The sequence below is a fragment of the Megalobrama amblycephala genome, linkage group LG15, assembly GCF_018812025.1.
Source record: "Megalobrama amblycephala isolate DHTTF-2021 linkage group LG15, ASM1881202v1, whole genome shotgun sequence".
In the NCBI taxonomy this organism is placed as follows: domain Eukaryota; kingdom Metazoa; phylum Chordata; class Actinopteri; order Cypriniformes; family Xenocyprididae; genus Megalobrama; species Megalobrama amblycephala.
In genome coordinates this window covers 34,995,283-35,067,371 of record NC_063058.1, presented here as the reverse complement: position 1 = coordinate 35,067,371, position 72,089 = coordinate 34,995,283, and the positions used below count along the sequence as shown (strand labels likewise).

Here is a 72,089-nt window from a genome sequence, read left to right as displayed (position 1 = left end):
ATTTTCAGCATCATTACTCCAGTCTTCAGTGTCACATGATCCTTCAGAAATCATTCTAATATGCTGATCTGCTGCTCAAGAAACATTTATGATTATTTTCAATGTTGAAAACAGTTGTGTACTTTTTTTTTCAGGATTCCTTGATGAATGGAAAGTTCAAAAGAACAGCATTTATCTGAAATACAAAGCTTCTGTAGCATTATACACTACCGTTCAAAAGTTTGGGGTCAGTAAGAATTTTTATTTTTATTTTTTTGAAAAGAAATTAAAGAAATGAATACTTTTATTCAGCAAGGATGCATTAAATCAATCAAAAGTGGCAGTAAAGACATAGATAATGTTACAAAAGATTAGATTTCAGATAAACACTGTTCTTTTGAACTTTCTATTCATCAAATAATCCTGAAAAAAAATATTGTACACAAATATTTTGTACAATTGTACACATTAAATGTTTCTTGAGCAGCAGATCAGCATATTAGAATGATTTCTGAAGGATCATGTGACACTGATGTTTTTTTTTTTGGCGCCTCATCATAGATTCACATCTATAAATCATAATGTATTGCATTTATGAAGAAAAGGTTCAGCACCCAAGGCTCTATCGCTATTCGGTTGTTAAGTCTGACGTCACGCGGCAGCGCTTCCGGGTCCTAAAGCTCTATCTCATACCACAAGAAAACAACAAATGGTGCTAATATACATACACGATGTGGTGTAATACTACAAAAAATATATAATTATAACCTTTATCTCCATACCAAAATTCCAGATGGCCAGACAATGATTCATCTTTTATAAATCGTTAAAATATTAATATCTGTGACACTATGAGCACGGAGACTGTTGTGTAGACTGTGATTATTTAAAATGTTTAACTTTTTTAAATGATTGATGTTTAATATGAATAAATAGCGCTCATAAACGGCCGTCGATGGCATTCTCAAGTGAAACGAGTCGAGGCTTGGAACCGGAAACGGCGTTCCTTACGTCACGATTTAACAAGTGTTCAGTGTCTTTGGGTGGATTAGGACTGTTTGTGATTTGGTCTTAGTGATTTAGGAGTCCTCTTGACTACTCCTAACGTTTCACAGACATAGGAGCTAGTTTTAGCGCTAAAATGCTTTGTGAAATACTCTTAGAGCAAAAATTTAGGACTCCTAAAATTAGGACTGACACGCCCATTATTTTTAAGAGTTTCTCCTAAATCGGCAAGTTAGGAGCTACTTTTAGCCTTAAGATGTTTTGTGAATACGGCCCTGATTAATCTGATTAATCGACATTCAAACATTTATAAACTTTTCTTTCATATTTAAATCAGTTATTATGTTGTTTCTGAATCACAGAACGGTGACGTGATCGACTTACGTCCAACATCAGGACAGAATCTTCTTCTGAACTCTTCAACATTCATGTTCTTCAGCTCCTCCTCTGAATCCACATACACTCTTCTTTCATCTCCATTCATATTTTTTATAATAACACTGCAGCTCATTTTGAACGATTTCAGAATTAATGTAGACTTCAAAATGAATATTGAATTAATATAGCGCAGTCAGTGATGCTCCGCCCACTTTCCCAAAGGTGTTTCTTCCTCTTCTTCTTCGTTGGTGTTTAACGGAAGTTAGCATCTGATTTGCTGCATTACTGCCACCTTCTGTTCTGGATCCCGTTTATTTCACAGTCTGGTTTCCTTTAGGAAATGAAATAGACATTCACTCCCTTGTCTGCTGTCTGTACTCTCTAAAATACTCTTTAATATACAGGCTCTTACTGCTCCTACAAACTCTGAAGCTCTGATATCATAGTTTTGATGCTGATCGACAGGCAATACACCCATAATCTACTCTTAACCTTATTAAAGCTATATAAATATTAATATAAAGCTGTAACATAGCTCCTATATTAGTCCTGAAAGACATCTTATGACATTTATCACTTTTCTCATTTATGTATATTTTATAAGTTGTTTTCATGTCAATTTTCCATCAAAATATAAACTTTTTCAGGTCAATTCCCACACGATTAATATTTCCAGGATCAGCTTCATTCAGGTCTGGAGGGACGAGTGTTTTCTTCATGATTGTGTTCATCACAGATTATCTGTCTTCATATCTATGATAACTCATGTTGAACGAGCTCAAACTGTGTGATTGAACAGGAGCTGAATTCAGTGACCTTTGACCTGAGAGTGTTTGATTCAGACTCTTACTTTCGTTCCGTCGAGTCTGTGATCAAACTCTGATTCTAGTTATGGATTATTTCACCTGAACCGTGTTTGATTCCTTTGCTTTCTTCAGTTCATGATCATAAAGAGTCAAACATTTAATGATCTGTGAGTATTTCACACATTTATACACTAATTCTGTAAAACTATTCTGTCAGCACAACATAATTATACAAAAGATCAATGCATTTATTTCAGGAAACTGATTTATTAATAATTAATCGAGCTTAGTTATAGACATGAGAATAAAACACTCATCAATCACTGCAGTGAGCTTAAAATATCACTCATTTTATTCACTTTAATGACAAAAAAAAACGCTCATTTCTGTCCATTTTAGTGTCAACACAAAGTTTCTGAGAACTTCTACACTATATATGATGTAAGTATCAATAGTGATTAATGTGTTCACTTTAAAGACCCGGATGATGCACTGAATCAACAGAAAAACTGAAGCTTCATTCACTCGACTGATTTAATTATGCAGATGAGGGGCGGAGCTTCAGACGCCGATGATGAATGATAAATTAGATGGGTGAAAATTAGCTTTTAGCTAAATCCGTACAATGCATGGAATGTAAACATTTATGTTAAAAATTGTACATGGTCCCTTTATAAATAAATAAAGTAAAGTAAGTAAGGAATAAAACAACATTATAAAACTCATACACTACACGGATGAGTACATAGTACATGTATAAGTGCATGCATAGTGTCTAATCACATACAGTAGTGTATAGAGTGTCATTTGAGACACAACTTCTGACATTTTCATCGCAAAGAAAACAGTCCAGTATTAATGTTCAGGACAGAGAACTGTCAATCATACAGCGTGTGTCATGTGATCATCAGTCAGAGAAAGATCAACAATAACACAATTGTGAAGAACAAAAAAATGTAAACAAACCAACTTTCTGTACATCACTGAACAGTAAAAGATATGATGATAACGGCCTGAATCTGAGATGTTGTGCTGATGTTTTGAGAACATTATTGAAGAACAGGTAACATTGAACGAATGTAATATTAAAGGTGCAGTATGTAATATTTTCTGTCCACTAGAGGTCGCTAGAAGCCTATTAAAATAAAAGGCGTAGCTTGATGACGGCAAGTTTGAGCGCTGAATCTTGGGACATGTGGTCTCCACCTCAACGGACGGTGCAAAACAATTGGGATAAGACTCGGGCAGAAATCATGTTCATGGATGTGATTATTAACGTTACTGTAGTATGAAGCAGAGCAGGAGCGAGTGTTGTGGAGCTGAACGAGGAGCTGGAGCGATTGATCAACACACGCCTCACGAGCAGCGGGACTTTTATTATGACACAGTCGCCGGCGCCGCTTCTGCTTTTCCGGTCATGAGTATGAGGTAACGCAGCTCTGTTTATCATATTAGATACATTTGAGAGTGTTGAAAATGATGTTATAACGTTACTCTGTGCGTTCGCTCAGCGGCTGCTGTGAGACACTGTTACACACTGCAGTAAGACTTTAACGTTACTGTTTGTTCATAATGTTGAGAGAATCTTGACAGAACGTTCTCCGTTATCTGGTTAGTTAAAATACTAGTTAAAACAGTCAATAAATACTGATAAGAGTTTCATCCGTCGTTGGTGTTGAGGATTTCCTCAGACAGTGAATCTGAAGTTCATGGACTCTGGGGTTTCTCAGGCATCCTCACGGTTACATACTTGATCTCAAACTTCCTCATTGGTACAAGTTTTTCCATAGACATAGACCTTGGCAATGGAGAATCATTTATTTCCTTCTTGGGACCTTGGGGATATATGACACCTGATGTGGAAGAGAACAACAAAAGATCCGTCAGAAACAATATTTCAGAAAGTTTTACACTCATAATAAAGCTGACGCTTGTCTGATGTGATTTATAGCGTACAAAATAATGCAACAGAGAATTTAGTTTGGAGCAGAATTCACTCAAGTCTCCCTGATATAAAGACAACTTTCATTTAATGACATGATGGTCAGACTGAGTATAGAAACTGTAATTTAATTTACATTGTTCTCGCTTCTGATGAATAATAACGCCGTTTCTGACGCCACAAGAACCGAGAGTTTGATGATCCTCCAGTCGCTTGTTTTCGTAGACAAGCTCGTAATGTCCATCTGTGAGAAACAGCGACATCAGAGCATGTTTTAATATCATTTTCACACGACAGTAACCATAGAAACAGAGCTCGACTCACATCCATCATCTTCAGGACAGAATCTTCTTCTGAACTCTTTCACAGTCATGATCTTCATCTCCTCTGAATCCACACACACTCTCCTCTCCTCTCCATCTTCAGCTTTTATCATCACACTGCAGCTCATGTTGATTCCTCCTCTTCTTCTAATCCTGTATAGAGTCGTGTTACTGCCCTCCTCAGTCCAGCAGAAGAACTCCAGCCAGTATCTCCAGCTGCAGACCCGGTGTGTGTCCATTCATTGACATTAAGCATGACATAAAATTTTGCTCTTTGTACATCATGATATCTTACACATATATGAACAGAAAAGTGACTGTATTTAAAAGGATTGCTGTTAAATATTGTAGACATCGATCCGATCAAAATCCATGTAAAAACAACTCATGTTTAACAAAAGAAAATGACTTGGTGCAAATATGACTGTTTATTGAAGATATTACATTGCTGTCTATGGACGAGTCATAAACCTCTCAGATTTCATCAAAAATATCTCAATCTGTGTCCTGAAGATGAATGAAGGTCTTACGGGTGTGGAACGACATGAGTGAGTGATTAATGACAGAATAATGCATCAAGAAGACCAAACTGTGACTCCTGATTAACCCTCCAGCTGCACATCAGCTCTTCATTACACCTTCATGGACAGATCTGGGCACAAATGTCCAATTTATTTATTAAAATAAATCTTATATCACTATTTTCAATTTTTCAACCATTTTCAACTATCAGTTTATGCATTTTTTTGTTATTTTTGAATTTATTTACCTCCAAAAGTACCATATTTATTATGTTGTTATGTTAAAGGGATAGTTCACCCAAAAATGAAAATGTGATGTTTATCTGCTTACCCCCAGCGCATCCAAGATGTAGGTGACTTTGTTTCTTCAGTAGAACACAAATGATGATTTTTAACTCCAACCGTTGCGGTCTGTCAATCGTATAATGCGTGTCAATGGGAACTTCATCTATAAGAGTAAAAAAACATGCATAGACAAATCCAAATTAAACCCTGCGGCTCGTGACGACACATTGATGTCCTAAGACACGAAACGATCGGTTTGTGCGAGAAACCGAACAGTATTTATATCATTTTTACCTCTAATACACCACTATGTCCAACTCCGTTCAGCTTCCGGTGTGTGAGGTCTGATCGCGCTCTGACAACGGAAGTGCACTCATAAGCACGAGACATCCCCTGCAACCCAATGTGCATCCTATCCATCCTAAATAGTATTGAATATTACTAGTGTCACATACTATTTAGGATGGACAGTATGCACATTTCCCTGTTCTCAAGGAACCATGGTTACATGCGTAACCTGAGACGTTTTCTTTGAATTGAAAACACAAGGTTGTGGTTAGGCCACTTCCCTATTTCTGTTTTCTAAATGGAAGGCGGGATTGGAAATAGATTAAAAAATAATCGAATCCTTGATCCCCACCTTCCATTTAGAAAACAGAAATAGAGAAGTGGCCTAACCACAACCTCGTGTTTTCAATGAATCTATACAAAAGAAGAAGAAGAACCTCGTGTTTAGCCTACTGGGTCACATCTAAAATTCATTTTAATTTATAGATTGCGTCTGGAAAAGCACATTCAAATGAGTAACCCTCTCTGTCACCAGGATTTATATCGGGGGAGAATAGGAGTGTGCGTGTTGAAGAATATTACCATCAGAAAGATAAAAAGGCATCCATTTTGTGATGAATGTAAGTGTTGTTTTTCTATTCTAATGGTGCTTCTGCAATGCAAAATATACACATAAAGAAAGTCGGTAGCACTTTATTTTACAGTCCTGTTCCGCATGTGCATGTGTTATGAACTTTTAAAGGTCTAGGGTTAGAACGTAACATTTAGATATTATATTGCTGTAATGTAGTACAAAATCAAGTGTTGAATTCACGCCAAATAACAAAAGAGATACAAGGTATGACAGGCTCCAACTTAAACACGAATAAAGTGAACAAAAATGAGTGATATTTTAATCTCACTGCAGTGATTGATGAGTGTTTTATTCTCATGTCTATAACTAGACTCGTTATATTATTAATAAATCAGTTTCCATCCAAACTCTTTATTAATTGTACCAAAATGTCTCAGTGTGGATTCATTGCCAAAACAAGTGACTGAAATCTTCCTCAGCAGAGCGACAGAAAGAACAATTCACTTCAATATCTGACTTATATTACTTAAGAAACACTGTAACATCTGTGAATTAATTTAAATGTTATTTCTTTTTACTTACTTAAGTAAGCAGATACTTATGAGACAAAGATCACACTTTTTTATTATTTATTCAAATCCGATGGCTCATTATCTTATAAGTACTACACCTTGTAGAATAACGTGCAACAAGAAAATCTGTATATTTGAATGTTGATTTAGCTCTTATCAGTTGAAAGACCGCAAAGAAAACCAACAATTCTGAAGCATCTGTGTCTGATGATGATGATGATGATGTTTCTTTCATAGATGAAGACAGCAGACTCGTCTGCGGTGTAAAACAGCTATCATGTGTATTTCGTACACGTTACAGTGCCATTCAACACAACAGGAGACCACCACACACTGGAGGAAGAGGTGTGTAAAAACTGTTGAAAAAGCTGTCACTAGAACACTGTCTCAGAAACTAGTTTCAAAAGTCCACAAATGCATGTTTTCTCTTGGGGTTTTAATAGGAATATAGTGACTTTACAATAAGGTTAATGATTTAACAATAAAGTTGCCATGAAATCAAATTTAAAGGTACTTATAGACAAATTGATGTCAACAGAAATCGCTCATCTTGTGTTCTTCTGCTCCATTCATCTCTCACAGGTTCAGGTCCATCTAAATTGGACCGTGAAGGAATGTCCAGGACCAGATCTATGGACATATTAACCCTTAGCTTGTAAATCCATCAAACTCACACTCAGGAAGAGGACGTTTCAAGCATGTTGCAGTATTAATTATAATTTTTTTTTACCAATGTTTCTTTATTTATATGTGAATACTGAACACAACCCTTCAATTTTCTTATGTTTATTAAATCACTTGAATATTTTTTAGTTTGTGAGAATTTATTCCCCTTCCTTGTCTTTTCAATGGCTAAATCATTTTAAATGTTCTGCAAGTGATTTCAATATAATAACCTCAATAACCTCAAAACTAGAGTGAAATCACAGGAATAGAGAGGGCTCACTATCAATATATTTATGAGCAAACTATCAATATATTGATCAGGATTATGAGAGGCTGAACTACATTAAACATCATTATTCACTGAGGCTGCTGCATATCCAACAGCAGATTATAGAGCGAGTGGGAACTTTATCATCATCTTCTGACAATAATGGGTCTGTGAGAGATGATGTGGAGCAGAACAACAGAAGATCTGTCAGAAACTCAATGATACTGAATCTTGAATCTTGTGTGAAGGATCAATAATTCAAGATGTTTTACACTCATCATAATACAGTTTATATTATTATTTATTATTATTATATAGTCACGTGATTTCAGCAGTTTGACACACGATCCGAATCATGATTCAACACAGAAGATTCATAACGCTCCGAAGCTTCCTGAAGCAGTGTTTTGAAATCGGCCATCACTATATAAGTCGTTATTTAGTTTTTTTGGCGCACCAAAAATATTCTCGTGGCTTTATTATATTAATATTGAACCACTGTACTCACATGAACTGATTTAAATATGTTTTTAGTACATTAATGGATCTTGAGATAAGAAATGACATTGCTCCCTATGAAGGCCTCACTGAGCCATCGGATTTCATCAAAAATATCTTAATTTGTGTTCTGAAGATCAACGAAGGTCTTACGGGTCTATGAGGGTGAGTAATTAATGACAGAATTTTCATTTTTGGGTGAACTAACCCTTTAAGAGCAAAAATCACTAAAGTAGATCACTGCTATAGAGACGTTTGTCTTGAGTGACGACATAAAGAGAGTCAGACTGAAGATTATAAATGAACACTGATGTTACCTAAACCACTAAAGTGTTGTTCAATCTCAAGAATAGTAGATCCTTCTCTTATGCCATAAGAACCCAGTGTTTGATCATCCTCCAGTCTCTTGTCTGAGGAGAGCAGGCTGTGTATGTCACCTATGGAAAACAAGAAGTACGTAAGAATCAGCAAACATCATTTCATCATTAAGAAGAGTTTCCTGTAGGATAATTAGTGATGCGAAAACTTGAGAAAAAAAATGAGATTCAGGCTGTGATAACGTTGATGAAAAATTATTTATTCATTACAATTAAATTTAGCCTCACACGCAAACTTTAATCGATAATGAAAACATTTAATAAAACCAAAAGGTAAAATAACCATCATAAAGGAGTAGTCAATAGTTAATAATAAATTTAGAGTATTGTATCTAATAGATGAAGATCAAAAAGAATTAAAACATTTGCAGATAAGAGACAAGAAACAGAAGCCAAGGAGAGCAAAGGAGGGAAAAAGCAAAATTATCAACAACTCAGTCCATATTATACCATAAGCATACAGGGAGATTCCCAACCCACTCAAACTGATGTTTTTGTTAAAATAAAAGGTTAAATAATTTCACCCATTACGTCATCCACTGGTCCAGTGTCAAAAATAGTTGTTTTAACCCTTAGGGAATTTTGCAAATCTTGCACTGTTAAATGCAATGATAACAGACATATTTTGATCAGATTCAAATCTGAAACACATCACTTCTGCAGTACTTGGCAATATCTAACCACACTGAAAACACTTAAAGAACAACTGAACATAACAAGCATACATACTCTATAGTAGAATAACCAAAAAGGAGTATGATAACAAATAAATACTTGAAAATATGATGAGAATTAATATATAAAGTAGAAGTACATAAATATATAAAATCAAAAGTAAAATTGATAAATCATAAGCCACAAATGATTAACATAAATATTAATAAATGCATTCGGATCCACCAATTAGCAACATTTTTACTGTTGTCACATATCTCCAGAACATCTTCCATGTTCAAGCTCACTTTTCCTAATGTTTAAATCATTTTCACACATCATGATGTTATGTTAAATCACAGAATCACAGCTGTACAGAAACACAGAAGAGTTCGACTTACTTTGATGTTCAGGACAGAATCTTCTTCTGAACTCTTTCACAGTCATGTTCTTCAGCTCCTCCTCTGAATCCACACACACTCTCCTCTCACGTTTTCGCCGCACATCTTTTATAATAACACTGTAACTCATTTTGAACTAATTCAGAATTAATATAGTGTTTAAAACGAGTATAAACTCACTATTGCACAGTGTTTGGTTCTGCTTTCGGTCTTGTGAACTCAGTCAGTGAGAAAGAAGGAGAGACGGTTCTCTCTTCTCATGCCTTCACGTGCTTCTTCTTCTCTAAAAACTTCTGAAGTCGTGGTTGAACGAGCTCAAACTGTGTGATTGAACAGGAGCTGAATTCAGTGACCTTTGACCTGAGAGTGTTTGATTCAGAGACTCTTACTTTCGTTCCGTCGAGTCTGTGATCAAACTCTGATTCTAGTTATGGATTATTTCACCTGAACCGTGTTTGATTCCTTTGCTTTCTTCAGTTCATGATCATAAAGAGTCAAACATTTAATGATCTGTGAGTATTTCACACATTTATACACTAATTCTGTAAAACTATTCTGTCAGCACAACATAAATATACATAAGATCAATGCATTTATTTCAGGAAACTGATTTATTAATAATTAATCGAGTCTAGTTAAACTCCAGAGAATAAAACACTCATCAATCACTGCAGTGAGCTTAAAATATCACTCATTTTATTTACTTTAATGACAAAAAACACTAATTTCTGTCCATTTTAGTGTCAACACAAAGTTTCTGAGAACTTCTACACTATATATGATGTAAGTATCAATAGTGATTAATGTGTTCACTTTAAAGACCCGGATGATGCTCTGAATCAACAGAAAAACTGAAGCTTCATTCACTCGCCTGATTTAATTATGCAGATGAGGGGCGGAGCTTCAGACTCTGATGATGAATGATAAAATAACATTATAAAACTCACACACTACATGGATGAGTACATAGTACATGTATAAGTGCATGCATAGTGTCTAATCACGTACAGTAGTGTATAGTGCGTCATTTGGGACACAACTTCTGACATTTTCATCGCAAGCTAAACTTGTGCATGTTCCACTGTTAGAGCTCAGGACAGAAGAAGAGAAATGTCCATCATACAGCGTGTGTCTCATGTGATTCATCAGTCAGAGAAAGATCAACAATAACACAATTATGAAGCAACAAAAAATAAACAAAACAATGTTTGACCAACTTTCTGTAAATCACAGTACAGTAAAGATATGATGATAACGGCCTGAATCTGAGGTGTTGTGCTGATGTTTTGAGAACATTATTGAACAACAAAACCTCATTTATAACCGTGTGAACACACAAAACATGCCCTGAAAGAGGTGAAGGTCACTTCCTAAGCTAAAGATGGGATTTATAAAAACAGACTGAACACAAACTCTGACACACGCCAATGAACTCTTTTACTAGAGTGAGAAATGAAGTAAACAGAACGACTGTAATCTCTGTTTTCATTTTGATACACATTTACATTAATATTCCACTTTCATTAATGCCAATAAGCACTGAAATTACATAAAGTCATCACGCAGAAGTTAAACAAAAATGATATGAATTTAGACAGTGTGACGCACAGTTTTAATGACAGCTATAGTGATAGGAGCACAATAATTCCTTTCTGAACTAACATAAACATGTTAAGACAAGCTAGAAGAACGCTGATCAGTGATGCACACTGCTGGATTCGGTGATTAAACAGTTCATCGTCCAGTTTGAAGGTTCAATGATAATATCTGACTGTGTTGATGTCATGTGATATTCAAACAATTATGAAAAAAATATGATAAAACTTGAAGAAAAGGGTGAGATTTGCACGTTTCCTTTTTAATATACTTTGTCAGAGACACAATTGTATTTACACTATAATAAATAATCAGCCAATCTGTTTCCACTAAAAACATCAAAGATGTGTTCACCTTATCAGCGAAACTGCATACCATTGATTTGCTTAAAACAATTAAAATACTATTTGGCCAGTGAAAATGAATCAACTCTATTCTAAAAACTATCTGAGAAGTATTTTGATATATTTATTCTAAAACATAAGGATATTGGATGATTTTATCATTGTATGTCACAAAAGGCATTTATAGTCTTATCTAATGTTTCCCAACCCTTTGACGGTGTTAATGGTGTCACATGGATAGGAATATGCATAGAAATGATATGCAGATGAGGTTATGCATAGTAAATCTAGGTGTTGTAGCTCCATATATGGTGATTTCAGGGAGGAGACGCACAAACACACAATCTTCCTCTGACTGGGATTTATAAAGGGATTTTTAGGCAGGTTCTGGCATATAGTTTTATAAATCTCATGTACACTTTTAGTATGAAATCTACGGAAAGTTTTAAAAATGAGGCCCCAGATCACTTTGAAAATGTTCTATTAACGTTTCTGGAAGAACGTTTGTTCATAACGTTGAGAGAATCTTGCCACAGCATTCTCTGTTATCTGGATAGTTAGTAAAAACTTTGATTATATAACTGACTTGTGTTGTGTTCCTCTGTGGTTTTATCATTTAACAGCTATAAAAAAGGACATAAAATAATACAATTTAGCACTTCCAGAGAGAAAACAAGCATTTAAAACTATAAATGGATCCTTCATACACACTTCATCAACTACAGTCTCACATAATCATCATAAATATATTGATATTGTGATCTGATCAGTGTGATATAGTTCAGATTCACTATATTATTCTCTTCTGATTTCAGCTTCTCACAGTAAAGTGTTTCATGACACACTGAATTTATCACAAATGTTATTGATGTGGATCATCAGTTCATGTTATTATAAAGAAACACAATGTTTGTCTTCATAATCTTTCATCATAACTTGCTTCAGAAACACTTTTCTTCTCAGTCTGTGAACTGTGTTGTGTTAAAATGATCAGTAACACTTTATTCTGATGATCCACTTCAGACATTTTACTGACTGTGAGTAAATTCATAACCACATGTCAACTAACTCTATAGTCTACTGATACTGTAATGAGAGTTAGTTTATGTTCCTGTAGTAAAGTTACTCATATATTCTCTGTGAACTTTATGGAGCTTCATTAAAGGTTTAATATTGAGTTTCTCCTGCAGTTCAGATCAAGTGTTTCTGGTTCAGTGTGATCATTATCAAACACTTCACTGTGAGACATCTGAACACAATATATGTGAACATTTCAGTGAGATCAGAGCACAGTATCTTTATATTTATAATATATTTTTATATTTACTGAATTATGCAACTCCTTGAAATGGATTCTGTCTGCTGCATATCAGCCACTTTTTCCATAGATCCAGTCCTGGGAACTCCATCCTCATAACCAAAACGAATGCAGTAAAATACTGTCAAACAGAACAACGAAAGGTCCGTCAGAAACTCAATGATTTCATGTCTTGAAACTGTCAATCTGTACCTTTAACTGTGATTGCATGAAGGATCAATAATTCAAGATGTGTTACACTCATCATAATACAGTTTATATTAATATTATGTAGGAGATCTGTGGGATAATTGATCATTTCTGTCAGTTTTTGTATGAACATGTTTTACACTATATGTGTTCATCAGAAAGATCAACAATAACACGATTATGAAGATTAAAACTCAGTGAAAATGAACAACATTCTATAAATTGTATGAAATCATGTACAGTAAAGAATATGATAATAACAGATTGATTTTGAGAAACAGGTTCAATCTTCCCAGATAACACAGAAATGTTATAAGAACGCTTTATTAACGTTCCCATTAGGTTATGAAAACATTATTTCTGAACTGTTTCTTGTTTATGTGAAGATTAGCAAAACATTAAGAGAATATTTCATATTATCATTTTACAAACATCATGTTACTTTTGAATGTTCTGAAATAAATAACAAGTAACATTTAAAAAGCGTTACATGAACGTCCTAAAACGTTTCAGAAAACCCTTTCCATGATGTATAAATAATGTTTTTGTGCTGATGCTTTGAGAACATTATTAAAGCCCAGATCACTTTGAACAAACGTTCTGTTAATGTTACTGGAAGAACGTTGAGAGAACGTTCCCCATCATCTGGTTAGTTAAAACTTTGATCATATAGCTGACACGTCTGCTGTTCCTCTGTGGTTTTATTGTGTAACAGATATAAAAAATAAGACATAAATAATACAACATACACTCTAAAAAACGCTGGGTTAAAACAACCCAAGTTGGGTTGAAAATGGAACAAACCCAGCGATTGGGTTAAATGTTTGCCCAACCTGCTGGGTAGTTTTATTTAAACCAACTATTGTTTAAAAATTGCTATATGGCTAGCTTAAAATGAACCCAAAATAGTTGGGAAATTAAAAACCAGATGCAATTAGAGGCAACAATAATAGACAAAAGGTGAATGTTTATTAATAAGCTTTAATATTTTATTAATATAAATTTAATAGTTTATTAATATAAATTATTAATAAGCAATTTAATAAATGTTTATTGTTTAATAATTATTCATTGAACCTTAATAAATGTTCATTTCCAACATACTTTGGGTTCATTTTAATTAAGCAATACAGTAATTTTTAAACAATAGTTGGTTTAAATAAAACTACCCAGCAGGTTGGGCAAACATTTAACCCAACCGCTGGGTTAAAACAACCCAATTGCTGGGTTTGTTCATTTTCAACCCAACTTGGGTTGTTTTTAACCCAACATTTTTTAGAGTGTACACAGAATTTCAGTGTAAGAGCAGAATTCAAGTAATACTAATATAAATCACTGCTATAGAGAAGTTTGTCTTGAGTGACGACATGAAGCGTCAGACTGAAGATTATAAATGAACTGATGTTACCTGGACCTTCTTCAATCTCAAGGATAGTAGATCCTTCTCTTATGCCATAAGAACCCAGTGTTTGATCATCCTCCAGTTCCTTGTCTGAGAAGAGCAGTCTGTTTCTGTCACCTATGAAAAAACAAGAAGTACGTAAGAATCAGCAAACATCATTTCATCATTAGGAGGACTTTCCATGATTCATGAAACGCATGAACAGAGTCATGTTTTAGTTCATAATCACCTCGTGTTTGCTCATCCTCCGGTTGCTTGTGTGTGTAGAATAGACAGCATCTACTCCCTGTGGAAAACAACAGCAAACATCAATGGAGAAGACACGTTTAAGAGGAGTTTCCTGTAGGATAATTAGCAACATTTGTACTGTTGTCACATATCTCCACATTCAAGCTCATGAAATTCATGAATGTAAAGTTTATAACTGCGCCCTATGAAAACAACAACAAACTAATTAACAACATTTTTACTACAAATATAACGGTTAAAATATGGTTACTGTAGTAAATGATGGTTAACTTTTGTGAGGGTCAATCAGACAGATTAGTCAGATATTCTAGAAGTTCAGGGTCTTTCACTTCATCAGATCTTCAAACGTTCATGCACTTTTCCTAATGTTTAAATCATTTTCACATATCATGATGTTATGTTTAAATCACAGAATCACACATGTACAGAAACACAGAAGAGTTCGACTTACTTTTATCTTCAGGAGGACAGACTCTTCTTCTGAACTCTTTCACAGTCATGTTCTTCAGCTCCTCCTCTGAATCCACATACACTCTTCTCTCCTTTCCATCTTCAGTTTTTATAATAACACTGCAGCTCATTTTGATCTAATTCAGGATTAATTTAGTGTTTAAAACGAGTATAAACTCAATATTGCGCAGTGTTTCGTTTTGCTTTCTGATCCTGAAACACTTCAGACACTGTGTTCAGGTGAGAGTCCGTCCAGAGGCTGCACGAGTCATCGAGTCGGTCTCATTTCAGAAAAGTAGGTAATAAAATTAGCTGTTATTCCTCGCGAGGTGTAAAATACTGTCATTTCTTTATTAGTTTGCAATCTAATTTCCTTAAATGAGACCGATTCGTATGCAGCTTTAAAGCGCGACCTCAGGACGGACTCTGCCCCCGAATGGACTTCTTTTTATAGGTAACAGCCACTAGATGGCGCTCCAGTAGCGCGGCCGCCATTATGGGGTGAAAATACTAACTGGACCATAGAATCCTTCACATCTTACTTAATTTCACTGCCAAATCAGAAGCGCAATAGAACATTTTCAAATTAAGTCATCAGTAAATTGTATGATCCTACAGTAAATGTTCTATTGTCTTATATATGTTTTATTTTACCAGTTGTGGAATCCATTCATCCATCTGAGGTAACGTAGTTAGCCTACTTTATTGAGTATTTCCATTTTATGCAACTTTACACATTTATTAATAGTAAATTAATAATTAATACATTTAAGATCATCATGTTTGCAGCGAACAATATATTTTACACCTAGTGAGTAATAGCAAAGTCCCTTTAAGACAAGTCATTTCACTCGGCGGCCATCTTTGAAACGCCTCTCGGGCATCCTCGGCATCATGCAATCTCTTTGAATGGGGAAACATCAGATTCTCCAAAACCGTTCGCCAACCTTACGATTAAATTTCATATTTGAAATCACCAATGAAATCTAACAACAACCGACTCATACATTTAGTTTCTAAACGCTCGAATCATGACAAAAAAACTGTATTTTTTCAGGCTGGATCAAGCTAATGGGCATGCGCAGACCTAAATGCGCGTCTCTTCGGAGGCGCGCGTCTGACTGTTTCTATAGAAACCGGTGATTCTAACGGCCGCTGAAGTGACGCGATGACTTTACCAGTCGGCGATTGGCTCTTGGCTTTAGAAGGCGGGACTTATTCCGCCATATTGCGCGTCACACTTTCTCCCATTCAAAACAATACGAGTGACACGTCTTGTGTTATTCTATAGTCTTTGGTAATAGTAATAATATCTAGGTCTGAATTGAAATATATAGCTATATTGTACGTTTTAATGGATCACGCTACACACATAATGATCTTATAACACATGATGCATTGCTGTGTCTGTTATCCCATAATTCACACTTTTGGACACTTTTGCTTTAACGGACTTTAGACAACACTGCAAAATCAAGCTGTTATATTCATATATTTATTGTCCAACATTCCCAATTTTTCTGATGCATGTCCTTAATTTAATTCCATATGTTGGTATTAATTCATATAATGCTATACTAGATCTTTTAAAGAATTTTAAATCAAACTGACTGGGTTTCTGGAGAGCAAAGGTTTTGTGAAAAAAGTGGAAGACTTAAACACAAAGTGTGTCCTTAAACAAAAATGTTCAGATGTTTCAAATACATAAACACAATATATTTAACGTTAAAGACCGTCAGTATCTTATAATGTTACTACAGTAAATGAATGCGTATTAATACAAAGAGTAAACCAGGGGGGAGAGATGAAGGCGCCTCTTTGATTGTCTCGTTAAGATGACGCAGAAGTGCGTTCCAAAAGAAGACTGTTTTTGAGCCCTACACCCTTCATCCCTGCGAAGATGTCACTCTGGAGGGTAAACCCTTTGAAGGGATTAGGCCATAGGGATGAGATCTTCCGAATGAAATGCAGGGTTTATTTTTTAATCTATTTCCCGTCACTGCAAAAGGAAAGTCATGTTGAAGTGTGTTAATGTTGAACCACTGCTGTCACATGACTGTTTTAACCATATTTTTACTACTTTTCTGGACACTGAAATTGGTAATTTCGTTGCTTTCAATGGAGGATAAAAAAAAAACTTTCACTTGGATTTCATCAAAAATATCTTAATTTGTGTTCCAAAGATGAAGGAAGGTCTTACGGGTGTGAAACGGCATGAGGGTGAGTAATTAATAACAGAAATTTACATTTTATTTGACTACCCCTATAAAGCAAATGGAAGTTATCAAACAGTTTAAATCAATTATTTTTTTGTGAAAAATTCACAAAAAAAAAAAACAAAAACAACGATGTACAAGTGATTTAATAAATTTAAGTAAAAAAAAATGTATTTATTTATTATGTACAATATTTACATCTGAATGCACAGAGATAGGGTACAACAGGGCTAAAAGCACAGCTTACGATAAAATGTGCTTTTGTGATTGTAGAAGAATAAATATATTCAGTACTGAACATTTATGAAGCAACAGATTTTGTGTGAAAATAAATCATAAAAGTGGTTCATTTTGTTTAAAACACTTTGGCCTTTTGCCCCACAGACACAGTATTGATTCATACTTCAGCTAAAATAATGTTTTCAAGTTAATACTTGTTCAAAACAATCACTTTAGCACGATAACACTTTATTTTAGGCTCCAATTCTCTTAATATTTGTTTATTAGCGTGCATATTACTAGTATATCGGTTGTTTATTAACACCTATAAAGCACATATTAATGCCTTATTCTGCATGACCTTATTCTACATCCCATAATCATATTCAATACCTAAATTATTAATAAGCAGTAAATTAGTAGTTTATTAAGGCAAAAGCGTGTTCCCCATACTAAAGTGTTACCGTTTATTTTGATAAATAAAGAATTAGTTTTTCAATACTGTCATTAAAATATGCTAATATTTTGACACTGAACTATTTAAAACAGGAAAATGCTTTAAACTTTCTCTTTCTCTTTCTCTTTGGTTTGCTTCTCATGTTCAAGCGTAGTTCTTCCATCGATTCAGTCTTGTGAATTCTGTCTTTACACCCGTCTACAGAAGAAGAAGATGATGATGAAGATCAGTTTTAAGACACACAGAGATATAAATCACGTCAAACACTGCTGTTATACACACCTCCACGTCGGGATCCCTCGACAATAGTATCTCCGTTTTTAACACCATAAAATCCAAGCGTACGATCATTCTGCATTTGACCGCCATTGAAGAGAAGAACACACTGAGCGACTGTGACAGAAAACAGCAACATCAAACATCATATAATACTTTACACAATTAACCCAAGATTTCCTCATGAAGATGGCTTTGGGAAATGATTTATTTGCAACTTTCTTAGTCTCAAGCCTCTCACCTGAGAAGAGATGCATCTGAGTGATTCTATAATTGGAGATGCATTTTGCATTTCAAAAAGTTAAGGAAAAAAATGTTCACTAAAAGAAATTCCTTCCAGTGTTTTATTGAAATATACGGAAGAGGATTAGGGCCAAGCAATAATAAAAAAATAAAACCATCTCGAGATTAAAGTTATTAAATTTCAAGAAAAAACTCATTAAATTTCGAGAAAAAAGTCGAAATAAAATGTTGAGAATAAACTAGTTAAATTACGAGAAAAAACTTGTTAAATTTCGAGAAAAAACTTGTTAAATTTCGAGAAAAAAGTCTAAATAAAATGTTGAGAATAAATTCGTTAAATTACGAGAAAAAACTTGTTAAATTTCGAGAAAAAAGTCTAAATAAAATGTTGAGAATAAATTCGTTAAATTACAAGAAAAAACTTGTTAAATTTCGAGAAAAAAGTCTAAATAAAATGTTGAGAATAAATTCGTTAAATTACGAGAAAAAACGTGTTAAATTACGAGAAAAAACTCGTTAAATTACGAGAAAAAAAGTCGAGATAAAATGTTGAGAATAAATTCGTTAAATTACGAATTTGTTCTCATAATTTAACAACTTTTTTCTCGTAATTTAATGACTTTATTCTCAACATTTTATTTCGACTTTTTTCTGGAAATTTAACGACATTTTTCTCGTAATTTAATGACTTTATTCTCAACATTTTATTTCGACTTTTTTCTGGAAATTTAACGACATTTTTCTCGTAATTTAATGAGTTTATTCTCAACATTTTATTTCAACTTTTTTTTTAAATTTAATGACTTTTTTTCTCATAATTTAACTAATTTGTTCTCAACATTTTATCTCGACTTTTTTCTTGTAAATTTAAGAAGTTTTTTCTCAAAATTTAACTACTTTAATCTCGAGATGGTTTTATTTTTTTTATTATTGCTTGGCCCTAATCCTCTTCCGTAGGGAAATCATATTCAGTTTTAATAATTTTTTAATAGTGTTGTTTTTTCAACTCTGTTACAGTCAAAGATTTATAGACACATTTTTCAGATACAAGTCACTTTTTACAGATATTTTCTTGCATATGCATGGGTTTTGATTGCATAGTTGATGTAACGGTAGAGGTTGCATCTTGTGCATCATCGTATACACTTCCACCAAGTGGCATGTTGATTTGTATGTCGTATGTCGATTTTCCCCCTCAAAACCAAGATGGTTGATGTCCAGTCAGAAATGCCAAGCTGCTCTAGAACATCCACCCATATTCTGGAGCATTGGCATTTCTAACTGGACATCAACCATCTTTTGTAGCTTGATGGTACAAAAAAAAAAAATTGTAGCATCAAGCAAAATCAAACGAGTCGTATGACAGTATTGATTTAAGATTGGGAGGATATTCTGATTTCAGTGGACATCATGCATCAATTTCAGCTAAATCCAGTGAGTGTTGTTTTTGAAAAAGACTTCATCTGCAGTGACGTTTTTGACTGTAAATGAATGTATCTGTGTTATCTCTCTGGAGCGAGAGAGCATCTTCATCATAATCTGAGCTGAACTTTGACAGGCTGTAAAGATCTCTGATGGATTCACGCCCTCGTGATATCAAAGACACGCAAAGTTCAACTTTGGATATATTTTCACATAATTTTAGATCATTTTTTTGATTGGTTTGTTAAATGCACACAATGTTATTAAACAGTATCTCTTCAGTTAAAACCATAAACGCATACAGTCCTCTCAAGTGGACATCCGAAAATCTCTAGACTATGTTCTCATTTTGAAAGATGTTATGGTAACACTTTACTTAAAGCCCTTGTGTATAATGCATTATATAAGTATATTTATAATGCAGTAATTATGATTTGTAATGCATTGTATGATCTCATTAATAATTGTGAACACAATTATAATACATTATAATACTCATCTATTCATTGAACACACCTTTAGAAATTATAATACATTAAAACACATCATAAAAAACAATTTCAGAATCTGTGAATCTATATTAACTTTGCTTACAGTTATTTATGAAAAGATATAATGCATTATAATGTACATTATGAAGGGCTTTAAGTAAAGTGTTAGATTCTTTATATATTATATTTGAGTTAACATTTTAAGACAGCACAAACACTCACTTTAAGTAATTTTTTTTTTTTTTTTACAAAAAAAAATCATATTGAGTTATCATAACTGATGTGATGTTAAAGCAAACTGGAATGGATTAATTTACTTGTACAAAAACTGTTTATCTATTGAAATGACAAAGGGAAAATTTGACAAAATAAAAATATTCACTTGCAGGTATGATTTAATAACTGTAAAATAAAGGGCTAAGCACAATATTTGCATGTGAATGTACAGAAACATACAGGAAATGCACAGAATGTCAAAACCAAACCCTTTTAACTTTATAAAAATTCATGATAAATTATTTTTGGGAACCATTTTACATTAAGATGACTTCAGAAGAGAATATATGATAGTGAATGTTGATGGTAGTCAAATGTAAAGATATAACACTTTAACTGATGACATATATTCCTGTGGATCATATGAAGATGTGGTGTTCAATCTGCTGCATCAGAGCCAAATGTTCAATAGACTGAGTCCTGGACATTTCTGTATCTTCATCATCGTCATCTTCAAAGGTAAGTGTTTCTGTGAGAGATGATGCGAAACACAAAACAGAAGTTTCCTCAGATCTCGGTACCTTTAAAGCTGCTGTCCGTAACTTTTTTGTGTTCAAAATTTACAAAAATTATACAAAAAATTTACATTTTAACAGACTTCAGACTCGGACTCGGACTCGACCTGAAATGACTTCAGATTTGACTCGACTCGGCACAAAAGACTCGGAATATTTTTAAAACGACTCAAGTCTTTTACCCTTAACTACTGATATAATTTAATTTGTGTTTCATGTTTTGATTAGATGAGTGACGGTTTCAAGAAACATTTTAGCAATTCAGGAAAAAAATTTAATATTTTGATATTATATATTTTTGGCTTCCATATTAAAGTGGCATAAGTTTAACATGACAAATGTCACTTCTCCACACTGCATTTAGCTTGTTGAAGATTCGAATCAATTGAATCATTTGTTTCGTGAAATGATTCACTGTTTCGAAACGCCACACTCTGGCGACCCCTGCTGGTCAGAACGGTGTAAATACAAGCCAAAACATGCATGAAATCACCTTTTACAAACCTACTGCTAATTATCTATTGAAGGTGTGATCAATTTAATGCAATTAACAAATCAAACAACACCATTGAATATGAGGGCTCTTTATAATATGTGTTATTTTATTAAATTAAGTGTTTTCGCCCAAGTGTAAATCGCCCATCACTAGATATTGTTAAAAAAAGATGAACAAAGTTCTTATGGGTGTGGAACGACATGAGGGGGACTAATTAATAACAGTAATTAATAATTTTCATTTTTTAAATCATTTCAAATACCGCACATATACTCTTCATGGGAGCGATGTTTTATCACATCCTTGTGTTTAATGCATTAAAACCTCTGGACATTCGCTCCTTTTTGTAGAGAAGAGGAGATAGACGATGTACAGAACCGTCTAAAAGTGCATCTATGAACAGCAACAAATGAGTTAATTGGCTCATGTGGGACCGATGTACATATTAGCATGACTGAGGTAATTTAAATGGAGAGATGAACGATAGAACATAATAATGTCTGAACTGTATCTGTACTTGATATGAACATCAGTGATGTGGATCATTTACTGTAGGCTAGATGGTGAAGGACTCTTAACATGAAGAAACTGATCAAAATAAACAAAGATTGTGTTTCTTTGATGAATTCAGTGACTTGATTCACAATCTCAGGTATAAAAAAGGTACAAAAGCTGTCACTGGGGCAGTAACCTCTCAAAAGGAACCTTATTTACCCCTCTACAGTGCATACTTATTAGCAAAGGTACATTAGGTACCTAATACTGGTACATATTTATACCATATTGAGAGCTTTTGTACCTTTTTTCCTGAGAGTTACAGTATACAGTAACTCTATTTATATGTGTTCTTCAATCCAGATGTGGATGAGACAGTGTTTCTTATCAGCAATATAAGCCCCTGGCATGATTAAGGGGTATGAGGAATAGCATTAGCTTAACTGGGCCTAACTTCGCTCCGATACCAATGCAAGCAAATGATACCAAAGCTCTGAAGGCAAAAAAGTGTTTATTTACAGTAATAAAGTGGGAAATCACATACAACAAATCAACTCACAGTAATATTTACATAAAAAGAACCAAAAAACAAAAGAAAACAGGAAGTAAACTCAGACAGGGAAAAGTAGGGAACTGGGCGGCGATCAAATATGAAATGACAAGGTATCTCTCTCCATTATGTTGGCATCTTCCTTTTATAGATCCCGGGATCCTCCGATTGGAACTACACTGAGATGACGTCATCGCCTCCAATGATGATTGGCAGGGAGCAGAACCAATAACGCAGAGCTAAGAAACTGAAGGTAAAAGCGAACAAGAAAGGGCAGGGAAAAGAAAAAACAACCAGCAACGTAAAATGGCACCAGCCGTTAAATATATTCAACTATTGACTGAATGTCTAGTGAGTGTAACACATCTACATGTGGAAAGATAATCTTTCCATGGAATCAGATCTGGGAAATCCTTCATTAGGGTCTATGAGAGAGAGAGAGAGAAAGATCAAGACATCAAGTCATGAATGTTGATGTAAAATAAATGTCATTATTCTTCATACACATGGATCTGTGTCAGTGTGAACAGTAAGTAAAATGTAATTTCTTTGACATGCACAGGAAGTAAAAGATGTGATTCTTAATCTTTAGCTAATGATAAAAACACCAGATCTGCTTTGAAAACAGTGAGCAGTGATTTAATGTCTCAATGAAGTTTCAGCATGTGAAAGCATAAATCATACCTGTTCCTCCTCCTCCACCGGACATTATCATCACAAAAGTGAGAAAAGATAAATGTTCAATATTATAAAAGCCAAGTGTTTTGTCATCCTCTAATTGTTTACTCCCCAGCATCACCCGTAATCTATCTGGTCCTATAAAAAAAAATAATAATAAAATTAAAATAAAAAATAAATAAATAAAGTAGTAGTAGTAATAATAATAATAATAATAATAAATAAATAAATAAATAAAGGTGTCAAATCACAAATGTCACAAACAGAAAATGTTGCCATCTGAATATCAGACAAATAATAAGATTAGCAGGTTTTACAAATTAGTCAAAATATGTCACATATCCCAATGACATAAAGTCATATATTTTTGACAATGAGAATAAATAACATAACCACATGTTGGATGAGTACGAATGGCTGGACACACAATATTTTTAGGGCATGCAAAAGTAATAGTTTCACAATCCCTCAACAGATCCAGCTAATTGCTGCAGCAGAAGTAATTGTCACATCTATTAGATCGAGGACGTGGACCTTTCCACTCTCTCCCACACTGCCAGCAGAACTCAAAGGTTTTGCCCTCATTTTTAGAGCAGATGGCAACATAAATAAATATCCGCTCTGGGAGTTGAAGAAATGAATTTGCGCTTTATCTCAAGAATGGTGGTATTATTAAATTGTTCACTTGACTCCGCAACAACGATCGCTTTTTCCTCTTTTGAACCAAACTGAATCAAAACCTGAAAGACCATTCTGATGCGCCTCTTCTTACAATTCTCATGTGTCAATAAACAGATGTTTCCTCTTTATGCTCTGGTGAACTGAAATATAAACGCAACATGATGTTAGTGCTTTCACTTTTACTGTCACAAAAAACCTTTCTTTTAAAGCACAATAAATGTGACTTTGTATGCGTGAATGTTCTGGGATTTGTTCTTGTTACATTATGAGTTTACCTTCAGTAAAAAGTATGAGATGAAGTTTGTCCTGTTTAGCCAGTTTATATCTATCATAACATTTACTTACTAGAGTAGTTTCTTTACGTAACACTGCTTTTGTTCTAGACATCTACAGCCTTTTGTGCTGCCAGTAATTCCTCTAAACTGTTAAATGTGCAATAGGTGATTCTCTACAGAAACATTTTTTGTTGTGCTGGTTGAACATCTCCTGATAGCAATCACTATGTTAAGCAGTCTAAATGTATTTTTATTAAATATATATATATATATATCTCGTCTGTGGAAGGAGAAGGACCAGGGGCAGTTCTAGGGTCATTGGATAGTTATGGCTTTAGTCCAAACTAAAATTGCATAATTAGTATTTTTATTTTAATGAATGAATTAATTTAATATTAAAAGCGATTTAAGGGAATAAAGAAAAAGAAAGGTCTTATAAACTATTTGCAAATTATACTTTATTTTAAAGTATATGTCAAAAACACAAAATGTTTTTGTGTCTTCAAATTCAGTAAACACAATATTTTCAATTCAAAATGGCAAGATTTAATTAAAAAAGGCTCTTTAACCAGTGCACATAGATAAGGGCGTATTTACATAATTCACCCTCATGATCCTTGATATTTAGCCTGAAAATGAATAAATTACTTGCTTCATTTATACATTATTCATATTTCTTTATTTTAGAACATTGTGCAGCTCAGCAGTGGATTATGAAAGACACATTTCTGTCAAGTATCATGTTTTAAATCTTGTTTAATAATATGTCAAACACTTGTTCTTGTGGCGTGTCAATTAAATGCAATAAAGCAAACACTTCATGACAACAACTCATGTTTGGCAAACAAGCTTTAAAGAATTATTGGAAGCACAATTATGAACAAAGATCAAAGTTTCTATTATCAAGAACAAAATAAATAAGGATCTAAGGAGTTTAAGAAAAGTGCAAAAGGAAAGATATTAATGAATTAACAGAAAATTGGGGCCATGAATGTTTGTGTGACACAATTACAAACACATCCTGTAAAGCTGATGTACTGTACATGTGTTTTCAAATGAACTTACAGCTAATTTGAGCACTGGATAAAAAAAATATTAATGTCAAAGGAAAATATACAGAGAGCTAGAAATTAAAGGTTTAAAAAGATCATTTAAATCTGTACAATAAAATGTATTCATTTATGATAGTATTGAACTACTGATTGTTTTTTCTCCTAACTGGAATTGAAGTCTGTCGTGGAGCCACACCAGCTGAACAGGCTGATCGAAAGTGCTTGTCTTCCCACAGTCACGTGTGAGCTTGAGACAGACAAAACAAAAGAGTTTATAACATCCAGAGCAGCAAGTGACTTTAGTATACTCTGTGTCCTTAATAACCAGAAAACCACATGTTGGATGAGTACGAATGGCTGGACACACAATATTTTTAGGGCATGCAAAAGTAATAGTTTCACAATCCCTCAACAGATCCAGCTAATTGCTGCAGCAGAAGTAATTGTCACATCTATTAGATCGAGGACGTGGACCTTTCCATTCTCTCCCACACTGCCAGCAGAACTCAAAGGTTTTGCCCTCATTTTTAGAGCAGATGGCACATTCAACGCTGAGATTATATGGATCTCATCTCTCAATGAAAGAGTTGCAGCCAGGACACTGGAAAAGATAAAAAACATTGGTTAAGCTAATGCACACAAAAGGTCTCTTGATAATTATGTTGCCAACAACCCGAAGCTTACCTTTCTGATGTCTAGTAACTTCTGTGAAGCAGCTTTCGCCAGAGCTTTCTCAAAGTATTGTCGCTCGTCAAGTGTCAGTTTGGCTAATTTACGCACTTCAGTGTAAGACCATTGTTTATAACATATGGGACATCTCAGCTCGGCTTTACCCTAAAAATTTGAAATAAAACAGGAATTTAGATGATAGAGCAGATTAGTACAGTCACATTCATAAGTGTTTTTAGGTAAGTTTATTCATGCATGAGCAAACAACACACAATCTGACAGGGTGAGGAGTCAAAATGTGTTACATGGTCTTAATAAAATTAAATATTCATATCAAATAATACTCTTACCTCACTCAGCTGTATTTTGCAGACATTTGTGAGTGTCTGTGGATTAGTGACGTGACCGCAGGATAATTCAGCTCTGAAAACATCTGGATCATTATCCCGTAGATCTGAAGGGGAGATGACAGTCCTAAGAAAAATCAGTTCTAGACACCTGATGAATTTACATATCAAGATGAGGTCGCATAAAGTCATTGTAAAAGTACATAAACATATCACATTAGCAGGAATTTAAATAGGAATCTATTTAAGTGTAACAGACATTTTGTGAAATATTAAGCAGAATTCTGGCATTTATGAGTTGGGTCAAATTCTGGTCATAAGATAATGAACAGGTATAATAACACATTCGAATGTAATGTTATTGCTAATATGTTTCATAATTTAACATCAAATTGCTCAACAATATTGTTTGTTCTATGGTGAAATTTGGTAGTAATAGGATAAAATATATGCCTTATTCCTTTAAATACCTAAAACAAACTCACCGAAATCACTGCGCTTCCTCACGAGCTTAATGCCGAAACTGATGTCAGAGCTCTCGTATCGTTTCTTAATATTTGACATTTCCAAAATCTCCCAAACTGCAGTGTTTTGCTTCACACTTCTGTTCCACTGCGACTCTTTAGTAAGATACTTTCTTTTTACACTCTTCAAAGTGGACTTACCCATAATCACGTGACTGGTCTGGAAGAACAGCTTTCAGTGCAGTGGGCGTGTGTGTGTCTTCACCACTGGATAAATCAACCCTGGAGAATAATTGAATAAAAAAACAAAACAGGATAGGACCTAAAATGCCTCTTTCTCAAGATGTAATATCAGTCTCTGGTGTCTCCAGAATGTGTCTGTGAAGTTTCAGCTCAAAATCCCCCACAGATCATTTATTATAGCTTGTCAAATTTGCCCCTATTTGGGTGTGAGCAAAAACACGTGTGTTTGTGTGTGTCCCTTTAAATGCAAATGAGCTGCTGCTCCCGCTTTCCAGAAGAGGGCGGAGCTTTAACAGCTCAACAACAACAAAGCTGGAGAATCTCACGCAGCCAAAATGAGGAAAGTGTTCAGCCTTACATTGTTCAAACCGGAGTCGACACTGATGGAGAGACTCAGGAAGAAGTTACAACTTTTAGACGTTTCTGAATGGTTAGTGGATAAATTGATGTAGTTGCTGTGGAGTTGATTCAACTCATCCACTAGCATGTGCCGTCATGTTCATCTTTTGTGTTGAATTGACCCTCGTTTGTGAAGCAGTCCGGCGTAAAATGACGGCATGACAACAACACTCTACTACAACAACTCTTCCTCTGCTCTTCCTCATCAACCACCTCATCTCTGTTTGAAACCTGCGATTGCAGTCATGTGGAATGTCGCTCTGCAAAATGTTAAGTTTATTTATTTCAGCTGCTGTGAGAAAAGGCTATAAATGATCTGCTACCAGCAGTATCCTCACATGATATATCTAGCTGGGACTCCTTCTTTCTGTTTACAGACGTGACGTAGTGACACACAGACGAACTGCTGCATGCTCAAATTTCCCGCTGAAACCCTCCAATACCTCTCTTATTTTAAAACATTATTACAAGCTGACCATTGCGAATCAAACTAAGATAAGGAGATAGTTTTGAACACTGGCTGGATATTGCTCAGAAATTAAAAGCTGAAAACTAAAAGCTAAATGTTGATTATTGGCTGTTTCATGCAGTTCAGTGTATCTCTAGTCAAATATCTACAATAATCATGAAATTGTGATTTATACAGTATCAAAATGATTTGGTCAATTAAGAAACACATTCATTATTCTGTAATTCTGTAGTAGCTGAATTTGTTCCAGAGAATAAACGCTACTAAATTGATCTGTTGTGAAGTGACACTCAGAACATTCTTGTACTAGATGATCAAATTAAACACTTTTCTTTTGTTTTTTATTGTTCTCCTAATGCTAAGTCACTTTTCATTAGTCTGTCACAAGCATGGAATTATGACATATAAATGGATTTGGTGATATGTTACATTTTTATTAAAAACTGATGCCATTGTCAAAAGGAACATGTTTATTTTTTTACAGAAATTTTATACATACAAACATCCAAAAACATTTCTGAACAATGACATAGATATCAATAATAAATGTACTGCAAATATGAAGGAATATGAACAGCAAATCATGTACAGATTAATTTTGTTGCTGGTGTTTTACTACTTTTTGCTAAATGGAATTGATTACCATCTTACAAAACACCAACATCAACAAGGACTTGTGCTCTCAAATATTCACTGAAGTGTTTTAATTAAAAAAAAAAAAACAACAACATCAACAACAAAAACAAGAATACTTTATTGTTGTCACTGCACATTAAACTAAAATTAAAGAAAATATGTCAAATGTACTTTTTAGCTCTTTAAGTCAACCTTGTCCTGTTTTTCAGTCAGGTTTTAGTCGAGTACACCTGGTTTCACAGACAGGGTTTAGATTAAGCCAGGATTAGAGCATTTCAGTAGCTTTTATAAATGTGTCTTAGGAAAAAACATTAGTTTGCATCTTGAGACAAAACAATGACACTGACATATTTTAAGATATGCTTTCAGTTAAAACAGCTCAAACATGCATTTGAGTCTGGGAAACCGGGAAATTGTGGTGTGGTTGACTGGAACAAACTGAGGCCAGAAGTGGAACTGGGATATTTCCACATTTGTCTCTAGCACAACATGATGAAAAAGTCGTTGACAAACATTTCTCATCGTAGTCTTTGTTAATGAAACTAACAATAGTTTCCCAATTCACTGAATTAATGCAGTGAGTCTAACAGATCTACATGCTGTAGGACAGTCTTTCCATGGATTCAGTTCTGGGAATTACTTCTTCCAGTGGAAATATGACTGTAAGAATAAATTTTGTTGAATAAAGTTTCACATCAGGAGAATCAGTCTGATTATCATCAAAATGATTTATTCTGTGTCAGTGTATGAATAATAAACAGTGAAAATGTAAAAATGTTAAATCTTAATCTTTATTTAACGATCAAACAAGATCATGTCTTCCATAAATGATTTAATGACTAAATGAAGTGCAGGTATATGAAAGTCATACCTCCTCCTGCTCCTCCACCGGGCATTCTCTGTATAATGTAAAGAACAGATAAATGTTTCATTCCATAAAACCCAAATGTTTGAACATCTTCCAGTTCATTACATCCAAAAATCATCTTAAAGTCCTCTGGAACTGATGTTTCTGAAATACAGTATGATGAATTAGTAAAATGACATATTGACACGTGAATGTTTAATTAATGATGACCTTTACAAAGACAAAAAACATTTGCTTATACTATAATATAAATATTATATTTAAAAATGGTGAATGCAGTTACAGTGACAGGGCGCCATTGTGCCAAAGTCATTCTGTAAAAAAATCTCATTTAATGAAATTTTAAAAATAATCAAAAATTATCTATAAAAAATAGTAAAGGAAACAATTTTATTTCATTGTTGTTTAACATTTTAGTGAGTTCAAAATTGTATTTTATTATATCAGTATCAGCTCACGCTCTTACATTAGGTCATTAGATTCCTGTCATAGTTTTCTTTTAACAAATAATAATTTGCTATCATGCTCATTTGATTCATAGTTCACTCATGTATCATATCTGACAACGTTTTAACATTTAAATACACGTATCAAATATTATAAATGTGAAGGATGAAGTGTAGCTTACTCTTGAGTTGATAAAATTCCTTTCGAGTTCACACTCATTTGTCATCATAATACAAGGTTTAAAACATTTAAATAGACATGTCAAATAGTAGAAAAAGTGAATAATGTAGTATTTTCAAGAATTTTAGTTGATAGTAGACTATTGACTGATTTTAGAGGTTCATATATGCTATGATTTCAACCTGATCAGCTCCATCAAACACAAGGAGTCACTGAATATGTCCCCTATTATTCAGTATCATTCGTTATTCGTTTTGTAGCAATTATCTGTGCCTTTCTCAAATACGGTATTCACAGTATGAAATTAGATGAGTAAAGAGTGCTGTCAGTCAGTTCAGTGCAAACTTCAGTGTGAAAACTCCCGTTTCAATCAATACTTCACAATGAATATTTTATTGTGTCTTCACTTGTTTATTATAATGAGAGGATTTGTGCGCATGCATTCAGTGTTTTGAGAGATACTGAGCGGATTCTCACTACCGGTAACTTAAACACATCTGATTGGCCATCATTTTCAACAGAAATCCCTGTGATTGGCTACAATACTGAACGCTTGTGTCAGTGCTGTTAAATTTATGGCATTAATATAGCATATCAGGTCACTTTAATTTACTTAAACTACATTTCTATTTTATTTAACAATACAAATTATTTGTTACACATAGTAATATAACTGGTAATCCTCCAATAAAATTGTATTAGCCTATTTTCTGACCAGGCAGCCAACACATGGCAACACATTATTTTTTTAAAGGCTTATTTTTTTCGAGTCAGGGGCGCATTAATGCACAGACATGGGCTGAAACCTGAGGTATAAGCTGTTACTGGCTGATCTAGTTCAGTTTCACATCTTCTTGCGCTTGAACACACAATTTTCTTAAAATGCCAGTCTTGGTGAGTAAACACAGATGGTTTTGTTTTAAGTGAATTTAAACTGAAAGAATTTGGGTGTGCTTCAATATTGGATCTGTGCATCAGCTCTTAAAATAACAGCAAAATGTTAATCAAACAACTAAAAAGACAAAGAGAAAATCACTCACTGCTCTTAATTGAATGACTTTTGTAGCTTTACCAAGGATTAACACTGATCTCACATACCCCTCGGTATACTTGAAGCTGTGACCTTGACTTCAGATGCTATAGAATTTAAAGCAAACCATCTCTCCTTCAGTTCTCTGATGGTGGTGTTCTCAAACTCTTCTGATGAATCTGTCACTTCTAATTGTTTTTTATTGTCAATAAACCTGATGCAGACCCGATACACTGTATCTAATTGAGCAAGTGAGAGAAAAAAGTCAAAAACAAACAAACAACATCAGTTTCAGGATTTCAGTGAACTTCACATCAGGAGCATCAACGTGCTTATACAGTATTTACTTATTTTGTGTCAATGTTATAAAATATGAAATCTCTTTGGCATTCATATGTGAAATGTGTACTTTACTTTATCAATAATGATAAAATCAGGATTGAATTTAAAACATAAGCAATGATTTACCCCTGGTTTTACAGACGAGGATTAATCTAGTCCCAGACTTTATCTAAACTCATGTAAAAAATTTGAAAAGTGTAATTATATAAAAGTTGTACCTTCTCTTTCTCCTCCTCCAGGCATTCTCATCACAACTAACAGAACAGATAAATGTGTAACTTTATAAAACCGAAGTGTTTGATCGTCCTCCTGTTTCCAAATATCATCCTTAAGCGTTTTGGGTCTGAAAAAAACATACAATATGAAGAACAATTCAAATTGTGTTTTGGCCATGAATGATGAAATAGTTTAAAATTTTAAAGCAGACTGATAGAAAATGACTGCAGTTTAACTTCAGTCTCAGTCATATTGTTCTAAACCATCAAAAAAACTAATAAAGATGATAAATATTTAACCTACAAGGTGCTCCAGGAAACTTTCTTCTGAATTTCTCCTTCAGCTCTAGGATGGTGATGTTACTAAACTTCTCAAATGAATACGCCACATCTAATAGTTCATTCTTGTCATTGTAGTTGACGAGGACCTGATAAACTGTGATGTTAATGTGGGAAAAAAGTGAAACACAACAACAACAACAACAACAAAAACATCAGTTTGAGAAATTGTGAAAAAAAAAACAAAAAAAACAAAACAAGATTGTATAGATATGTGTAATAAGACTCATACTGTACCTCCTCCACCGGGCATTTTCAGCACAGCTAACAGAACTGATAAATGTTCAATTTTATAAAACCCAAGAGTTTGATCGTCTTCCAGCAGAGTATTTCCAAATATCAATTTTATGTAAAATAGGTCTAACAAAAGAAAGAAAAAAAAACATTAACATACAGTATGAAGAATAACTCGGCTGTTTAACATTCAGTTTTTAAACACACTGACATTAAATTACTGCAGTTTAACTTCAGACTTCAGTCTCAGTCATTCTGTTCTGAAATATCAACAGAAAAAGAACAATATCTACATGTTTTTTTTCTCTGAAAATAATAAATATTTAACCTACGATGTCCAAAAATCTTATCTGCGATTTCCCATCTCAGTGTCCTGATTCAGGTCTTCCCAAACTCTTCTAATGAATCCGCCACATCTAATGATATTTCATTCCTCATGTTATAGCTGATGAGGACCTGATACACCATTCTGAATCTGTTTTAGTAGAAATTTCCTTAAACAGGGAAGAAATAGGACTTTGCTGTGATCTGAAATATAAACTCAGGTGTGCAGTTTCACTTTCAGCTTAAATCTCCTCTCTGTCAAATGGGCGTGTTTAACACTGAACACAATCAGTTCTCTGCTCAGAAATCACACATGAATATATGGTCAGTGTGTGTTGAATAAGTTATACATTTATAAATGCTGTTGGTCTTCAGTAGTATAGATAGACCTGCACACTTTTACTCTTCAACTCTTGTAAATCTACTCTGAATTCACCGAGACTCTGACTGACTGACAGATGTGCTGGATTATTCCTGCTGAAATCTGATCAGATGCGACTCTATTAGTAGCTTTAGTGCCCGTTTTAACTTGAAGCAGTTGATGTTATCTTGAATCAGGTCTGTCTGGTTTCCTCACTGTCTACAGTGTTTAGTTTCTGGGTTAAAGGTTCATTTCTGAACTTTTACACACATTAATTAAATGTTTTCAATAGTGATTCAGTCAATAGATTTGCCAGACAATACATCCGCATTTATTGAAATGATCCAAAATAGACTTAAAATGCAAAAACAATCATTTTGTCCTAGAGCTAATAAGTGCTAAAATACAGTTTCAGACATTAAGAAATCATTAGATGTGCAGTTTGAATCTACAAACATTTTGGCTCACAAAAAACAAAAATGAACAAATAAGTAAAGGAGACAGCAGAGAAAAAACTTTCAGAACAAATATAATTTCCCATAAATATCTCTTATTCTAATGCAACCAGGTAATTTAATTTTAATTTTTCTTTTTCCTTACATGTTACTTATGTTATTGTTTGTTTGTTTTACATGAATTTTGTTTCAGTGATAATAATATAGCTGCAGCGTTTCAGAGCCAAACACGAAAGTACAGGAAACCCATTGAACCAACGACGTGTGTTAATGTGTTAATTTAGCTTCAGTTTCATTCTAGCTCCATATTTAATCTGACTCCAATTTCAAATAATCTACTAGTCATAATGATTTGAGAAGAATACAGAATCAATGAAATATAAAATTTTATTTGGTTAAAATTGGAGGATCAGGAGAATCACACAACTCTGCACGGGGGTTTTCTGGTTACAGCATTTGAATGTCTCTTTTGCCACTTTCCCTTAAATGCCCAGATCAAGGAAATCTTCAACTGTGTGTAATTAAAGGATCTCCTGACTCTGTTCTGAGACAGAAAATTATTCTTTATCCCTCAACAGAAGAACTGAATTCTCTGAACACATTGATGACCCTGCAGTAGGCTAAAGAAATTCACAGCAGATGAGTTTGGACTCTATAAAGTTTAATTGGATGAAGCAGGTAATCACTGACAGGTTATTAAAGAGTCTGACCTGTGCTTGAACTGAACCAATGAGGATGAAGATCAGTGTCTGGATGTCATCTAGTGGAAGAGTTTGGTACTGCGCACAACAAATCCTGAGATATCAACCTAAAAATTTGGCAAAGAACTTGTTCAGATATTTAGCTTTGATTTTCTTATAAATGTAAAATATATATTTTATATATTTTACATTTTTCATAAACTTCTATAACATTTTTAAACTTTACTTTTACACCTTTATTTTCTTCTACAATAATCTGTGGTGTTTAAAAAAATACCAAACTTAAGTCTATATATTCAAGTATTTAAGATTTTTAACAATTTAAGTTAGAAAAGTAATTTTCATATCTGTGCTCAAAAAGTGGGACAGACAATTAACAGGTAAAACAACTTTATATTTTCACAAACTTCAGTATAGAGTTGAGGAGTTCTGACATTCAACACAGAAGTGTTTTGTGTTTTGGGTCTTTGAATGGCTGTATATATGGACAAACTGACCCACAAACAGTATGAATGTCTAAAATTTCTGTATGCACATTTCAGAACACATCAGTGTGTTGAAACTGTATGCATGTTCCTGACCCTAAATGAGATAAAGTAAAAAAATTTCAAGGGAAAAAAAAAAAAAAAGTTAACTGATGTTTCTGACAACTAAAAAATCAAAACGGGTCAAAATGACCCGCAACAGCACATGAGGGTTAAAAGTTTAAAGGGTTAGCTCACCCAAAAATTTCAGAACTATGGAAACTTTTCAGGCGTGCCGAATCCTCCGACAGGTTTACTCCGTAAAGGGATTCTTTTGAGTGGACTCCTGCATGTCAGTTTGCCTTTGAAGCATTGAAAAGCACCTGTACTTTCTGCCCCTCACTTCGACAAAGCGTTCAAGTTAGAAGCTGATGCCAGTGGCACAGGTGCTGGTGCATGATGGTCAATTAAAATACGCTCAAACGGTTCTCCAAGTGCGGGATTGGTTTAAAAGGAGCGGGGGGAATAACCTGGTTAGATTTACCAGCTAACTGGCATGACATGACTAACAGAACTTGGCTACATCAGATTTCATAGATGGCCAGAAGAAATGTTTTAACAAACTATCATATGTTTTTCTGATACCATCGCCTGAAAGTTCATGTTCATGTGCAACGCTTAATACCTGCAACCACATATGGTAAACTCAAGGTTTTAATGTGAATATCCAGAACAAAGGAGGACTTGAAAATGTGATTGCTGACACTCTTTCACGTATCCATTCTTAAAAACCTTTGTGTTTTTATTTTTAAGGGTGGGGGTGTTACATCCGATGTCTTTTATCTTTTAAGTATTTGTATGTTGTTTTTTGAGTGTTTCTGTGCAGGAGAAGGGGTTTTGCACACATTGATTTATGTTGTGGCTGGCCCTAGACGCTCGTAACAAGTTCGAAGACCTTCAGTCAAATTAAGCTATTTTGATGAAATCTGAGATGGTTTTTTATCCTCCATTGACAGCAAAGCAATTATCACTGTCAAGGCCCATAAAGGTATTAAAGACATTGATCATCATGAGTCAGAGATTTAAAAAATAAATAAATTGAAGTAAATTTTACTGAAGAATAGTTTGCAGTTTCATCAGCAGAAGCCAGCTTCAAGTCTCACAAGGAGTTCATAAGACGCTCTGCGTACATTCACATTTCCACAACAATTATACTCTAACAGAGTCAACTAACTACATCATTACTTCAGGTTGGATGGTTCTGATTGGCTAAGAAAAATAGACAAGATTAGAAATTTTCCACACATGGACAGATAGTCAGAAGCATATCTCCATCTACCACGATGCTGACGCTCGCCCCTGAACTTAGGCACAGGATGTCTTGATAAGTCATGAAAAGGCATTAATTCACAGATGTCACCTGACCAAAGCATTTCTTAAGTAATATAAGTCAGATATTGAAGTGAATTGTTCTTTCTGTCGCTCTGCTGAGGAAGATTTCATTCATTGTTTTGGCAATGAATCCACACAGAGACATTTTGGTACAATTAATAAAGAGTTTGGATGGAAACTGATATTAATAATTAAACGAGTCTAGTTATAGATACGAGAATAAAACACTCATCAATCACTGCAGTGAGCTTAAAATATCACTCATTTTTATTCACTTTAATGACAAAAAAACACTCATTTCTGTCCATTTTAGTGTCAACACAAAGTTAGTGTGTTTCAATTCATGTTCTCTAATAACACAAAATATGTAGTTTAGTTGAATATTAAAGCACTTCCAGAGAGAAAACAAGCATTTAGTCACTCTAAAAACTATAAATAGTCCTTATATAAAATATATATACATATCCTTTATACACACCTTTATAAAAGAATGAATGAAATCTTTATTTCGAACTCGAAAGAAAAAAATATGTACAAATCAATAACATAAAAGAAATTAAAATTTGTGCAATTTTAATTTCTACCAAATCTTTAAACTTTAAAGTGTAATTTTAAACACAGTAAATTGGTATTCTCATGATATCCTAAACTTTGTTTACTACTTGTTAGCTCTCTTTTGTATTGTGCTTAATGTTTTTAAGGTGGTTTTGTACTAAAAAAGAAACCAATAATAAGAATCACACAATGATCATAAATATATTGATACTGTGATCTGATCAGTGTGTCAATTCACAACCACATATCAAATTATTACTAACTCTACTGATACTGTAACGAGAGTTAGTTTTTGTTCCTGTAGTAAAGTTACTCTAGTGATCAGTAGTGATGGCCGTCTGACACCGATGCTCCGACACAAGCTTCGAACTCGACTGCTTCGAAGCTTGCTTTGGTGCGGAAAAACACACGTGACCGATGACGTCCGAAGCAGCAACTGCTTCGGTTCTCTGAGTGAATCACGTGACTGGTTCAGACCAGTCGATACTGCTTCGCGTCGCGAGAGGCTTCGTGACGCGAGACTTTGCTGCGCGCGCGCTTCAGCAGCTTTTTTGGCGCGTAATATGACTATATAGACAGCCAAACTGATGCACAAGATGTGGGTTTGTTGTAGAACAACCAATCAATCAAAGTTTATTTACATCATTCACACAAACCCTAATTACACTCATACAGACATTATTGCTATTTACAATTTCGCCACTAGATGTCACTGAAACGAAGCTTTGAATGAATGAACCCATTTTCAAAACTATTGATGAAGTGGTTCAATACTGGTTCATTGCTTCATTTGGACATCACTATTTATCAGAATGTCAAAGTATTGAAATCAAGTTCTCATATATTCTCTGTGAACTTTATGGAGCTTCATTAAATGTTTAATATTGAGTTTCTCCTGCAGTTCAGATCAAGTGTTTCTGGTTCAGTGTGATCATTATCAAAGACTTTACTGTGAGACATCTGAACAGAATATATGTGAACATTTCAGTGAGATCACACTTTATCTGATCACATCACAGTATCTATATTTTTATAATATATTTTTATATTTACTGAATTATATAATGCAACACGATCCACTGGATTCCTCCTGCCGCATATCAGCCAGTTTATCCATAGACTCAGTCCTGGGAACTCCTTTATCTTCATCTGGAGGTGGACCTGATATGGACCAGAACAACAATAAACTGAATTATAATGTGATTTGAATCTGTTTTACACTCATCATAATACAGTTTATACTAATCAGGGCTTGACATTAACACCCGCCAACCCGCCAAATGCGGGTAGATTTCAGCTGTGGCGGGTAAGACAGCCACTCCCACTAGCCACTTTGGCGGGTTGAATATAATTTCAGTTTACAGCCAAATGATCGTCGAAGATCGTCGTAGCACAAAATTACAATCCAATCACACAATTCGTTATTTAGGCTACGTGCAGTTAGTGAAGGAGGGATAGGCGGAATTGCGCTGAATCACACACAACAAAAGCGCTCTCTCGCGTGCGCTCTCTCTCTCTGTCGCGCGCGCGAACAGTTCTCCTCTATGGCAAGCCAAAAGGTTCAGAATTACGCTATAGAATATACGCGTTTACTATCTAACGCCGTCAAATACTGCGTTTTAAACAGTATTTGCGCCGCAAAATACGCCGTTGTGATTACAAACGACGTAAAAAACGCGCGAAAATCCGTCAATGACGCCGTATTTAACGGCGTTTTAGTGTGCATGAAAAGCGCCGCATTTTACGCCGTCCATCTTGACATACGACGCCGTAAAAAACGCCGTTTTGGCTGCACAGAGCGCGCGTCTTTTACGGCGTTTTGCTTACAGTATAATGAGTCACGCCCATGATTTCCACAGCCAGTAGGTTTGAATGGTTTTCACCCAATCAGTGGTAACTGAGCCAGACTAGACCAATTCAGCACGGATCATTTTAGCCAAAGGAGTCCCTATGAATTGATAGGATATATTTATGTACAATAACCTATAACTATTTTCATCTCTACTAACATTAAACATATTAAAGACTGCACCTCTTTATCATACTTAAATGTATTGCTAAGATTTCATGTTCAGCATACCTGCCCCATTCTATGTGTTTAGCTTATAACCCAGATACTTTTCACGCTAGTAAAAAAACTGAACACTAGCAAGTAATATTTCCAAAACTATGGATTGTCCCTATAACAGAAGCAAGATAGTGTTTAAAAGTTGTGCAACATATATGTGGTAGTTGATAGCCTGTTAAAATGCCCGACTCCCAAACCACGATATGCACGATACGATATGCAACTTGTTTTGTATCTATTAAAATATTGTTGAATTTAGTTTTTCAGTTACATTGTCATATTAGAAAATAAACGTCATAGTAATTATTTTTATATGATAAACATATTCAAAGGCCATCGAAAGACAACATCCAGCTGATTGAGCTATAATAGGCCTATCCATTAAACTCATTTGAAATAAATCCAAAATAATAACGTTATTAAAAAAAATAAAAATAACGTTATATATGTCCATTAAGAAAACTTTCCTGGCTAGCCAAAAACAAAATTTAAAAAATAACGTTTTGGGGACCAAAAACTAACATTCTGGGAACCATAAATTAACGTGCAGGGAACCTTCTGGCAACCCAAATTTGTTAGCTGGGGAGACGGTATCATCCATCACTTGGTCAGTCGCTGGGTGAAGAGGATGACCTCTTCCAGGCTTAATAAACTTATTAAGCAAGGAGATGTGCAGCAATATCTCCTGCAGCACATAGCCTTCTGCAATGAGGAGGATTGTTTTGGAGGGCCAGCAAGTCTTCTTTGCAATCAAAACCTGTACGATTATTCTTGGACTTACTCACACAGTTCCTGAGTTTCGGTTCATTTATGAGACGCGCTCCTTTTCATGTGCAACAAAGGTGATCGCGCCGGCGCTTCCATGTCATGATTAGGCTTATTATGTCTGCTACATTTTTCTTTTTATTTATATTGGATGATGAAACATGGATTAAAATTAAGATACAATTTATACAAAACGAAATTTGTTTTAAAGGAAAGGCTTGCTGCTAAACAAAACTTAATGAAATTATCAAAATGTCTTACCCATGTCTCCCGACATCTTACTAATGCGGTTTTCTTTCCATAATCATTTAAATAAATAATATTTAAATAAATGCTACATGTGTTTGTTTTTTTTACTTAAATTCATGTTTTATTCATATTACATTGTATTCATTAAAAAAAAACATTAGCCTACATTTCGCCATATCCAATATATTTTTGTAGCATGAACTCTAAAATATTTTTGCACTTTCAGTTTAGGGTAGGCTAAAACAAATGACTTTAAAAAAGGCCACCGTTTGTGGGAGAAGTTCGGTCTAAACAAATCGTTAACCGAATTTTGAAGGATATAGTGCAAAATAATTTCCATAATTTTAAAAGATAAAACATAAGTTCTCTGATCTTATATGACTCAAACAAGACAATTAATGATGTGCAACTGAACGGAATGAAACAATAATGAGGAGCGGGAGAACTAAAGGAACACGTGACAAACTGTAAACAAACCGAAAGTTCATGGTGACTAAATTCATAATATTATAGGCCCATGTGTTTCAACGTGTCTGAAGCTCCAAACTATAGACTAATTTTGCTGCTTGTTTACACCTGTGTCCGCTTTTTTAATCTGCTTGCTTGACTGCCCCATTAACATTAATCGTTTGGATATGCGTCAGTTATGTCCATGCATTCAGCTGCCCAATTAAATACCTGTCTGTCATTAATGTTAATCAAACAACAAAAGATGTTAAATAATCTGAAAAATGATTATTTTTAATTTTCTATTGTTTTTGTAATTTGCTTCTTTGTTCTTTTATATAGCCTAACACAAATAACTTTCTCATATAAATTTCTCATATTAGCCCATGCTCATATTGTCCACCTCTTGCCCACCTGTACATACCAGCTGATATACAATGTAGTCTTGATTTGGGTGGTCAATCTGCATTTAAAAGTTTGAAAGGGTTTCTTCTAAATCAAGTAAAATGACTCAAAATAAAGTAATTTAAGCATAACAAAGTCAACTTTAATCATATAAAATGTAATTTACCAACATCAAAATTGTGGCCAGTGAAAATGCTCAGTGGCTAGTAACGTTGGAAAACCACTAGCCACAGTGGCTGGTGAGCAAAAAAGTTAATGTCAAGCCCTGATACTAATATTAATACTATAGAGATACTAATAGAGATCTGTGGGATAATTATATTTCTGTCAGTTTCTGTATGAACATGTTTTACACTATATGTGTTCATCAGTCAGAGAACATTAAAGCAATTATGAAGCACAAAACTCAGTAAAAATATAAACAAACCAATGTTTTGACCAACATTCTGTGAAATCAGGTACAGTAAAACATGATGATAACAGATTGATTTTGATTAGTCTCTCTCAGATGACACAGAAATGTTATAAGAACGCTTTATTAACGTTAGATTATGAAAACATTATTTCTGAATGTTCTCTGAACTTATACTTGTTCAAATGAAGGTTAGTAAACCATAAAGAGAATATTTCATATTATTATTTTACAAACATTATGGGAACTTTACATTTGAATGTGTGAATGAAACAAATAACAAGTAGTAGGCCTAACATTTAAAAACACTATAGACAATAGAGTTGTGACGTTCGCGAACGAACCGATTCTTTTGAACGGCTCATAAACATGAACGATGGGAGCCGAGTCGCGGCTGGAGGGGAGCCGTTCTTTCTGTCGTTCTTTTTTCCTATGCGTGTTTCACACAGATGCACACAAATGAGCTCCTCCGCGAGACAGAACAGTTATAGGGGGAGGGGCGCACCCAGCGCAGATATTAGTTATTAGTTGTGCACGCATCCTTCACGTGAGTACTCCAGTGGAAAAAAACCCTGCGTTCCTCTGTCATTGGGTAGGAGCGGAAGTTGAAGGGGCTGATGTCCTATTTGCAAAGTTTACAGTAGTAATAGTATTTAGTATGTAGACATTTCCATTTTATTTATTCTAATTTTATCTACTTTAAATATTTTTTGTTTTCTATCAAAATGTTCTTGTGTGGAAGTGTTTGTAGTAAAAGCTGTTTTGCACAGAAATTCATTGCAGCCGGCTTTGTTTTTGATGTTTATTTGTGAGTAGGTATTGTATGAATAACAAAAGTCAACGTAGCTTTACACACACACACACACACACACACACACACACACACACACACACACTTTGTACTAAAGGTAAATCCAAAATAGTGATGTCACTCTCTAAGCAGAGGGATTTGTGCAACCCTATGGAATATAGTCCACACATGACAAATGAGGTAATAATCAATATTTCAGAATAATTCAAACTCAGATATTGGTGTGTGATATCCGAGTTTTAATTATTTGACTACAAATCTCACCTCATCATTCCTCCCAGTGATTATTTCCAGGATAAACTGAGATGCCCCCAAGCTGGCTTCTTAAAACTGACTAAATATTTAAAAAGAGCCAAAAGAGCCGTTCTTTTGAACGGCTCTTTGAAAGGAACGGATCGCGAAGATCCGGATCCCCTCAAAGAGCCATAAATCCCATCACTAATAGACAAACATCCAACTGAAATGTTTTAGAAAACGCTTTCCTTGAACAATGTGTAAATAATGTTTCTGTGTTAAAACACAAGCGTGAATTGAGTTTAAGAGCAGAATTCACTAAAGCATTACTAAAGTAAATCACTGTAGAGAAAACAAGTGATTGTCTTGAGTGACAACATGAAGGGTCAGACTGAACACTAGAAATGAACACTGATGTTACCTCCTCCTCCACGTAGACATTTAGTCATGTGTATAATACACCCATTGGATACGCCATAATCGCCGAGTGTACGATCATGGTCCAGTATCTGGTTTCCGTATAGTATTCTCCACTCGTCATCTATGAAAAACAACAACGGCAAACATCAACACATCAACCTCATTAAGAACCGAAGATGAATCATTTCATCATTAATAGGGGTTTCCTGTAGGCTAATTAGCATAATTTTACTATAAACGTCACCGTTAAAAATATGATTACTGTAGTAAATGATGGTTGATTTCTGTAAGGGTCTTTGATCAGATGTGATTAATCGACAACTTTTCCCTAATGTTTAAATCATTTTCGCATGTAGTTATTGTTTGAATGAATCACACAGAAGAGCTCGACTCACGTTCTTCATCATCAGGACGGACTCTTCTTATTAACTCTTTAACAGTCATGTTCTTCAGCTCCTCCACTGAATCCACATCTACTGATAATATTTTTCCTCTTTCGTCTTTTACAAATATTTTGCAGTTCATTTTGCAGAATTCCTGTAGAGTTTAAATCGAAATGAATACTGCGCAGTGTTTTACTTTCACTCTTGCTCAGAGATGACTCCGCCCACTTCCTCCAGCACTCTCTCCCGAAGTGTTTTTATTTGTTTATATTGTATGTAAGGGTTTGTTTGTTTATAATCTTCAATAAAAACACATTTGATGGTCATAACATGATTTATGCATGTGTGAGTAAAACATTTAAAATCATTAACAGCAGGGGTGGATTAAGGTCTGCACACAAACACATTTTCCTCTGGTGATTTGTGTTAGACCCATCTGTAAGATTTTGTTATCAATTTGTTTTATGTGTCAAGTATACCAATGCAGAAAAGATATTGAACATGTGTTTTGTCACTATCACACAATACAAGATTATTGTCAAATAAATAAATGAACTTGAAATGACTTTAGTTCACATGTAGAGATTACAGAATGACCTCCAATAACCCTGATAATGGGTTAAAGTGTTAGTTTACCCTCATGTCGGCTTTCTTTCTTCTGCTGAACATAAAAGAAGATATTTTGAGGAATTTTGGGAACCAGAATGTGTCAGAATGTCTTCTTTCATCTTCAACAGAAGAACGTTATATTTGGAGAGTGAGTGAATGATGACAGAATTTTCATTTTTAGGTGAACTATCGCTTTAAGATAAATAATAACCCATTGCTTTCAGACATAATGATTTAATTGTATTAGGTTTTGCATGTGGATGTAGGCTATATTTAGACATTTATTAGAGACTTTGTCAAAGTTCAGTGTTTTTTGTTAATTTGTTAAGTTGAAATGTCAGTTTTATCATTATTATTACAGTCAAATCTGGACACAGAAAGCATTTCATAACTCATACGGTGATAGCTTGATCAGTCACACAAACGTGATCAGTGAGATCTGTGGTGAAACACTGACAGATTCAGATTCAGTGGCCTTATGGGAAAAATGCTTTACATTCCCAAACAGCTCTGATCACATTATGTTGAGCATTGTCATATTCAGATAGACTTGGTGTTTTTGATGTTGGTGATTCGTTCATTATGAACTACTGTTTTCTATTGTGCATAGGTCTATTTCCACGAAATTCACTTGAGTCATGAAATATTTTACTTTAAGAGGCTGAAGTCAGAATATAGTGAATGTTTTGGACAATATCAGACTTTAATGATCAGATTCCAGCTGTTGCATATATCAGCTAATATTTATAATTATACAATTATTATACAAAATATAATCCATAATTATACAAAACATGAACACGATCAATACATTTATTTCCATTCAAAAGGATGGAAATTGATTTATTAATAATTAAACAAGTCTCTATGAAAATAAAACACACATCAATCATGGTGAGGTTAAAGTAGTTATAATTTTTATTCAGTTAAATGGTAATAAAGACATACAGGTTCATTTCTGTCCATTTTTATATAAACACAAAGTTAGTGTGTCTCAATTCATGTACCTGAGCACTAAAATAACACAAAATATGTAGTTTAGTTGAATATAAAAGCACTTCTAGGGTGAAAACAAGTATTTAGTCACTTTTAAAACTATAAATAGATCCTTTATACAAATATATATATATCCTTTATACACACTTTTATGAAAGAATGGATGAAATCTTTATTTTGAACTCAAACTATTAAAAGAAGAAAAAACACAATAATATGTACAGAATAAACAGCACAAAATTTCGACATATTACATAATTTGAAGCTCTATAGTCTTATCAGACCCAGAATCTGAGACTTAAGTCAGGTGCGTCAGAGAAAATCTACCGCACTTTAAAGTGTGTAATTTTAAACACAGTGAACTGGTTTTCTCATGATGTGTTTACTAAGTAACCTGATACCTGATCACACTATCAATATATTGATCAGGATCATGAGAGACTGAACATTATTTATTCACTGAGGCTGCTGCATATCACATAATAGTTTTTCCATAGAGCAGGACCTGGGAATTATTTCAGCTTCATCTTTTCGTTTGGCTCCTACATGTTCATCTACAGGTGGAGGGTATCTGTGTTTGCATCGTCTTAAAATTGCGATACCTGATGTGAAACAGAGCAACAACTGATCAGAAGCTTTAATTGTGTGAAGGATCAATAATTAAAGGTCTTTTGCTTCATCATAATGAAGTTTTGATTTATATTGCCACAAAATGAAAATCAAAACTCATGAAAGTCAACATTTTAAATGGAACAAAACATAAAACACGTGTTTAAAGATTGTATTTGTGTGTAAATATGGGATTATGGAAAATGTCACAAAAGCTACTATAAAAAAATCATGTCTATAAGAAGATGCTTTAAATACCGTAGAGATCCTGATCACTGTTTCGATATTCTTTGCAGATGACAGCCTTGTGTTTAATGCCATAAGAGCCAAGTGTGCGATTCCTGTCTAGACGCTTGCCTTTGTAGAAAAGTGGACAAGGTTCACTAGGACAAACGAAGAAATCTATGAAATGAACAACAAAATGTTTACATTTACACTGATAGATTATGTTTTGCTCATTAAGATTATGTTTTTGATTCTTTGCAAAGTTCACAGTCTCACTGAGAAGAGCTGAAGCTGCAGTCAAACAATAAGATTTTATTTACAGTTATTAGTCATTTTTACAGAATTGACTTACCGATTTTGATTTCTACTTTTTCAACTCTTGTGTTCTTGAATTCCTCCTTTGAGTTCGCCACAGATATCTCTGTCTTTCTGCCTTTATCTAATAAACAGATATAAAAACTCATTTTGAATGTGCTCGAACTGCTACAGAATTAATGCATGATTAAACAGGAACTGATCCAGCATAAGCATGTGATGCAGTGTTAGTTTCAGTTTCATCTGTGTTCAGTGAGTGTTCACTGTCAGCACAACGTTTGTCTTCATAATCTTTCACCATATAACTTCTTTAGTCTGTAAACTGTATTGCATAAAAATTCTCAGTAACACTTCATTTTGATGGTCCAATAGCTGCACCATGTTTATTTACTTTAAACATCGGATGAAGTGGATTCTCTTTAATACAGATGATGCGTATTGAGTCATTAAATTAGTCATGTCAAAAATGATGATAACCGATGTATTTTTCCATGAATCTGCTATGTTAGCTATTATTGTTTGGTAGCTTGTTCAATACCGCTGCGTGTGAACTGATATTAATATTGTTGATCTATTGTTGTGTTGGGTTTTGCTCAAATATGTAGCTTGATGACGCCAAGTTTGAGCGCTGAATCTCGGGACATGTGGTCTTCACCTCAACAGACGGTGCAAAAGAATCGGGATTGGACTCGGGCAGGAATCATATTCATGGATGCGATTATTAATGTTACTGTAGTGATAATATAATGATAATATAATATATAATAATAATATAATAATATAACTATATAATGATAGTTATAATGTAATTATTAACGTATATGAAGCAGAGCAGGAGCGAGTGTTGTGGAGCGATTGATCAACACACGCCTCACGAGCAGCGGGACTTTTATTATGACACAGTCGCCGGCGCCGCTTCCGCTTTTCCGGTCATGAGTATGAGGAAACACATCTCTGTTTATCATATTAGAGACATTTGAGAGTGTTGAAAATGATGTTAACGTTACTCTGTGTGTTCACTCGGTGGCTGCTGTGAGACACTGTTGTTGTTTTCTGTCTATAAATGTAACCAAACAGTTGTTCCCTTTGTATTAAAACATGTAAATATTAAAGCGTCTTTGGTGTTTCCATGGTTTCTACAAAATAAACCGAGGGTAACGCGGGTATGACGCCATTGACAGGCGACTCCTCACACGTCTTGGTTAAAATTGCAATTTTCTCACGATTTACAAATAGTTGGAATCATTTGGGATATTGTAAGCACTCAAGTGAGCAAAATAGATAACACTGACCTAGTGATTTTTGGATTCTCCAGCTTTGTTGTTGTTGAGCTGCTAAAGCTCCGCCCTCTTCTGGAAAGGGGCGGGAGCAGCAGCTCATTTGCATTTAAAGAGACACACACAAATACTGTGTTTTTGCTCACACCCAAATAGGGGCAAACTTGACAAGCTATAATAAATGATCTGTGGGGGATTTTGTACTGTATATTATACACACTTTTATGAAAGAATGAATTAAATCTTTATTTTGAACTTTACACTATTAAAAGAAGAAAACACACAATAATATGTACAAATCAATAACAGAATAAACAGCACAAAATTTCGACATATTACTCAACCCATTTGAAGCCTATCAGACCCAGAACCAATCATATTCATAATGCTTCTATCCTTTATAAACTGTTGTTTTCTTGGGATTCTCAGTGATTGATACGAGGTCCTCCGTCGTGATTAAAGCATATAGTCTGGAGTCTGTCTGGTTTCTGCTGTGCAGCAATAAGAGACCTTATTCCCAAGTGATAATGTTCAAAAAGGGTCCAGACGTCTACAGTATACAGATTAATGAAGCGTCGACTGTAGACGTTTACGAGGTCGACTGTTTTTGTACTAAAAAGAAACCAGCTACAGTCTACAGTCGTTGCTGAAGAGTGAATAATAAGAGATTGAGAGGATTTCTGTGAACTGAAGCTTGATATTCTGATCTCAGTTCAGATCCACACGTGTTTATGAGATCTGATCTACTGTCAATTAGAAATTCACTCACTTTACTGTAGTCAATCTGAACTACCTGATCACACCATCAACATATTTATGATCACACTATCAATATATGTATCAGGATCATCATCACTACATTAAACATCATTATTCACTGAGGCTGCTGCATATCCAACAGCAGATTATCCATAGAGCGAGACCTGGGAATTATTTCCTCTTCTTCTTCAGGTGGAGGTGGTCTTCGTTTGGCTCCTTCATCTTCATCTTCATCTTCAGTTGGAGAGTGTCTTCGTTTGACTCCTTCATCAACTGAAGATGAAGATGAAGATGAACCTGAATCTGAAGCTGAAGCTGAAGCTGAAGATGAAGCTCTGGCTCTGCAACCTGATGAGGAACAGAACAACAGAAGATCCGTCAGAAACTCAGTGATACTGAATCTTGAATCTGTTCTTGTGTGAAGGATCAATAATTCAAGATGTTTCACACTCATCATAATACAGTTTATATTAATATTATGTAGGAGATCTGTGGGATAATTGTTCATTTCTGTCAGTTTTTGTATGAACATGTTTTACACTAGATGTGTTCATCAGAATGATCAACAATAACACGATTATGAAGATTAAAACTCAGGGAGCATGGTGTTGTGTCCTGTGACGTAGATGCTGACTTCAGAGGAAAATATATGATAGTGAATGTTCAAGGGTGTAAATCTGAATCATATCACACTTTAACTGATGACAGTATGAATATATTTCTGTGGATCATGTGACGCTGAACTGAACTTTATAATACACATCAGACTGTTTCATCAGAGCCAAATGTTCACTAGAGTCCTAGACATTTGTTTACCTTCATCATCATCATCTTCAGAGGAGTATGATTCTGGGAGAGAAACTAAACTGATTATTTTTCCTGTCTATTGTGAAGAATCAATAATTAAAGGTATTTTACACTCATAAATTTTCAGTTTATATTGCCACAAAATGAAGCACAAAACTCATGAAAAAAAGGCCTGATGTGTCTAAAAGCCGTAAACATGGAATTATAAACATGTTTGTAACACAAAACTGACAGAGAAAACAAGCATTTGTGGAGATTTGAGTCAGAAGAGATACTCACAATGGGTATTACATGTATAGGTGCCTGAAATGAAAAGGTCAGTTAGTTTAAGAATATAAAGAAATGCTTTAATTAATGTCAAATACTTGTGTAATTCATACTTCCTCGGCGTACTGCTCTAATCTCATCCTCATGTTCAATCCCGTAGAAACCAAGTGTGCGATTCTTCTTCAGTGTTTTATTTTAAAAACTGCATGTTTTTTGCTCACACCCAAATAGGGGCAAATTTGACAAGCTATAATAAATGATCTGTGTAATATTTTGAGCTGAAACTTCACAGACACATTCTGGAGACGCCAGAGACTTACATTACATCTTGTGAAAGAGGCGTTATAGGTCCACTTTAAAACAATAAAACGTTATGAAGCTCAAAACTGTAAACAAGCCAATGTTTTGGTCAACATTCTTTAAATTGTATGAAATCAGTCAAAAGCTTTAATTGTGTGAAGGATCAATATTTGAAATTTGTTTGTTTAAAATCTTCAATAAAAAATACAATGTAGTTTTTATATTAAATAAATTAGATTTGATTATCATAAAATAAGATTCATGCATGCTAGAGCAAAAACTTTAAAATCATTATCAGCACCAAAGTTGAGAATGTAGTGATTATTCTAATAGTTTTTTCCATTGTCACTTTATTACCAATCCTGTATTTCCCATCACTGACAGTAGAAAGACATGTGGAAGTGTGTCCCGCAGGTGATTCGCAGAGGGAGAAAATCATCCTCACACTCCCCTTTATTTCTTTTTGAATGTGTTATTGGTCTCGTCCTTTGTATAAACTATGGCTATGCCAGGTTGTTAATTTGTGTTTTGTTCAATCCATTAAAAAAAAAACATTGCCAAGGTTTGTTCAGTTCAGATTATGTGAAGCTGTATTGAACTATATAATACACATCAGGCTGTTTCATCAAAGCCAAATGTTCAATAGACTGAGTCCAGGGGCCTCATTTATAAAACTTTGCGTAGATTTCATCCTAAAAGTGTACGTACTCGCAAAAGCTAGATTCTGTGTACATACAAAAAAATTCAGATTTATAAAACCATGCATACGCCAGAACCTGCGCACAAATCCCTTTATAAATCCCAGTCAGCGGAAGATTGTGCGTACGTGCATCTCCACCCCGTCTCCTCCCCGAAATCACCATATATGGAGATTATGACGCCTAGTTTTACTATGCATAACCTCATCTGCATATCATTTCCATACATATTCCCATCCACGTGACATCCACGGTTAACACCGTCAAAGGTACAAGACATTGGAAAATATTAGATATGGACTATAAATGCAATTTGTGCCATACACTACATTGATAAAAGTCATCCAATATCCTCTTTATGTTTTAGAATAAATATATCAAAATATCCATTAAAACAAAATTGTATGAAATGCTTCAGATAAAGGTTTTAGAATAGAGCTGATTCATTCATTTCCACTGGCCAAATAGTATTTTAATAGTTTAAAACAATTCGAATTAAATGTATGCAGTTTTGCTGATAAGGTGAACATATCTTTTAGGAAGTTTATAGGCTATTTTTAGTGGAAACGTATAGGCCTACGTAAAACATTTTAGCTGGTTAAACTTAGAAATGTAAGTTCACCTGCTGCCTTAAAAATGTGAGTTAACTCAACTTGAAGATAAGCTTTGTTTCAACTCAAAAATAGTCAAGACAATGCATTATTTTAAGTTAAAATTTAAACTTAAAGTTATGCATTGTCTTGACTATTTGTGAGTTGAAACAAAGCTTATCTTCAAGTTGAGTTAACTTATGTTTAGTTGAGTTAACTCAGATTTTTAAGGCAGCAGGTGAACTTTCATTTCTAAGTTTAACCAGCTGAAAATGTTTTAACTGTCTATCTCGGCGCGTCACTGACAAAATATTTTAAAAAAGGAAATGTGCAAATCTTACCGATTTCCTCAAATTATATCCTTCAAATGGTAATTGTTTGAAGATCCTTCACACGACATCAACACCTCCTGCAGCTGTGGTTATACAGTAAGATATTATTGGACCTATTCAAACTGGACAACGGACTGTTCGACCACCGAATCCAGCAGTGTCCTCCATAATATCCAAGTTAAGTGTGCATCACTGATCATCGCTCTTCTCGCTAAAATATTTTGTCATAACATCTGCAGTTTAGTTTAAAGAGGAATTATTGTGCTCCCAGTGCTCCTCGCTGTCATTAAAGCAGCGTGTCACTGGAAAAGTGATCGAAAGTAGCACATCTACTATCTCAATTCATATCACTTTTGTCTCCAGAATGTGCGTACGCACGGCTCAAAGTTTGCTTAAAGGGCATATTGCAGGTTAGAGCTTTAGTGATTCAATGTGTAGAAAAATAATGTATGAAATAGATTTTCTTGAAAAAACACGCATAAATACGCTACATAGGCTTCTGGAGTCGTTTTTTGTGAGAGAATTTTACTTCCGCATCTGAAAAATGCCAAATCGGACGTGACGTCACTGAAGGGAACGCGATCAATATAAACTATAGGAAAACAATGGATCGCAATGACAGTTCGGATGCTGAGGAAATTGTAAATGCTTATTTATACTCGTATAACTAATCACAGCCATACAGTTAGCCTGCTATGTGGTCAAGAGAGCAGGGACAGGCCAGAATTAGACAAAATAACGGTCAAAAGAGACAAATTGAGCTGTTGTGTGAGGAGAAGCAGTGGAGAACAGGACAGAGACCGGTGTTAGCTTATAGATATAACGTTAGGTAACGACATGTGCTCAGATCACAATATTGTACAGATTATTATCATGAATCAGGCAATAGCAAAGCTATTGGTCATCTAGGAGTAGGCCTAACTGATTACTAATAACAGAAACGAATAACTTTGATCAAGCGTATGTCACACGCGTTAATATCCGTCCACACTAACGTTACGTGATATAGCCGTTTCTCATCACGACTGATTTGGTAGTTAGCAAATGTAATAATCAAACACAAAACTTAAAATGTGCACCGTAAGTCTTCATCGAGCTGCATCTCTGACGGATCCGTGATCATGTCTCCCGCTGGCGGTCAAACATATAGTGTTACTGTATGTGTTTCATGTTATCCTTTATTCATTAATTCTGTGTTATGAGTTTATTCCGTGCCCATTCACTGATAGTGTGAGGATGTATGACGCCGTGACTATGTAGTTGTGTGAACTTGAATGTATATATAAGTTTACATACATGGCATGCATGAAATTGGAGTATTTACATTACCAGCACATCATTCAAAACTGTTTTGTGTGAGTGTGAGACTGTATGCATGTGTACATAATTTGTATTCATCAGTGTTGAAATTGATTCAAGTAAAAAACGGTGAAGAAGCATAGCGTGTGTAAGTTTATTCATTTAATATAATCATTTACAGAAGTATTACAATGTTGAACTCCATCATATCGCCAGGATGATAATCCCCCAGTCTAAAATGAACGCGTTTTTCGACGCAGATGCAGAAGTGAAGTCCCGTCTCTTCACCTGCACAAAACAAACCCCGGCACAAAAGATAGCAGCGTAGTTTTTCTTGTTAGTAAACCTCTGTACTCGATGTCCTGACAGGCTGAAGTTTGTGCAACCTCCACAAACACAATAATTTACCATTACGATGATAAATAGAATACAAAAACTACCGAAAACACACTGATTCACGGCCGCTGTGGCTAAATACCAATATATTCTGCACTGAATCAACGCTGAGCTCTGCGAACATCTCCCTGTAGTGACGTAAAATGACGCGACGCTGAAAAAAAAGCGGTTTTTACAGAGACCGTCACTTTATCTACTAAATTAATGCCCTTATGTCTCGCAAAACATTTTTAAACCCTGCAGTACCTTTTTATATGGTATTTTTGTACAAGGTTATATATTTATCTCGAAAAAAATGTTAAACCTGCAATATGCACTTTAAAGGTGCGCACATTCTCCCGTCAAGTTTGTTTTTATAGATCACAACCTTTGCGCGGGAACTGGCGTACGCACGTTTCCAGCCCCGTTTTATGCGTACGCACGCTTTATAAATGAGACCCCTGGACATTTGTTTACCTTCATCATCATCATCTTCAGAGGAGTATGGTTCTGTGAGAGAAACTAAACTGATTATTTTTCCTTTCTATTGTATGAAGAATCAATAATTAAAGGTATTTTACACTCATAAAGTTTCAGTTTATATTGCCACAAAATGAAGCACAAAACTGAAAATGTGTATAAAAGCTGTAAACATGGAATTATAAACATGTTTGTAACACAAAACTGACAGAGAAAACAAGCATTTGTGGAGATTTGAGTCAGAAGAGATACTGACCTTCTGTCACTTGCCCATGAGAAGAATGTAACTCGATTTTCTCTGTAATGGTGCCTGAAATGAAAAGTTCAGTTAGTTTAAGACTATAAAGAAATGCTTTAATTAATATCAAATAATTCATACTTCCACAGCGTACTGCTCTAATCTCATCCTCGTGTTTAATGCCGTAGGAACCAAGTGTGTGATCATCCTGCAGTGAAGTGTGTTTGTAGTGAAGTTCAGCATCATCAACTGTGAAAGAAACACAACATGAGAACAGCAAACACAAACACACACACGTGTTCCTCATTAATAAACGTCTTAATCTCAGTCTTCTCAGCTGATAATATCAGTTTGTTCTTCTCCTCACATGACAGAATCAGACTGACTCACGTTGGTCTTCAGGAATGAGTTTTCTCTTCAGCTCCTCCACTGTGGTGTTCCTGAATTCCTCCTCTGAGTTCGACACACACACTTTCATTCTCTTTTTCTCATCTCTAAAGTAGATCTGAAAACTCATTTTGACTGTGATCCGACCTTTACCAAGTTACTAATGTGAGATTAACTGAACTGAAGCAAGTGAGACTGTGGTTCGTTTCACTTTAACCATTTAGGCTACGCATGAATTATCCTGCAGGTATCAGGTATCAGTCCGATATTTCAGCTCCTTCCCCTTTTCACACTTCCAAAACCCCTCACAGTCTACTGCTTCATTAGTTCAATAACTTTCCCATTGTCCATCATTTTGACTTAAAAATCTTTATTAGTCTATATGTCTCGTTTTATTTTATATATTTTCATTGTTCAAGTTCATGTAAGTTGTTTGGCATTAATACAGACCCAAAAAAAATCAGACAGATATTTTTAATTAAACAGTTAAATAATTTTATGTTTGAGAGCCTGATGTATGAGTGGTACATTTTCTCAACAGAGTGAAAATAGTACGCTTTATATATATATATATATATATATATATATATATATATATATATATATATATATATATATATATATATATGTACAGTTGGAGTGTGTCCTGCAGGGGGCGGCAGTGATTCGCCGATTCTCATTAATCACTTTCTGCTGATGAAGAACATCATCATCATCATCATCAGGTGCTAAAATTAGATTAATCAAGATGAATTGATTGATTAATTGATACACTTCTGATTATTAACCTGACATTAATCATTGACGAGGTGTATAAATACAGTGTTTATAACTGTGTAAAGCTGATGTAATTATATCTCTGCTCGTGTCAGTAATCAGCTAATTATGTGTCATAATCGGCGAATAACATAATTAGTAGCACTTTATTACATTAGTTGATAAACTTTTAATGTGTTAAATTCACCAGTATGTGGTTTAACAGTAAAATTGTGGAATCTCAATATCAGCTAAAATAAACTAAATGAAGAAGCTTCTCACACAATCTGAAGATCTAATAATCTATAACAGTGATAAACTGCTGCTACTAAAGTCAACTTTCAACAATGGTCGATCTTCAAGATGTTAATTTACAGCAATTAAAGGCACAATATGTAAGATTTTTGGATTAAAATATCTAAAAACCACTAGAACAATGAAAATATACTCTCATTCCAGCGTAATAATCAGGGAACTTTGCTGCTGTACCATGAGTGCAATGATATTACGCAGCGGCTTGCACAAGGAGCAAAGTTTGATTATTGTGCCAGAATGAGAGTATAGTTCCTAGCCATATCAGCCTAGAAAATCAAGACTTTTCATTTTCCATCAGTCTTAGGAAAAATATCAAAACGCTTTGGTCATTTTTTAGCGAGATGCTAACGGTCTAATCAGATTCAATGAACTATGCTAAGCTATGCTAAAAGTGGTACCGCCAGACCCGGAGATCGGCTGAATGGATTCGAAAACGGTAAAACTCAACTGTTCAACTGTTGGAAAATGAGCCTATTTTCAAAAAAGTGGAGTGTTCCTTTAAATCCAGAGAAATGTTACCCAGTGTAACGGCCGTGTCGTTGCGTCTCCTGTCAGTGACATCATATCCGCGTGACCCTCAATTTCCATTTTCGCTTTCGTAGAAACCATAGCTTTAATATATAATGTGTTTCATTAGACAGGTGAGCTGCTGTTTGGATACATTCATCAACAGAAAACGAATCATTGTTATTTAGGTGATTAAACGTAACTATTACTATATTACTATTGGTTCTTTTGAGCCGGTTGAAACTGGTTCATAGAATGTAACCGGTCGGGCCGGTTCTCTAATCGAACTGAATCAAACTTTAGTTCCAGGTTGCAAGACGCACAAGCTGAAGAAGCATGTCTGACTCAAATGTTGTGTTCCAATCAGGATATATCGCCCCCTTTGAAGGGATTAGGGCATAGGGATGAGCCCTTCCGAATGGAACATGGGGAAAAAGAACCGAATGAGCCGGTTAACCAACTGTCGAAGTTTGCCGAGGATTACCGAGGAGTTTGATGAGTGAGTTGGCAATAACAGGCAAGCCTGAGGCACGTACTGTTATGACTACTGTTATTAAATAACATTTTTTTAAAAACCTGCAAAAACATTTTTGTCAAGAGATGTAAATAAATTTAATAAATTTTACTATGGTTTATTATACATGCAGATTATATTTTAAGTTATGTGAAATCAATGAGTTTATTCTTTCTATAGGCCTACTTTAGACATGTAGAACATATCTGCATTTGTGCAAATATATCCGACATGAAGGATCCGTGATCCAATGAAACCGTGACCGCAAACTTGTGTGAATGTGAATGAAGGTGAATGAAAGACATTAATCAGCAATATGCATGCACACAAATAACTTTTTATTTTAATGTTTCAATTTGCCTTGACACAAATGACTTTATTTGAACGTTTCATTGATATAACATGATGCTGAGTTGTTAGAAAAGAAATGCATCGTGGCATCCAAAGAAATATAGGTGGATTTTGATGACAACCTCAACTGCACAAAGCATTATTATGGATTATGATCTCATACTAAAAGATGTTTCGCTAACACTTTACATAAAGCCATAATGCATTATAAAAGTATGTTAATATATTAATTATGCCTTGTAATGCAAGGTTGTGTTACCCAGCTCCCGGGTCAGACATCATAACCCAGTGTTTGGGAAGTTTTCAAAGAGTCGGCGTTCTGATGATAAACCTGGAAGCGCTGGACGTAAACAACGTATGAGAATGACGGGGAAGAGAAGAGATTGTTGAATAAAGTGGTTATTTTTGTTTTGTTTTTGCACACAAAAAGTATTCTCGTCTCTTCATCACATTAAGGTTGAACCACTGCAGTCACATGACTGTTTTAACCATGTCTTTAGTTCCTTTCTGGACCTTGAAAGTTGTGATTATATTATATGAGTCATAAACCTCTTGGATTTCATCAAAAATATCTTGTTTGTGTTCTGAAGATGAACAAAGGTCTTATGGGTGTGGAACGACATAAATGACAGAAATTACATTTTTGGGTGAACTAACCCTTTAAGTGTCATTTATCTGTACAACCACTTTTTACCTGAAAGAGTTAAATGGGAAACTGTTCATGGGGTTCTGTGAGAAAGACACTGAAACTGTAGAACATGTTTTCTTCAAGTGTGAACCTGTTTGGGATGTTTGGCTTGCGTTCCAGAGTGGGCTGCAATCTAAAGATATACCATTACACCCTTATCATGTGCTCCAATGCTCCAAATAGCAATTAAACATATAAAAGGATCTTTATTTGTGTGTTTTCTGAGACTTTTGTCCATGGAGAATGCTGATTTTCTCTGCTCTCTTCACCACTCGCTCCTCTCAGCACAAGTTTGGTGTCGTTTTAAAGCGCAGCTTTCCAACTTTGTGAATATTCATAGCGTGAGTCTGAACCAATGAAACGTGATTTTCAAACTCACGCTGATATAAACGAATCGATCTCACTTTGACTGACTGATCTGAAGCCTACGTAATTACTGTATTTCAAAATATTGAAAAAAAAGTAGAATTATATATAGAATTATAAATATATATATATATATAAACTTAATGGAGGGCTACAGATATTTTTAAATATAACTGATTATGTTCATCTGAAAGAAGATTTTGAGGGTGAGTGAATTAGAATGGATGAAATTAATATACAAAAATGTATCCACTGAAAGAAAGGGAAAATTCTCACAAAATCAAAATATTCACATGCACTTATGATTTAATAACTGTAAAAAAAAGGGCTATATGTACAATATTTGCATATGAACGTAGAGAAACAAACAGGAAATGCACAGAATGTCAAAACCAAACTTTGACTTTATAAACCATATTTTAAGAATCATTTTACATTAAGAGGCAGAATTCAGAAGAATATATGATAGTGAATGTTCATGGGTGTAAATCTGAATCATATGACACTTTAACTGATGACAGAATGAGTATATTCCTGTGGATCACATATATTCCTGTGACGCTGAACTGAACTACATCACTGGCGGCTCAGGCTGCTGCATCAGAGCCAAATGTTCCAGAGATTGAGTCCTGGGCATTTCTTTATCTTCATCATCGTCATCGTCAAAGATACGTGTTACTGTGAGAGAAACTAAAGTTGAATGTTTTTTTCCCCTGTCTATAATTATGGGAAGGATCAATAATTAGAGGTATTTCACACTTATCATAATAAAGTTTAAATTTATATTGCCACAAAACTCATGTAAAGGCCTGATGTGTCTAAAAGCTGTAAACATAGAAATATAAAAATGTTTATAATACGAAACCACTGATAGAGAAAACAAGCGTTTGTGGAGTTTTGACTCAAAAGAGATATGTTGACTTACGCCTATTACAAGAACGTCTCTTGGAAGGTTTCTTGGTTTCTATAATGAAAAGGTCAGTTAGTTTAAGATACCTAAAGAAATGCTTTAATTAATGTCAAATACTTGTGTGATGCATATTACCACGGTGTAATGCGAAAATAACATCCTCGTGTTTAATGCCGTAGAAACCAAGTGTGCGATTCTTCTTTAGTGTGTTGAAATTGTAGAGAAGTTCAGTGTTGTCATCTGTGAGAGGAACACAACATGAGGAACAACAAACACACATGTTCCTCATTAACATGTCTTAATCTCAGTCTTCTCAGCTGATAATATCAGTTTGTTCTTCTCCTCACATGACAGAATCAGACTGACTCTGATGTTACCTCCTCCTCGTAGACGGAAAACCATGTGTATAGCATACCCATGGATACGCCATAATACGCCGAGTGTGCGATCACGTAACATTGTCATATTCAGATAGACTTGGTGTTTTTGATGTTGGTGATTCGTTCATTATGAACTACTGTTTTCTATTGTGCATAGGTCTATTTCCACGAAATTCACTTGAGTCATGAAATATTTTACTTTAAGAGGCTGAAGTCAGAATATAGTGAATGTTTTGGACAATATCACACTTTAATGATCAGATTCCAGCTGTTGAATATATCAGCTAATATTTATAATTATACAATTATTATACAAAATATAATCCATAATTATACAAAACATGAACACGATCAATACATTTATTTCCATTCAAAAGGATGGAAATTGATTTATTAATAATTAAACGAGTCGCTATGAAAATAAAAACACACATCAATCACTGCTGAGGTTAAAGTAGTTATAATTTTTATTCACTTAAATAGTAATAAAGACCTACAGACCTTCATTTTTATATAAACACAAAGTTAGTGTGTCTCAATTCATGTACCTGTGCACTAAAATAACACAAAATATGTAGTTTAGTTGAATATAAAAGCACTTCCAGAGAGAAAACAAGCATTTAGTCACTTTTAAAACTATAAATGGAAAAAACACAATAATATGTACAAATCACTAACAGAATAAACAGCACAGAATTTCAACATAATACTCAACCCGTTTGAAGTCCTATAGGCTTATCAGACCCAGAATTGGAGACTTAAAGGTGCCCTAGAATGCTTTTTCACAAGATGTAATATAAGTCTAAGGTGTCCCCTGAATGTGTCTGTGAAGTTTCAGCTCAAAATACCCCATAGTTTGTTTTTTTTTATTAATTTTTTTAACTGCCTATTTTGGGGCATCATTAACTATGAGCCGATTCAGGTTGCGGCCCCTTTAAATCTCGTGCTCCACGCCCCAAGAGCTCGCGCTTGCCTTAAACAGCATAAACAAAGTTCACACAGCTAATATAACCCTCAAATGGATCTTTACAAAGTGTTCGTCATGCAGCATGTCTAATCGCGTAAGTACAGTGTTTATTTGGATGTTTACATTTGATTCTGAATGAGTTTGATAGCGCTCCGTGGCTAAAGCTAACATTACACACTGTTGGAGAGATTTATAAAGAATGAAGTTGTGTTTATGAATTATACAGACTGCAAGTGTTTAAAAATGAAAATAGCGACGGCTCTCGTCTCCGTGAATACAGTAAGAAACGATGGTAACTTTAACCACATTTAACAGTACATTAGCAACATGCTAACGAAACATTTATAAAGACAATTTACGAATATCACTAAAAATATCATGATATCATGGATCATGTCAGGTATTATCGCTCCATCTGCCATTTTTCGCTGTTGTTCTTGCTTGCTTACCTAGTCTGATGATTCAGCTGTGCACAGATCCAGACGTTAATACTGGCTGCCCTTGTGTAATGCCTTGAACATGGGCTGGCATATGCAAATATTGGGGGCGTACATATTAATGATCCTGACTGTTACGTAACAGTCGGTGTTATGTTGAGATTCGCCTGTTCTTCAGAGGTCATTTAAACAAATGAGATTTATATAAGAAGGAGGAAACAGTGGAGTTTGAAACTCACTGTATGTCATTTCCATGTACTGAACTCTTGTTATTCAACTATGCCAAGATAAATTCAATTTTTGATTCTAGGGCACCTTTAAGTCAGGTGCTTAAGAGAAAATCTACCACACTTTAAAGTGTGTCATTTTAAACACAGTAAACTGGTATTCTCATGATTTGTTTACTTTGTATTGAATGTCTGTAAGGTGTTTTTGTACTAAAAAGAAACCAGCTACAGTCTGCAGTGGATGTTGAAGAGTGAATAATAAGAGATCGAGAGGATTTCTGTGAACTGAAGCTTGATATTCTGATCTCAGTTCAGATCCACACGTGTGTTTATGAGATCTGATCTACTGTCCATTCACTTACTTTACTGTAGTCAATCTCAACTATACCTGATCACACTATCAATATATTTATGATCACACTATCAATATATTTATGATCACACTATCAATATATTGATCAGGATTATGAGAGACTGAACATTATTCACTGAGGCTGCTGCATATCCAACAGCAGATTATCCATAGAGTGAGTCCTGGGAATTATTTCCTCTTCTTCTTCATTTAGAAGTGAACATCGTTTGGCTCCGTCGTCTTCATCTTCATCTTCATCTTCAGGGTATCTTCGTTTGCGTAGCCATAATGAACCTGAACAATGGTCTGCGAGAGCTAAAGTGGAGCAGAACAACAGAAGATCCGTCAGAAACTCAATGATACTGAATCTTGAATCTGTTCTTGTGTGAAGGATCAATAATTAAAGGTATTTTACACTCATCATAATAAAGTTTCAGTATATATTGCCACAAAATGAAGCACAAAACTCATGAAAAAAAAGGCCTGATATGTCTAAAAGCTGTAAACATGGAATTATAAACATGTTTGTAACACAAAACTGACAGAGAAAACAAGCATTTGTGGAGTTTTGAGTCAGAAGAGACACTCACATATTCTACTGGGTGTCCATGTAATGGAGGCTGAAATGAAAAGGTCAGTTAGTTTAAGACTATAAAGAAATGCTTTAATTAATGTCATACTTGTCTAATTACTTCCTCGGCGTACTGCAATAATCTCATCCTCGTGTTTAATGCCGTAGAAACCAAGTGTGCGATTCTTCTTCAGTGTTTCATGTTTGTAGAGAAGTTCAGCATCATCACCTGTGAAAGAAACACAACATGAGAACAGCAAACACACACATGTTCCTCATTAACATGTGTCTTAATCTCAGTCTTCTCAGCTGATAATATCACAGTTTTCTTTGTTCTTCTCCTCACATGACAGAATCAGACTGACTCACGTTGGTCTTCAGGAATGAGTTTTCTCTTCAGCTCCTCCACTGTGGTGTTCCTCAATTCCTCCTCTGAGTTCGACACACACACTTTCATTCTCTTTTTCTCATCTCTAAAGTAGATCTGAAAACTCATTTTCACTGTTCTCCAACCTTTACCAAGTTACCAATGTCAGATTAACTGAACTGAAGCAAGTGAGACTGTGGTTCGTTTCACTTTCACCAGAGGTGTCAAGTAATGAAGTACAAATACTTCGTTATCTTACTTAAGTAGAAATTTTGGGTATCTATATGGTGGATCCAAAATGGTCAATATTCATATTCATGCATTTTATTCATAATTATGGTAATCATTTATGGCTTATGATTTATCAATTTTACTTTTGATTTCTTATATTTATGTACTCTCACTTTATATATTAATTCTCATAATATTTTCAAGTATTTACTTGTTATTGTACCCTTATGGTTATTCTTATTTTAAGAGTATGTATGTTTGTTATATTCAATTGTTCTTCAAGTGTTCCCGTGTGACAGGTCACGCTGACACGTTTGTGGTTAGACACACTGTAAAAAATGGCTGTGAAATCTACAGTTATTTACTGTCGATTTCACAGTAACATTACTGTATAAGATTTTTACAGTAGAATATTGTAAAGTTTACAGTAAGACTGTAAAAATCACAGTAGTCCAAGCATTACAGTTGAAATCACAGTAGTCAAAGCATTACTGTAAAAAAATCACAATTTAGCCACTATAGTACTGTAAATAGTAAAGTAAACTACTGTAATTTTCCTTTTTTTATCATATCTTTCTTTGTACCCCTTTCACATGGACGGCTCCAGATTATTGTTGTTCAGAATTCATTACCGGAATATGATGTAAATACTCGATGGTGAGCTTTAAGTAAAAGTATAATATTAATAAATTAAAATGTGTCATGTAACTTGTACTCTGATGCACCTGCTGCAGGTGCTTTCTATTCCATACAATATATATTTTTTAAAGAATTCACATAAGATTCCAAGAATATTTTTGTTTGTTTGTTTTGTGACTGTAAATGGGTGTTTGGGTGTAAATGGGTGTTAACAGGGCAATAAAATATTTGATACGCCTTATCTTAATCTCCAAAGTCTCCCCTGACATGGTCTAACAATATATTCCAGATGTGTAACTTTTTGTGTTCAAAATTTACAAAAAAATATACAATGGGAATGTACAACATGAATCTATTTTCCAAACCGTGTTTGTGTCTTACCCTGAATTATTATGGTAATGGTACACCTAGAATAAGTGTGTATATTCGGACTATTTTAGACCAGTCTGGTAGGAACCGCTGCGGAGTATCACAGTACCTGCGTGACTCGTCATAGACATAAACAGAGAGAAGTAGCTCCGGCTACAATGTTCTTCCGCAAAATGCATGCCGTTTTGTTTATGAACTGCTAGAGTGCCAAAAGTTACAGACTTGTTTATATATTATATATATGTTGTGTTTGTGAATTACGGATATTTATTGGATGGGGCATGCGCGAGACAAATTCGAAATTTTAAACAAGCAAGTCAAACGGACTTTCGGAGAATCTTGAGTATTGCGCATGCGCATCATTTGGTTCTGTAACGGTCGACCTCCAGCAGACGGACACAGTAAAAGGTAAGCCCTACAAATCTGCTTTTATTCATCGTTTTTGCCCATGTGACACTAAATATCACTTGTGATGAGTAATGTTAGTGCAGTGTTTTTGGTTTTCTAAATGTATTTCATAAATAAATTCCGTTTGGTTAATGTGCGCACGAGCGCTGTCTCCCGTGAGGCGGGAACGTTCAAATCTGAGACAGTTTTACATTTTTCTTTTAGTTATTTTAAATGTAATGTTAACTGTTTAATGCTATAAACAGCAGAATAATCACTTATATTCGTTAAACAGCAACTGTAGTAGAGTGTTTGTTCATTTTAGACCCTGCCTGGCCTCCATGAAGCTCACGTGAACCATTGAAAACTCAATAAAATGTGTATAAAACGGTTAACGTTAATCAGACACGATTAATTACTTAACGATTTGTTTACTAAAATTATGACTGCCAATAATCCAGGTAAGTCAATGATTTAGAGTTGTTTATGACAAAATATTCTCGTTTGTCGCCACTTACTGGTTTAACGTTATGTGTGAGTCTATTCATTCCTATAAATCTAACATACTTTTTATTTTCAGCAGCTGAGGAGAGACAGTCATGATGCCATGACAATAATTGATGATTAAAAGCAGGGGTGGGTATTAAATTCGTTTCTGACTGCTATCGGTATGTATGTAACGTTCAGTCTTTAATTAACGTTACCCTTTATATACAACCACATGTCATTCAGATAATCTCCAGGTGGACTGCACGGGTCCAGGATCTAGAGATCATTCATCATGAGGACGATGTTCCAGGAGAAGCAGCATATCCTGGGTGAAAAACTATGCCTTAATTTTTCCAATATCACTTAGGTAAGACTAAATGTATTTAAATTGATTTCAATCATGGGTCATTTGTTTCAGGTCTACTTGATCATTTTGTTGGCCTGGATGTGAGAACATGGTCAAAAGGTGTGTCAATCAGCATCCAGCCATAAAAGATGCCTTCTCGTTAAAAGGCTCAGAAGGACAAACAGGTAATTCACAGGGTTGAATTTCACAATTCACTCACAGAGACAAAGAGATGTTAATAATTCTGAATTTGAGGGGTCAGCAATTTTACTATTTGATACATTTACACTTTTTATTTAAGTCAAAATGAAATCACTGATTGATGAATCTGAACATAGTTGATGTGTACATTTATTTAGAGATCAGATTTGATATCTTAAAATGCACTGTCTGTCCAAAATTACAGACTTTCCTGTTGTTGGTGCATATTAACCATCATCCTGTCATTGTTTCTTTTCTGTTTCAAAAAGCAGACTTTATATTTATCATTTCAGGTCCTGATTAGGAGACACAGAGAACATGAAGCTACAGTATGTGCCGTGCTGCTTATATTTATCAAGCAGTAAAAATGCTTAAAACTAAAAACAAGCATTTTAAAATTTTATGAAAATAGTCATTTATTACACTCCATTCATTCAACAGCAATGGCTGATTTCGTACGTCATTGCATCATTTCTACATCATTCCACATGCTTTACACTTTCAAATTTCAGTTTTTAATCAAGTGTTTACATGTCCTATCGAACAGATTAGAAAAGGTTTAAACCACCCCTTACAATCAGAATGAAATTTTAAAATCTGATTTGGCAAATTTATTCTGATGACATTGTTGCATGTAACTTAAAGGGATAGTTCACCCAAAAATGAAAATTCTGTCATCCTTTACTTATCCTTTACAAATGATACACAATCAGATCACATAGGCTGCTTGGCAACTCTATAACTTTTTTTTAAATCTAAAGCTATAGCAGCAACATTAGCTGTGTTTACATGGGTTCTAATAATCAGACTAGTAGCACAGATGGAATATAAAGTCACATGTTAATTGGAATGAATTTAATTATTTAATTCAGATTGAAAGGGCATGTTTAAAACTTTTGTAAAATCTGTTTGATACTATCAAATACAATCCAAAATCTCCTTCCACTCATCATCTTATCCACAAGCTCCTTGTTTTGGCCGTTGAAATGAGCATTTTTACTGCTTAAATATAAACAGCATGGCACAAAGCTTAATGTCCTCATCGTCTCCTAATTAGGACCCATAATAGATAAATGTTAAGTCTGTTTTTAAAACAAAGAAAAGCTGTGTAGTGCAGTCGTGCAATGTGCCAATTGTTTTGACATGATTATCGGGTTAACTAACTTGTATGCAAGTGCTCACAAACTTTGTTCGAACTTTCACAGTGTACGCCTGCCTAAAGGGTTAGTTCACACAAAAATGAAGAAAAAAAAAAGACTCATCCTTATGTCATTCTGAACATCCAAGACTGTGTAGTTCATCTTCGAAACATAAGTGAAGATATTTTAATGAAATCTGAGAGCTTTCCATCCCTCAATTTACAGACCATGCATCTAACACTTTGACACTTCAAAAAGTTCATAAAGTGATTGTAAAAGTGATCCATTTGAATGGAGCAGTTTAGTCCAAATTTTCTGAAGAGACTTGTTCGCTTAATGCAATATACAGTTTGAGTTTAGACTTTTATTCACATATAAACATTAATTAGCAAACAATGGAAAATGGAAGCTCAACTTGTTTGTATATGCACTAGTGTGTTGAATTTGTTTATTATATAAGGTGATCAAGTTTATTCAGAAAATTTGGACTAAACCTCTCAATTAGATTAGATTTACGATCTGTATGAAATAATTTTATTTTAAACATCAAAGTGACAGTTGTGTAGACTTTATTTGTGTCTTGAAGATGAATGAAAGTCTTAACAGGTTTGGAACGACATGAACTCATGTCATGATAAAAACAATTTTATAACTTACAATATATACATGATAATATTTTAATGATTTCAAAATACTTTGAAGAATTCAAAAAACTTTATAAATCACAATTCATTTAGGCTACATGAAATATGCCCTTACTGTATTTTTTTCTTAAATTATTTTTTTTGTGCTTTCGTGTACATGAAGATGTATTTTTTGAGGATGCTGCTATGATAGACCCTAGATTTAAGGGAAAGGTGAAAAATGAGTAAGTGACAGTGACACGATTATAAATGTAATTCGGTAATTTAACTTATCTTGCCTAAACTCGCCTAGTCAGAGGCAGTTGCGTTCAGTCAGTGTTTAAAATCTGTAAGGAAACAGCTAATAGTAAAACTTGTTTAGAATATTAAAGTAAAACTACTTTAAAATATTATTATTTTACTATATTTTTCAACAAATGCAGCCTTGGTAAGTGGAAAAGACTGCTTTCAAAAGTAAAAATGCAGCTTCAATGTAATCTTCTCTTTCAGCTGCCAGAGGAGGATGATGATGATGATGGCAGTGGTGACCGAGATGAAGAGGAGGAGGAACATGTAAGTTAGACACGCTTTCCTCATTCCTTTCTAACAAATAATAAACCTGACTACAACAACTACTACAATAACATTGTTTTTAGCTTCCAGTTTGCAAAAATCCAAAGTGATCCTTGCCTCAGAAGAGCCTGAGAAAGACACACTTCCTCCTCTCACAGCTCTCCATCATCTTCCTCCTCAACACTGTTGGAAAGAGTGTTCTACACAGCTGAGGACACGGTAATGAGAGATCTCAAATTCTTCCTGAGAAAGTCCACATGTTAATTTTCTTGAACAAAAACTGTACATGTATTTTTGGGTGGGCCAAACTATTATTTGAAGAAATGCTAAAAATCTCTATATTGCTCTTTATACATATCTTTTACTCTTTATGAATGTCATCTTCTAGATTTTTTTTATCTTTTGGGAAGCTCAAGGACTGTATATCTTTGGTAATTGTGATATCGTCTGGTAAAAGTTCTAGTAAAGCAGTATTAAAGCACATTACCTCAGTATATATTACTCATACAGGACACTTAGGAAATGGTTTAAAACATTTTTTTGCAAATAAAGTAATAAAATATCTGCTGAATCTTTTTTCACATATTTGTCATTTTTGTGCTAAATTTTGGAGAGTAGTAATCATAAGAGTATAAATATAATTGATAAAATCATTATTTAACTATACCCATCTCTCTAATGATGAAACACTTTTTCAATAAAAAGAATAAAACATTAATCATTTGGTTACATTTATTTATTGATTGTATTGTTTGGTCTATGAATGTGTTTGATTTATGAATTCATGTGTTCAATTTTCTGTACTCATAACTTAATAACACTTGGTTGCATGGTAATGTTAATGTATTGGCTTATTGTACAAAGTAACAATGCTGATGATTTCATGGATGCAGTGTGTTTCTAGCCATTTTCTATCATAATTTAATGAGGGCATCTATTGGTTTCCATTACATATTTTGATCTGCAAATGTATTAACCAAACCAATACAATTCCTTATAACAATTAGAATTTATAATGTTTTATAGCAGAGAATTAAGTGTTCAGTTCTGCATGGATTCTGTGCATGGAACACAGAAAGTTTGTTAACTTTGGATGGTATAATGGCATGTTGTCCAATGTCCATTATCCCTTTATGTTGTACCTGTTTTGTCATTCCTGTTCACCAAATGTTTTTAAATAAATAACTGTTAACAATTTTATTATTGTCTGCAGTTGATTGCAATGTTTTAGAATATGGGTGATTCTTTTAATGATGGCTAATATTAAATCACAGTGATACAGTATTTAAATTGTACAGTGAGATACTGAATGCAATTAATGTATGTAAATGCAATTGAAATCACAGTATTTATTTTTTTCTTCTACAGTAAAACAATCAATACTGTAAATACAACTAAAATCACAGTGTTTAATTGTTTTTTATTTTACAGTGAATACACAAAATACTGTAAATGGAAGTACAGTACCCTTACTGTAAAACATATTCACAGTAACTTACTGGCAACAATTAGCCAGTAAGTTACTGTAAATACAACTAAAATCACAGTATTTAATTGTTTTTGATTTCACAGTGTATACATAAAATACTGTAAATGGAAGTACAGTACCCTTACTGTAAAACGTATTCACAGTAACTTACTGGCTAATTGTTGCCAGTAAGTTACTGTAAATTTTACGGTAAATTTTTTACAGTGCATTGGACGCCTGCCAAGTACTGCAGAAGTGATGTGTTTCAGAATCAGCTGCTCATTTGAACTTAATATGTCTGTCATTATTTCTGCTGACATTTGATAATCTAAGATTTGCAAAATTCCCTTAAGTGGGTCAAAATAACCCCTACCACTATTTCTGACACTGGACCACATAATGAGTAAAACCATTTAACCTTTTCTTATTAGAACAAAAACATCAGTTTGAGTGGGATGTAAATTTCCCTATATGCTCATGGTATAAAATGGACTGAGTCGTTGATAGTTTAGTCTTTTTCCTTCTTTACTCTCGCCTTCTCTTCTGCTTCATCTCTATCTGCAAATGTCTTAATTATTGTTAGATACAATACTCTGGATTTTACCAAACTCTAAAATTTCATTATTAACTGATTGTTATTTTACCTTTTGGTTTTATTAAATATTTTCATTATTGATTAAAGTTTGCGTGTGAGGCTAAATTTAATTGAAATGAATAAATAATTTTTCTTCAACATCATCAACAGCCTGGATCTCATTTTCTCAAGTTTTTGCATCACTATACTTTACTGGAGTAGCCTAATTATTTTTCAGCCGACTTTTTACTTCTACTCCTTACATTTCCACGCAATTATCTGTACTTTCCCATAGTAGACATAGGTACATTTTGACATCTGCGATTGCGTGTATTTGACTATTCAGGCACAAGAAAAACTGATGGTGCGCATGACAGAGAAAGAGTGCACGTGAGATTCCACCTATCCAGCCTTCACAACAAGTTAATTGATAAATAACTGTAATTGAATTGTAATTTTGTGATACGACGATCTTCAACGATCATTTGGCTGTTAGTTGAAATTAAATTCAACCCGCCAAAGTGGCTAGTGGGAGTGGCTGTCTTACCCGCCACAGCTGAAATCTACCCACATTTTGCGGGTTGTCGGGTCTTAAAGGTGCTAAAGAGGATGTTTTGTTTTATACATTTTTGCAATATTACTTGAAACTGTCTTTACTAACTGATAAAAGACTATTTATTAGGTGCACTGAAAGTAATAATATTAATATACATCATCTGTGCACGAGGTAGGGCCTTAAAAACATCAGACATCAGCGATCATCGCGTAAACGATTGGCCCTCTGGCTTGTCAATCACTGCCGTGACGTTCCTTGTGAGAGACGAGCTGCGCGCTCCAGTAACTTTCCACACTCCACAGGCGCCGCATGCAGTGTTTTTGTCCGGAGACAGGAGTAACAACTGCAGATTATGAGTTACCTGCGGTGAGTCCGACATAATGAATCCACTAACACGACACAGTGAATGCCGGTGATAAACACTAGTGTTCAGATACTCGTGCACGAGTTTTGGGAGGCGTTCCCTTGAAATGAGCTGTGAAGGAGGGGGGTTGTTCTTACCCATGCGCTCATTTCAAAAACTCACTAACAGTCTTTGGTTTCTCAGTCGTCGAAAACATACTCTGTAGCACCTTTAATGTCAAGCCCTGATTGTTACTAAGCCTGCCCTGGGTACACCAATTTTCTTGTCCGTTGCCCTCACAGATTCAGCTAAGCTTGGATGTACATTTACATTCCAATAAAGGTTATTGATGACATGCCTCTGAAGTTTGACTATTTGCACCATTACAATACTTATAGGCAACTAGTCATCATATCTCCCACTCCATGAAACACATGTTAATGCTCAGTAGTACACATATTGTCACGGGAAATAGGACCCAGAGGCGAGAGAGTGGAAAGAACACAGTTTTAATGGTCCTTCCGAGAAAATAACTCAGGCAGTCTGCCAAGTGCGGGAATCACACACGCACTGCAGCTGGAATGGAAAATAGAATAGAGAAAAAACAACAGTCAAGGGGTGCTGCAGAGCCGTTACTGGTCAGGGCTTCTTCGGGCTGGTGATGGTAAAACCCACGGCCGACAGATGGAGAACCAGGCAGAGGGAACCAGAAGTCGGATGAGAAATCCAGAGATGACGTCTGTGACAGGGACTGGGACTAAGACAGTAGCACACACAATAATAGAGATCAGCAAAAAGTCTCCTTAAGGAAGCGGGGAGCAAACGCCAGCGAGAGAAAACAATAATCCGACACTGAAGCGCGGCTAGCAGCAGAACAAAGAAGGGGAAGCAATCAGAGAAGAAGCGCAACAGGTGCGTGATCAATCAGTGCGAGCGCTGAGGAGAAAAGAGCTGCAGGTGAAAACTCCTAAGGAAACGATAGGAAGAAAGAGGAAAATTTAAGGAGCAATTAAACCTGATTCATGACAGTACCCCTCCCTCGAAGAGCGCCCCCTGGCACTCCAAAGGCAGAGGACTGGCGAGAGCGGAGGAAGTCCTCGATGAGCGAGCGGTCCAGGACGTCCCGGGCAGGGATCCAGCTTCTCTCCTCCGGACCATAACCCTCCCAATCGACCAAGTACTGATGTCCGCGCCCTCGGCGACGCACGTCCAGCAACTTCCTGACCCTATAAACGGGGGAACCCTCAACAAGGACAGGACAACGGGAGGGCTGGGCGGGAGCGCGAATAACCGGTTTAATACATGACACATGTAAGACGGGGTGTACGCGTCGTAAGTTGGGCGGCAGCTTGAGTTTGACAGCAACGGGACTAAGAACCTTGGAAATGCAAAAAGGACCAATGAAACGCGGGGCCAGTTTACGAGAGGAGTGTTGTAATGGTAAGTCACGTGTGGAAAGCCACACTTTCTGCCCACAGACATACTTCGGAGCTTTGGCGCGACGACGATTGGCAGAGCGGCGAGTAAGTTCTCTATTACGACACAAAGTGACTCTGACTGTTCTCCAAATACGCTGGCAGCGACGAACAAAAGCTTGGACCGAGGGCACCGACGCCTCTGACTCTTGGGAAGAGAAAAGAGGCGGTTGGTACCCCAGGCAAGACTGAAAAGGGGAGAACCCGGTGGCAGAAGTAGGAAGAGAGTTGTGTGCATATTCTACCCATGGCAATTGTTCACACCACGATGCGGGATTACGGAAGGCCAGGGTACGGAGCATACGTCCTAAAATCTGATTGGTGCTCTCGGCCTGCCCATTAGTCTGGGGGTGAAAACCAGATGACAAACTGGCCGTGGCCCCAATCTGACGACAAAACTCCTTCCAGAACATAGATGCAAATTGGGGACCCCTATCAGAAACAATATCAGTAGGGAGACCATGCAAACGGAAAACGTGTTCGATCATCAATTGGGCCGTTTCCTTCGCGGAGGGTAATTTGGGTAGCGGAACAAAGTGAGCGGCCTTAGAAAATCGATCGACAATAGTCAAAATGACAGTATTCTCGGCCGAAGGAGGAAGGCCCGTCACAAAATCGATAGCAATGTGAGACCACGGTCTGGACGGAACAGGAAGAGGGCGGAGTAACCCCGCGGGAGGAGAGTTATTAGATTTGGTCTGGGCGCAAGTGGCACAAGCAGAGATAAATTTACGAACGTCTCGAGAGAGAGCGGGCCACCAGAACCGCTGATTAATGGCTGCGAGCGTACCTCTAATCCCAGGGTGAATCATTAACTTAGACGAGTGGCCCCACCGTAGCACTGCGGGACGAACGGAGACAGGGACGAAGAGAATGTTGCGGGGGCAATTGGGAGGAATAGCAACATTAGTCAACGCTGATTTGACCCGTCTCTCTATTCCCCAGACCGCACCTCCAACAACGCAACCCTCAGGCACAATGGTCTCGGGAGTGGCGGCGCTGTCCAAGGTACCGAACTGGCGAGAGAGAGCGTCGGGCTTGATATTCTTCTCGCCGGGGCGGAAGGAAATGGAAAAATCAAATCGCCCAAAAAATAAAGCCCAACGAGCCTGACGCGCGTTAAGTCTCTTAGCCGTCCGAATGTACTCTAAATTCTTGTGGTCAGTCCAAACAACAAATGGAATTGAGGTACCCTCAAGCCAATGACGCCACTCCTCGAGGGCCAACCGAACCGCAAGGAGTTCACGATTACCTATATCATAATTACGTTCCGCAGGCGAAAGCCGAACGGGAGAAATATGCACAAGGATGAACCCTCTCGTCCTGCGGTGAACGTTGCGAAAGAATGGCACCAACGGCCACATCAGAGGCATCCACCTCGACGATAAATTGTCGTTCGGGGTTAGGGGTGACTAAAATAGGAGCCGTGGAAAAAAGCCTCTTTAATCTGTCAAACGCAGACTGCGCGGGCTCAGACCAAACAAAGCGAGTCTTGGACGACGTAAGGGCTGTTAACGGAGCTGCTACTCGACTGAAATTGGAAATAAAGCGACGGTAAAAGTTAGCGAATCCGAGGAAACGCTGCAGCGCAACGCGAGAATCAGGAACGGGCCACTCAACCACCGCACGCACCTTGGCTGGGTCCATGCT

The 72,089-nt window shown here is 35.2% G+C and overlaps 2 protein-coding genes and 2 long non-coding RNA genes across 5 annotated transcripts in view; 1 reads left to right on the top strand and 3 right to left on the bottom strand.

Moving 5' to 3' along the window:
• LOC125247681 overlaps window positions 1-1,599 on the bottom strand; it is a 4,688-nt gene extending 3,089 nt beyond the window's left edge. Inside the window, exon 1 of the mRNA XM_048159119.1 lies at window positions 1,369-1,599. Within this exon, the coding sequence (XP_048015076.1) occupies window positions 1,369-1,495 (127 nt within the window). The 5' untranslated portion in view covers window positions 1,496-1,599. The remainder of the gene's footprint in view (window positions 1-1,368) is intronic.
• Window positions 1,600-36,249: 34,650 nt separating this feature from the next.
• LOC125247616 (ubiquitin-60S ribosomal protein L40-like) lies at window positions 36,250-43,007 on the bottom strand. Its single transcript, XM_048159016.1, has 3 exons — window positions 42,768-43,007; window positions 42,374-42,493; window positions 36,250-37,722 (listed from the first exon to the last, which is right to left on the bottom strand). The coding sequence occupies exons 1-3, from the start codon at window positions 42,895-42,897 to the stop codon at window positions 37,619-37,621; spliced, it is 354 nt and encodes a 117-aa protein (XP_048014973.1). The 5' UTR covers window positions 42,898-43,007; the 3' UTR covers window positions 36,250-37,618.
• A 16,720-nt stretch (window positions 43,008-59,727) lies between these two features.
• Window positions 59,728-61,364, bottom strand: LOC125247887. The gene is made up of 3 exons (XR_007180195.1): window positions 60,781-61,364; window positions 60,679-60,708; window positions 59,728-60,403 (listed from the first exon to the last, which is right to left on the bottom strand). It is a non-coding gene; the product is annotated as an uncharacterized LOC125247887 (long non-coding RNA).
• Window positions 61,365-61,577: 213 nt separating this feature from the next.
• Window positions 61,578-66,601, top strand: LOC125247756. Of its 2 annotated transcripts, XR_007180172.1 has the most exons (6): window positions 61,578-62,673; window positions 63,233-63,288; window positions 63,385-63,470; window positions 63,560-63,672; window positions 65,961-66,023; window positions 66,107-66,601. It is a non-coding gene; the product is annotated as an uncharacterized LOC125247756 (long non-coding RNA). The 2 variants fall into 2 exon arrangements; XR_007180173.1 differs by having other exon boundaries at window positions 63,385-63,672.
• Window positions 66,602-72,089: the final 5,488 nt, after the last annotated feature.

Excerpts from the sequence above, each read along its gene's own strand:
- LOC125247616 (XM_048159016.1), bottom strand. The coding sequence starts at position 42,897 with ATGAACTGCAAAATATTTGTAAAAGACGAAAGAGGAAAAATATTATCA. Across the intron at positions 42,494-42,767 it reads CCGTCCTGATGATGAAGAAC|ATGACGAGTGGAGAATACTA; the intron begins GTGAGTCGAGCT and ends TGTTTTTCATAG. Across the intron at positions 37,723-42,373 it reads ATGTCTACGTGGAGGAGGAG|GTCCACCTCCAGATGAAGAT; the intron begins GTAACATCAGTG and ends GGTCCATATCAG.